Raw genomic sequence first — 72,089 nt, forward strand, 5'->3', positions numbered from 1 at the left:
ATACAGAAAAAAAATTTTATTAAATTAAAGAGATGCAGTTCTAAAGATTTCTTTTGAAAAATACATAGATATTACTTTTGTGGACAACTCTCCTCAAAATTGGAGAAGGCAATTGGCACCCCACCCCAGTACTCTTGCCTGTAAAAATCCCATGGATGAAGGAGCCTGGTGGGCTGCAGTCCATGGGGTCGCTAAGAGTCGGACACGACTGAGCGACTTCACTCTCACTTTTCACTTTCCTGCATTGGAGAAGGAAATGGCAACCCACTCCAGTGTTCTTGCCTGGAGAATCCCAGGGACGGGGGAGCCTCGTGGACTGATGTCTCTGGGGTCACACAGAGTTGGACCCGACTGAAGTGACTTAGCAGTAGCAGCAGCTCCTCAAAATAAGAAATAATTTTTATGGGAATATGCAATGCTCAATGGTGTGCAGTAAAATAAGAACATTCTTACATTGCTGGTGAAAGAATAATATGTATGGCTTTAAAACACTGCTATCGAGTTTTAAAAGGCCTAAGAACATTTGTACTTTTAATGTAATAATTCAACACCCAAGAATTTCTCTAAGAAAATTATAGAAGTAAAGAAATATATTAATTTCCATGTTGTTTATAGTAGCAAAAACATCTGATACGATCTAAGTAGTTAATCAAAAGGTAGTAGTTGTAATATATGGTATGATTATATCGGAATATTATGTGGCCATAAAAATCTATTAATAAATTTTTAACAACTGGGATGCTGATTATTGTCCACTTGGCTCCCTACTCTGCCAGATCCATTCTCTTCCATTTTGTTCCCTGATCTGTCTATGAGAGGTCAACTGTTAAAGACTGCATTACACAGTTAACTTAAGTTCCCACTGAGCTCCAGAAAAAACGTGTCTTTATTTTGCCCATTGAGCCCCATAACTTCCTTTATTGCAAGTGTCTGATGATCCAGCATCACCTGTTTTGTTTCTTAATTCTAGCCACACTTCTGTCTGGAGTTGCTTCATAAAAGTCTCTTCATTTAAACCTTCTTGCATGCATGCTAAGTTGCCTCATTCATGTCCCATTCTTTGTGACCCTATGGACTGTAAACCCTCCAGGCTCCACTGTTCATGGGATTCTCCAGGCAGGAATATTGGAGTGGTTGCCTTGTCCTCCTCCAGGGGATCTTCCTGACCCAGGGATTGAACCTGGGTCTCCTGTATTGCAGGCAGATTCTTTACTGACCGAACCATCTCCATATCCAGAGATGCACATGAATTTCTTTTGTCATAAAACTGCATAGTCTACATGGTCTAATGAGAAAACATAGAGAAAAACTTGTAATGAAACACATAAACATGAAGACTAATTGCTTTTGAGAAGTATCATTAAGATCCTTTTCCTTCCATTTTCTATTTTCTAAATAATTTACAGTAGAATTCCTAACAACTCTAAAAATTAGATAAATGTATTTGAAATATACCCCTTATTTTAAAATATAAATTAAGCTATTGTTTACAACTTTCAATTGATTTTCAATAGTTCAATATTTTTTTCACAGAAAATTTCCTAGACCTATTGTCTACATCAAAATAAATATCTGGCCAGAAATTTCTACAACTTTTCACTTTCAATTGAGGTCTTTTCTTGAAAGACCTAAAGAATATTTTATCCCTCCTTTTTTTGAGACAGGAATGTAAGTATATTGCCACTAAAGACATGTTCACATTTATTGGGCAAGCTTCCATCTACTCTTAGTTTTCCTTGTGTTGAGAGAGATCAACTAATATACTTTTGGCATTTTTGTACTTGTTAGTCACTTTCTTCTTTGGAAGATGGAGTGCTTTTTCTGCATGAAAACATAGAAAGAATAATAGACATGCTCCACCCTCCAGTTTTCTCTTGAAGCCAGCTTCACCCATAGACTATTAGTTTGCACTTTCATGCTAGAAGTCAGGTAGGAGCTGAGTCTGGGGAGTGTCATGAAAGAAGATCTTCCTCAGTCCATGCTTTCTGTAAACGAATGAAGTCCCCTAATTCTAGGATCTCCGTACCAGGCCCATTTGACTAATGGACCTAATGCCATAATCTGCATCTTTATCTCCAACAGTGATAAACGCGCTATTTCAGCTCACATATTTGTTTATTTCTCACATCATTTAGTGATCATGTATCCATGTCAATAGTATTCATGTCAATAGTAAAGAATATCATCCTCAAAAATTTCATCAGTGAAGTTGCAGTGATAAGTGCACATGTTTAACATTTACATAACAACACAGATGTTCTGTTTGGTTCAAGTTTTGCTCTATGTTGTCATAATTTTGGATACCAGGGCCTCATATCATTCTTAAACTGGCCGTGGTAATCTCTTGAGAATGCAGCAAGTCTAACAGCAAAGGAAGCAGAGTAGAGATCATTTGGGGAGCTGGTTCCTCCTACACATCAGGACTATGAAAGCAGTTGCTGAGCTATATATTGGTTTTCTCTTTTCTCTTATCCTTTTAGCCCTGGAGTTCCAAAAATGCTGGCAAAATAACTATTCAGGACCTAAATTATTCGCCTTAAAACTTATTTTTTTATATGACTCAGTAATGCTTCATTTAAGAGTTAGGCAATGAGGCTACCTTAATCTAACAGATATTTCTTCTAAATATCAAGATAGTAAATTAGATCACTATTGCCTTTTTAGTTTCCTGTATCTTAAACATTAGTCATTTAAATAATTTTGAAATCTTTTATTAGTAATTCTATTAATTCCACTTGAATAGATCTTCATTTAATGAGTCACTGTACACCCTTATTTTCTTCTAAATGAAATATTTTAATGCAATCTTTCTATGCAAATTTATACTTTGTTATTAATAATGCTATATTTTAAAGTTATATTCATTATGTGATCTATTAATAAAAATCTGATGAAAGTAGCCCATTAATTCATTTCCTTCAGACTTTATGAAAAATGTATTATGTAGACTATGTGGCAACAAGAGATTATTGATCATGTACTTCACACCACATGACAAAGTATGATCATTGTACTTGTGTGAGATCAATGAAAGATTGTTCATTAATCAAACAAAACTGTATTGAGTACTTAGCATGTATCAGATACTGTGCTAGTTAATGGGGATATACTGTCTCTGTCTTAATGGGCCTAAAAGGATAATGATACAAATGACAGACATTAATGGCATGACCACATCAATAATCATGAAAAACTATGAAAAATGCCAAACATAAAAATATAAATGACCAGAGTTGGCAGGGAAATGTAGGAAAACTTGTAGATAGTTTAAGGATCCCATTTTTGTTGTTCAGTCACTGAGTTGTGTCCAACTCTTTGAGGCCCCGTGGACTGCAGCACACCAGTCTTCCCTGTCCTTTACTATCTCCCAGAGTTTGCTCAAATTCATGTCCATTGATTCTGACTATCTCATCCCCTGTCACCCGCTTCTCCTTTTGCCTCTTTCCCAACATTAGGGTCTTTTCGATTAGTCAGCTCTTTGTATCAGTTGGCCAAAGTAATGGAGCTTCAGCTTCAGCATCAGTCCTTTCAATGAATATTCAGGGCTGATTTCCTTTAGGATTGACTGGTTTGATCTCCTTGCTGTCCAAGGGACTCTCAAGAGTCTTCTCCAACTCCAAAGTTCAAAAGAATCAATCCTTTGGCACTCAGCCTTCTTTATGGTCCAACTCTCATATCCATACATGACTATTGGAAAAATCATAGCTTTGACTATACAGACGTTTGCTAGCAAAATGATGTCTCTGCTTTTTAATATGCTGTCTAGGTTGGTCATAGCTTTTCTTCCAAGGAGCAAGCATTTTTTAATTTCATGGCTGCAGTCACCATCCACAGTGATTTTGGAGCCCAAGAAAAAAAAAATCTATCACTGTTTCCATTGTTTCCCCATCTATTTGCCATGAAGTGTGGGACTGTATGTCATGACGTTAGTTTTTTGAATGTTGAGGTTTGAGCCAACTCTCACTTTCCTCTTTCACGCTCACCAAGAGGCTTTTTAGTTCCTCTTCATTTTTTGCCATTAGAGTGGCATCATCTGCATACCTGAGGTTGTTAATATTTCCCTCAGCAACTTGATTCCAGCTTGAGCTTCATCCAGCCTGGCATTTCACATGATGTACTCTGCATAGTAGTTAAATAAACAGAGTGACAATATGCAGCTTTGTACTTTCACAGTTTTGAACTGGTCCATTGTTCCATGTCCAGTTCTAACTTTTTCTCCTTGACCTGCATGCAAGTTTCTCAGGAGACAGGTAAGGTGGTCTGGTATTCCTGTCTCTTGAAGAATTTTCCACAGTTTGTTGTGATGCACATAATGAAAGGCTTTAGTATAGTTAATGAAGCAGAAGTAAATGTTTTTCTGGAATTCCTTTGCTTTTCCTATGTCCAACAGATGTTGGCCATTTGATCCTGATTCCTCTGCCTTTTCTAAACCCAGCTTGTACATCTGGAAGTTCTCGGTTCAAATACTGCTGAACCCTAGCTTGAAGGATTTTGAACATAACCTTATTAGCATGAAAAATGAGTGCAATTATTTGGCAGTTTGAACATTCTTTTGGCATGGCCCTTCTTTGAGATTGGAGTGAAAACTGACATTTTCCTGTCCTGTGGCCTCTGCTGAGTTTTCCAAATGTGCTGATATATTGAGTGTAGCACTTTAACAGCATCATCTTTTAGGAGGAACATCATCCAGCTCAGCTGGATCCCATTGGCCTACAGTTAAACAAAATTTTCACCCTCTAAAATTTACCTCTTGTCTCTAAGTTGAATCATCACAGAAATTTGCAATATTTATAATCAATTTTTCCTTAAAATTCATCCAAAGACAATTATATGGAAAAACATTTTTTTCAAAGTTAAAGTGTTGTGATCCATATGTCAGAGCTCCTGACCTCAACATCTGACCCTTCCCAAACTCCAGTGGGAGTCTTAGGAAAGTAATTTTGCATCTGTGGACCCCAGTTGCTTGGCTTGCAAAATGAAGTTGTTTGCCAGGTCATCTCAAGGCCTACACCAGTCTACATAGTCTATGGTCTATAACTTAAGAGAAATAGTCTCCAGTCTCCATTACTAGAATAAGCTTGTCCCTATAGAGGTTACTTTTCATATAGAAGCCACAAGAATATTAAGTGAAAATACAGAACTGGATCCTTTTAGTCCTTCATTAAAATAATTCATAACTATGAGGAGCTACTATATGAGGTAAAAGGGACAATAACTTTCTGTTGTGGATATTGCATCTGATTTTTCTGGAAAATTGTTTTCCAAAGATGCATCTGTTCACCAGCAGCAGTTGGTGTGGGATAGACTAAGTAATGACTGGAAGCTAAATTAAATTGAATTATATATAAGTAGTAGCCAACCCAGAAGATACTCCTTTTCCCCCAGAATAATATAAGTCCACTTGCTATACACATATGTAGGAACACTTCATTTTCCCAAAACACAAAAAATATTGATAACTATCTGTTTGGCAATATCTTTATTTCCCACTAGACATAATACCTCCATCATTTACTTTTTGCTGCATTAACAATCAAATTTAGAGTATTAGAACAATAAATCTATTTCTTCTTTATGATTTTGTGATGGCAGCTTGGCCCACCTGGACTCTTCTGAGCTTGCCTATGCATAACTCTAGGCTGCTGTCTGGGTTTATATCTGCTCTGTTTCTTATTCTGGAACCAAAACCAGAACCAAGAAACAGTGACTACATGGGTCATGTATGTCAAATGTCAATAGTGCAACAGGAAACAGAAACTATGATCCTTAAGCCTCATATTGCACTGGTCAAAGCAATCACATGGGCAGGATCAAAATCAATGGAAGGGGGAGGTATAGGCTGCCGATGTGTTGGGGGAGGGGTCAGTGAATTACCAAACAGTAATAAATGCTACAACAGCTGCCCTACATTCACTGCAGAATGCAGTCAATGGCACATAGTAGACGTTTAGGTGTGGGGTTTTTTTTTTTTTTGAGGAATTCATAAAATTTGATAATATGTCATTCATCTTCCCCAAACAGTCCATGTTCTCTTGTTTATCTTTGCAATACAAATGTTCTTTTCCCTCTGTAGGATAATACTACCTTAATACTTTAATTTTCACCAATTCATGGGCCAGGAATGGTTCACCATCCTAGCCCTAGTTCTGAGTTCAGTGACTTTTACATAGTCAATTCTCAATAACCATTTTTAGATAAATGAAAAAATAAATTAATGAATCCGTAAGACAAATATCATATAGTTTGTTCTTTTGTTTGCTTGTTTCTGAAGTGCTTTTTGTTGTTTTTTTACAAACAATAAAGCTAAGGTTGATATCTAGTGCTGCTGCTGCTGCTAAGTTGCTTCAGTCGTGTCCGACTCTGTGCGACCCCATAGATGGCAGCCCATCAGGCTCCCCCGTCCCTGGGATTCTCCAGGCAAGAACACTGGAGTGAGTTGTCATTTCCTTCTCCAGTGCATGGAAGTGAAAAGTGAAAGTGAAGTCACTCAGTCGTGTCCGACTCCTCGCAACCCCATGGACTGCAGCCCACCAGGCTCCTCTGTGCATGGGATTTTCCAGGCAAGAGTACTGGGGTGGGGTGCCATTGCCTTCTCCAAAGGTTGATATCTAGTAACTGGTAAATCCTACAGTGCTCTAATATCTCTTTTCATATAAATTAAGAAACTAATTACACTCTTTTGTAAACACAATTAAATCTATGGTATGCTGGTTGGAAATAGTTTTGAAAGACAAATATACACTATTGAAATTATATTGGCACCGTGGAAATGTTCTAATAGACCAGTAAATTTCAATGCTCATGCTTTAAGTGTGATCATCATTGTCTTAAAAATTAATATTTACTATCTCCAAGATAGTATCTTATTTTGATGTATTAGCCATTATTTTATATTAAAAATATTTCCCATGTACTATTAGACCCAAGCCTCTGTTTGAAATACAAAGATACATAAGAAAGAGTTTCCTTTGTTCAGGATTTGCTTTCTGGTTGAGTAGATATGCTATGTTCCAAAATAGCTCCAGTAATATCTGTGAGCATCAAATGAATAAAACATAAACCTATAGAAATTCAGATAAAGGAGATAACTTCATATGAAAATGATGGAAAATCTCACGGAAGAGAAAGAATTTAATGGAAACTTAAAAAATGAGTAGGATTTTCATAACTGAATTAGAAAGGGAGAGTATTTCAGGGAGAATGTGTGTGTGTGTGCACTCAGTTATGTCTGACTCTTTGCTACTCCATGGACTGTAGCCTGCCAGGCTCCTCTGCCCATGGAATTTTCCAGGCAGGAATACTGGAGCAGGTTACCATTTCCTTCTCCAGGGGATCTTCCTTACCCAGGGTTCAAACTCACATCTCTTGCATCTCCTGCATTGGCAGTCGGATTCTTTACCACTGTGCCACCTGGGAGAAAGAATCCAATAAATTAGAAAGTAAAAAGTATCATCCAACTTTCTCATCCAATATCAAGAAAGTGGCACTAAAAACTATACATAGGAAAATAACTAGAGACAAGGCTGGGAAAATACAGAATAGATTGTGGATGAAGGCATAAAATGATGAACTAAGGAATGTCAATTTGATTTTGTAAGCATTGTAGAGTCACTGAATTTTTTCACTAGGGAATGTATCACAGAGAAATATATATTTAGGATTATTAATTTGGTGATATTATAAACAACCAATTTGAGGAGGAGTACCATAGAGGCAATTTAGAAGAATGTTTCCATTATCAAAGTATGAGGTAATTACATTTAAATGAAGGTAGATAGCTACAGTGTGAGAAAGGATTACATCGTGAGTACAGTCAGATGCCTTGGGACTAAAACAAAGAGCAGTAACTTGGCCATGGTTTCCTTCATGGTCCCAGAATTCAGATCAGAGACTGCTAGGGTCAGAGTACTGAAAGCACAACAAGTTGTGCTAAGGCTCAGAATCAAAAAAATAGAAACAAGGGCAAGGGTTAGTTACTCCAGAGATGGGCATGATTCCTAAAGTAGCAATGTATGCAAGAGACATAGCTCAGGGGCAGGGTATTAGCATCGTTAGCCAGAGTTCAAACTGAACAGGGCATCTAGATTTTGGATTTTATAAGAGAGAGGCCATACATTCATTTAAAACTAATTTTGGACAGAATTTATTAAGTGAATCAATTGAACTAATGTTGAGTATTCTGACTCAAATCTAAGAGAAATTTCTCTCACTGAGAACAATTCAAAATAATACTTGTCAAAGTAACTGAATGGTCCTGTTTGTTGTTGTCATTCAGTCCAGCCTGAACAAGAGCAGTTCATGTACCTGGACACAAGAACTAGAAGCAGAAGGGATGAGATGATGGTGATTCCCTTCAGGGAGGTGAAACTTACATGGTCCATGTTGAAACTTAATTCATGTATTTTCATCAAGTAAAGAATAACTTGCATGATTTTTACACCCAGTCATTTATTCTTCATCAAACAAAGGCATGTTCCATATTCTAAATTTTATTTGGGTTATGCAATTCTGAGTTTGTTCCTTCTAGTTTTTTCTGTAGTAAGATCTCTAACATAAAGGATTAAGGATGCTAATAAGTCTATATACACAGAGAAACAAAAAAGAATGCTAAGGTGGTACAGGAAAAAAAAGAGAGAGGAGAAGAAGGAGAGAGAGAGAGAGCCTTTGTGTCAGGTTAAACAGAAATCATTAATAAAGATATAATAGAAGCACATTTTGTGAATATAAAAATATATCTAAGATATAGTTTCTTCTCAAAAAGAAACTTAAAAAATATTTTCATTGTTTATGGATTAGTATATCACCATGTAAAATATTATCAAGCGGTGATTTTTTTAATCCATGAGCGTGTTCATTTGTTGTATGATTCATAACTCCAATATACAGAAGCCTGACTTCTATGTCACTAAGGGGAGATTTTAGATGCAACACTGTGCCTTTGTTCCTTGAAAACTGTCAGCAGATACTGAAGAAAATAATACATTCTCTACTTACCTCCAGGTACCAAGATACCAAAAACAAGATTTCTTTTTCTTTGTGAACTGAAATTTCAATGTGGGAAATGTAACAGCACAAGAGTTCAGTGCCAGGAGAATTCATTGATTACTAATGGATCAAAGAACTACCAACACACACACACACACACACACACACACACACACATTAACTATGGCTGCTGCTGCTGCTAAGTTGCTTCTGTCATGTCCAACTTTGCGCGGCCCCATAGATGGCAACCCACCAGGCTCCCCTGTCCCTGAGATTCTCCAGGCAAGAATACTGGAGTGGGTTGCCATTTCCTTCTCCAGTGCATGAAAGTGAAAAGTTAAAATGAAGTCGTACAGTCAGTAGGTTTCAAATATGTGGGCATCGATCATTTGTCTAATTCGATCACAAGCAGTACACTACCTTTCTAGTCATCATCAGCACATCTTTATCTCTTTCTGAACTGAAATTCTTACTTGCCTGACTATTCTTTACATCTACCCAATCTCTATTCTCCTTTTACTTGGAATCATCTCTATTGTTTGGAGTCTTTTGGTCAAGCTTCTTAATTTTATAAATTTTTTCCACTTTCACCGGTACTTTGGCTTTGCTTTTCCAAACACATCAGGTGTTGGTGTCAACAGTGGATGGAGATATGATGGATGTGTTGAGAGGGCCAGGTTGTATGTAAGGATGAAATTTAGAAAAGGTACTAATTTCAAGATTAAATTGTTGCTTTCTTTGCCTCTCCATCCAAGTGTCAAAACCCACAAGCTTCAGCATTATTGTTCAGTAAATAGGAGTTAACAGCAAAAACATACTGAGTATGAATTGATAAAGTAAAGGAAAAGAATCTGTCTTGTTGAAACTGTCATTTCCTAAAATAGTCACATGAGTCAGAATCTCCTGTAGAGTTTCTGGAAAATTCAGATTCCTCAGAATCCACTCCCACAGAGATCCTGATTAAATGAGTCTGGTGTAAAGGCCAGAAATAAAAACTTTCAACATGCTCTCCAGGTGATTCTAATGCATGGCCCTGCACTCATTATTCTAGGAATTAAAGAAACAAACACTTCTCTGTTCTAATCTAAGAGTAAGTGATAGCAGAATTGATGGTGATGTAGACACAAGGAAAGAAAGTCGAAGTAATCAGAAAGTTCATAGGACCTGAGAGGAAACACAAGGCCAATCTTACACTTGATTGTTTTAGGGGTTGATGCAAATTTAGTGAACATTTGAAAAAATATGATAGTCATGAAAATATTCAGGGGAATGTACAATGAAGAAAGAGGTAGATAAGAATGAAAATAAATAAAAGTAATGAGAGAGTCTTGGAGAAGACTGTCTCTTCCTTAAGACATTAGGATCTCAGATTTCCTAAAAAGTAAGAAAAGAAAATAGATTAAATAATGTGAGCTAAAACATTTCACATTCCTTTTAGGTTGCTGCTGTGTAACTAAAACACACTAGACCCCACTCATTCCCATTTTCATCCCACAACTGCCTACTTTTCCAGTTCTTTCACCTCGTTTACCATTTACTACTTTCCCATCTCTTTATTTTTTTAATATAAATTTATTTATTTTAATTGGAGGCTAATTACTTTACAGTATTGTATTGGTTTTGCCATACATCGACATGAATCCACCACGGGTATACACATGTTCCCTATCCTGAACCCCCCTCCCACCTCCCTCCCTATCCCATCCCTCTGGGTCATCCCAGTGCACCAGCCCCGAGCATCCTGTATCATGCATCGAACCTGGACTGGCGATTCATTTCATATATGATATTATACATGTTTCAATGCCATTCTCCCAAATCATCCCACCCTCACCCTCTCCCACAGAGTCCAAAATTCTGTTCTATATATCTGTGTCTCTTTTGCTGTCTCGTATACAGGGTTATCGTTACCATCTTTCTAAATTCCATATATATGCGTTACTATACTGTATTGGTGTTTTTCTTGCTGGCCTACTTCACTCTGTATAATAGGCTCCAGTTTCATCCACCTCATTAGAACTGATTCAAATGTATTCTTTTTAATGGCTGAGTAATACTCCATTGTGTATATGTACCACAGCTTTCTTATCCATTCATCTGCTGATGGACATCTAGGTTGCTTCCATGTCCTGCCTATTATAAACAGTGCTGCGATGAACATTGGGGTACATGCATCTCTTTCAATTCTGGTTTCCTTGATGTATATGCCCAGCAGTGGGATTGCTGGGTCATATGGCAGTTCTATTTTCAGTTTTTTAAGGAATCTCCACACTGTTCTCCATAGTGGCTGTACTAGTTTGCATTCCCACCAACAGTGTAAGAGGGTTCCCTTTTCTCCACACCCTCTCCAACATTTATTGCTTGTAGACTTTTGGATAGCAGCTATTCTGACTGGCGTGAAATGGTACCTCATAGTGGTTTTGATTTGCATTTCTCTGATAATGAGTGATGTTGAGCATCTTTTCATGTGTTTGTTAGCCATCTGTGTGTCTTCTTTGGATAAATGTCTGTTTAGGTCTTTGGCCCATTTTTCGATTGGGTCGTTTGTTTTTCTGGAGTTGAGCTGCAGGAGTTGCTTGTATATTTTTGAGATTAATTCTTTGTCAGTTGCTTCATTTGCTATTATTTTCTCCCATTCTGAAGGCTGTCTTTTCACCTTGCTTATAGTTTCCTTTGTTGTGCAGAAGCTTTTAATTTTAATTAGATACCATTTGTTTATTTTTGCTTTTATTTCCAATATTCTGGGAGGTGGGTCATAGAGGATCCTGCTGTGATTTATTTACCATCTCTTTAAAACTCAATTTTTAGCCCTTTTCTCCATGTCTGTAGGCCTCTACTAGCCTTACTGTTTTCCCTGAAGTTCCAGTTCTAGAGACCTTCATTTCACAAAGCCTACTGCCAATGCTTTTAAGCATGTTTCACTGTTGCTCATACCACTTGTTTTACTAAATCCCTAAGCTAAACTGACCCCAATCCTACTTCTGCTTCTACCACTGAACACCACTGAATAAAAGCCGAACAATGATACTGTTACAACATATGATCTTTTCTCTCAGCTGGATGTTTAACCCCACAGCAATCCTTTACATGTATTTTTAGAATTCTGCCTCTATTTCCTCACAGTAGCTATCCTAAATCTTTATTAGTTCATTTAAAGACCCTATTAATTTTCTCAACACAAAAAATAAAATCCATCACATAGGAACTACTTTACCTTCCCATCTTCCTGCACATAAATGCCTAAGACTGTACCACTAGTCAAATACCTAGATCTACATCCACGGCTGCCTTCACCTTTCCCAGAAAAATAAGTGCTTCTGTACAAAGCTAACAGATCTATCCCATCTGCTCCAAGACTGTCTCATTACTTTTATTTATTTTCATTTTTATCTACCTCTTTCTTCATTGTACATTCCCCTGAATATTTTCATGACTATCATATTTTTTCAAATGTTCACTAAATTTGCATCAACCCCTAAAACAATCTTATTTATTTGCTTATTTTTTGTTGGAAATTCAATGAATGGGGATTTAACTCTCTATTTTTTTATATCTTCCATTCATTCTTTAACTCCTAATATCCTTACTACTCCCATCTGCTCACTCAAGTTGATCTTGCTAAGGTCAACAATAACCTCCTCATTTACAAATCAGGGAACACTTCTCACAATCTAGCTCACTTAATTTTGAGGAATTGACATCATCTGCTCTTGATGTGCTCTCTTCCTGTAGGCTCTATGAAACCAGTCTCCCTGGCTTTCCTTTTATTTGTCTGCCTCTTTCATGCATTGTGGACATATGCTGTTTCCAGCACTTACCAACTATGCAACCTCTCTGATTCCAGTTCCCTCCTCACATATAAGGGAGGTGATAATTATATATATTTCATTAGGTGGTTGTGAGACTCAAGTGACAAAATATGTCATAAGTGCTTACCACACAATACCTGACAAACATTGAGGTGGTGCAGTAACTGGGAGACAGTGTGATATGGATCCATATGTTGTGTAGTTGCTGTATTATTATTATCACTATTACTATTATTATCTTAACTATTCCTTATCTCAAAATGTTTCCAAATGAATGCTTTTTTGTGTGTTTCTTAAAATATATCCCTGGCTCGTACCCCAAACCTAACAAAATGGACCCTTTGGAGTTTATCTCAGTAATATGTATTTTAAAGAGTCCCTTGGATAACTTTTTTGCTAATTAAAGTTGGAGATCCACTATCTCAGCCTCTTCTGTTGGACCTTGGAATCAGAAAGGCTTTGGATCAAGTTTAAGGATAAAGACAGCTTAGTTTTAGCTTTCTTGGCTTTAGCTTTCATAACTATAAATATAGCTTAGTAGCACTGACTACATGGGCTTGTTGAGAAGATAAAATTAGGTGGTATATATAAAGGGTCTAATATAATGTTCTTCATATAGGCCATTCAACAAATATTTATAATACATTTCATTTCCATTCTCAGTCAAAAGATGAAAAATAATATAAACGCAGTAGAGAGAGCAAGTTTTATCCCACCCTGTGTACTTTCCCTCCAAGATATATCTAAGTCTACAAGGTACAGCTTTAGTTGCCTTACTTGGTGAGAAGTGCAGTAAGGGTCACAGTAAAGTGGAAAGCAAGATACCAGGAAAAAAACTTTTAAGTATGCAGTAACTTAGAACCAATAGTCCAGGAAAAAATGGGATGAAGTTAGAGTGTCATGTATTGTGAACTAGACCATTTTGGCAGGTAGGTCTCATTTAACAATGAGTACTGTTCATATGATAAAAATGTCCAATGTGATTAGCACTATGCCTGCTAATGTGAGAAATTCAAAGGAAGTTCCAGATTTGACCTCTGCCCTGAAATGTTTAGTATCTAATGGGTTGAAAGACTAAAAAACACACAAAAAATTAAGATACAAATTTAAATTGTATTGTTCTATTGCATTAAAACATCATCAGTTCAGTTCAGATCAGTCGCTCAGTCGTGTCCGACTCTTTGTGACCCAATGAACCACAGCACGCCAGACCTCCCTGTCCATCACCAACTCCCGGAGTCCAACCAAACTCATGTCCATTGAGTCAGTGATGCCATTCAACCATCTCATCCTCTGTCATCCCCTTCTCCTCCTGCCTTCAATTTTTCCCAGCATCAGGGTCTTTTCAAATGAGTCAGCTCTTTGAAGCAGGTGGCCAAAGTATTGGAGTTTCAGCTTCAACATCAGTCCTTCCAATGAACACCCAGGACTGATCTCCTTTAGGATGGACTGGTTGGATCTCCTTACTGTCCAAGGGACTCTCAAAAGTCTTCTCCAACACCAGAGTTCAAAAGCATCAATTCTTCGGCACTCAGCTTTCTTTATAATCCAACTCTCACATCCATACATGACCACTGGAAAAACCATAGCCTTGACTACACAGACATTTGTTAGCAAAGTAATATATCTGCTTTTTATTTTATTTTTTTATTTATTTATTTATTTTTATTTTTAAACTTTACATAATTGTATTAGTTTTGCCAAATATCAAAATGAATCCGCCACAGGTATACATGTGTTCCCCATCCTGAACGCTCCTCCCTCCTCCCTCCCCATTCCATCCCTCTGGGTCGTCCCAGTGCACCAGCCCCAAGCATCCAGTATCGTGCATCGAACCTGGACTGGCAACTCATTTCATACATGATATTTTACATGTTTCAATGCCATTCTCCCAAATCTTCCCACCCTCTCCCTCTCTCACAGAGTCCATAAGACTGTTCTATACATCAGTGTCTCTTTTGCTGTCTCGTACACAAGGTTATTGTTACCATCTTTCTAAATTCCATACATATGCGTTAGTATACTGTATTGGTGTTTTTCTGCTTTTTAATATGCTGTATAGGTTGGTCATAACTTTTCTTCCAAGGAGTAAGCATCTTTTAATTTCATGGCTGTAGTCACCATCTGTAGTGATTTTGGAGCCCAGAAAAATAAAGTCAGCCACTGTTTCCACTGTTTCCCCATCTATTTGCCATGAAGTGATGGGACTGGATGCCATGATCTTAGTTTTCTGAATGGTGAGCTTTAAGCCAACTTTTTCACTCTCCCCTTTCAGTTTTATCAATAGGCCCTTTAGTTCTTCATTGCTTTCTGCCATAAGGGTGGTGTCATCTGCATATCTGAGGTTATTGATATTTCTCCCAGCAATCTTGATTCCAGCTTGTGCTTCATCCAGCCCAGCAATTCTCATGATGTACTCTGCATAGAAGTTAAATAAGCAGGGTGACAGTATACAGCCTTGATGTACTCCTTTCCCTATTTGGAACCAGTGTGTTGTTCCATGTCCAGTTCTAACTGTTGCTTCCTGACCTGCATACAGGTTTCTCAAGAGGAAGGTCAGGTGGTCTGGTATGCCCATCTCTTGAAGAATTTTCCAAAGTTTTTTGTGATCCACACAGTCATAGGCTTTGGCATAGTCAATAAAACAGAAGTAGATGTTTTTCTGAAACTCTCTTGCTTTTTCAATGATCCAGCGCATGTTGGCAACTTGATCTCTGGTTCCTCTGCCTTTTCTAAAACCAGCTTGAGCATCTGGAAGTTCACAGTTCATGTACTGCAGAAGCCTGGCTTGGAGAATTTTAATCATTGCTTTACTAGTGTGTGAGATGAGTGCAATTGTGCGGTAGTTTGAGCATTCTTTGGCATTGCCTTTCTTTGGGATTGGAATGAAAACTGACCTTTTCCAGTCCTGTGGCCACTGCTGAGTTTTCCAAATTTGCTGGCATATTGAGTGCAGCACTTTCACAGCATCATCTTTCAGGATTTGAAATAGCTCCACTGGAATTCCATCACCTCCACTAGCTTTGTTTGTAGTGATTCTTCCTAAGGCCCACTTGACTTCACATTCCAGGATGTTGGCTCTAGGTGAGTGATCACACCGTTGTGATTATCTGGGTCATGAGGATCTTTTTTGTACAGTTCTTCTGTGTATTCCTGCCACCTCTTCTTAATATCTTCTTCTTCTGTTAGGTGCATACCATTTCTGTCCTTTATTGAGGCCATCTTTGCATGAAATATTCCCTTGGTATCTCTAATTTTCTTGAAGAGATCTCTAGTCTTTCCCATTCTGTTGTTTTCCTCTATTTCTTTGCATTGATCATTGAGGAAGGCTTTCTTATCTCTCCTTGCTATTCTTTGAAACTCTGCATTCAAATGGGTATATCTTTCCCTTTCTTCTTTGCTTTTTACTTCCCTTCTTTTCACAGCTATTTGTAAGGCCTCCTCAGACAGCCATTTTGTCTTTTTGCATTTCTTTTCCATGGGGATGGTCTTGATCCCTGCCTCCTGTACAATGTCATGAACCTCCATCCATAGTTCATCAGGCACTCTATCAGATCTAGTCCCTTAAATCTATTTCTCACTTCCACTGTATAGTCATAAGGGATTTGATTTAGGTCATACCTGAATGGTCTAGTGGTTTTCTCCACTTTCTTCAATTTCAGTCTGAGTTTCATCAGCACTTACCAAGTGAAAAGTCATACTATTTAGACAGTGATTCAGTCACTTAAATTCACTTAAATATCCTGCAAACAAGTAGCCAAGAATGATATCTGCATAAATAATATAGGGGTAACCCTGGAAGGAGAATAATGAAATTTCAAAGGGTTAATTAATATGGAAACAGTCATTCTAAAGTTTCCATGTCAGAATTTCTATAGTGAATCTGTAGTTTAGAACTGAGATGGAACTTTAAATAAGGTTTGGGTCACAAAGAAGACAAAACTGCACTCAGGCAGAGAAAACATCAGTGGAAGGATGGGGTATGATTGAATATGGCTTGTCCATGGAATAATGAGAAGGACTATATGGCTTCAGTAACTACCTAAAATTACATAAGATAGAGAGGATGTGATTGTCATTGCACAGACTGAGAAGTTTCGTAAGCAATGCAGATTTGCTTCTATGGAAATAGGATAGTTCTTTTTTAAAAAAGACTCATAACAAAACAATGGATAATATTAGTCTGTTAGTCATATTCATGTATTCAACAACTAGCTACAGGCAGCTAACAAAGCAAATGCTAGGCACTGTAGGAAATAAAATTGAGTAAGATATAGTACACTGCTCTGAAGTCTATTTAAAAATTAGGACATAAAATCTTGACAAAAATCATTAGAATCACAGCAGAATATAAGTGCTACCAGACAGATACATGACAGTACTGTGAGAAGAAGTAGGTAGCTTATGAATTGTGGTAACATGATATTTGGATAGGACCTCAGAGGGTAGATATAGGTAAAGATAAGAAAGGATAAGAGATATAAGTATAGATAAGGAGTATCTTTGGGAGAAAACAGTATGACTAGAAGCAGTTTATTTCAACAACTGTCCCATGCCTACTGTGTGCCAGGTCCTGGATTGATGGGGCATAAACACTCATCACAGCCTCTGCCCTTAATTGCTTAACACAGGTGAGCAGAGCACTTGTTCTCAGGGACATTTGCAGAGTTGCATTCAGGCAGAGCATTTCTATATGAGAAAGAAATAGAATGAAGCTGGGAAGATAAATTGAACCAATATATTAATGAGAGCTTTAAATGCCAGGCTAATTTATATTCAATTCTACTGGGTATAGGTTCATTGAAATCTGTTGCCATAGTTCTTAGCAGGGGAGTGAAATTATGACAATTGTGTTTTAGGCAGTTTAAACTGGAAGAAATGTATAGAATGGACTTTAAGAAAGAGACTTGAAAACTAGGAGGTTATTGTTACACTAATAAAGAATAGGGTGACAATAGAGTCGGATAGCTGGTGACAGTAAAAGCTGACACATATCAAGAATATGTTAATGCTCTAGTCATTTGTTCAGGGTTTGAGTGAGTTACAGCATTTAGTCTTCACAATATCCCTATGTGATGGGTACTGTTATTATTCCCAAGTGACGGATGAGTAAACTGAGCACAAAGATGTTAAGGAGCATGCCCATGACCCACAACTAGCAAATGATGGGGCAAATCGAAGCACAGGCCATCTCTAGAAATTGTACTTTTTAACTGCTGGCTATAGAGTTGAAAAGAGAAATAAATTTTGAAGTTGCATGTCTGATTTTAAAAGTAGCTCAATTAACAAATACAAGGAGGTTTAAATACTTTTTTTCACTTAACTTTACCAGCTTAAAAAAAAGTTATATCATCCCTTTCCTAAATCAGACTCACTGAAAAGGTTAGTGGTTTTCAAATTCAATAATAGAATTTTAATAGCAGAATATATCTCAGAGAATACTTACTCCCACCTTACAACTTTATGGAAGAGGGAGCTGAGACCAAGATTAAGAGAACTGCCCAAAGGCAAAAAGCTAGCTAGGGATTGGACTCAGATTAAAATCCATACTTCCTGTTTTCTGGCCTACTGTAATATAGTAGTTTGATTTTATTATATGAAAAGGGACATAAGTCTTTATTAGGTTTTCCATAGCAAACATGAGAGATCATAATATTGAGTCATAGAGGGAGAACAGTTTTTACTTATAAATTCCAGAAATATATGTGATTGGTTGCATACCTACTAACTCAAAATCAAAACCGTAAGAATATTAACCACTTAGCCCATTTATCATTTTAGTAGTTTTAACAGATGAGTTTATCGGCAACAGTGGATTTTCAGGCAATGATGTTCAGCAGGTCGACTTCCATATTATACCAAATTCTTAGTAAAGAAGTAAATCAAACTCCTTGTGCTCCTTGTTACCTCATGATGATAAATAAGTAACAGGATATTTTTTATGGGGGTAGAGGTCACCAAAATGCACCCAAGTTTGAAATGCATCACTGTCTTGAGTGTACATCTTCCTAGGAGTACTTTGGCCTTTTGCTGGTCATATTACCAGGCTTTTCCCCACTTGCAGCAGTAGAGTCATCATTGATAGTAAAAGCATATCCAGATCAATTCACTCTCGTTTATTCCATGAATCATTGCCAGACTCAGAGATAAGAACAAAAGGAAGCACATCTTTTTCATGTCTTTTTCAATTGAATGGCACTCAATGAAATATCTTTATAACATTTACATAAGAGAATGTCTCACATTAATGTAGGACCAAAATACTTGGACAACTCCGTGGGTTCAAGGCTACTGGAAGGTGCCAAGAAGGCCACCATACAGAGAGGCCACATTGCGAGGCTCAAAGAGCAACGCTGCAGGTTTCTCTGTCAGGAACAAGACGAGTCCAAATTAACAACTGGGAATACGTTATCAGCTCTTTCCCCTTAAGTCTCCCCAGCTACAGATATAACATTAATAGTAATAATAATAATAAAAGGAGTTCAGAAGTAAGAATAAAATATAAAGCAGTGAGTTTGTAAAGAAAAGCTTGATTCGCTTCAAATTCATGGGATTATCAGTTGATTAAAGATGAATGCATTATTAACACAGAGTTCATGTCACTGGAGAGCATAAGAGAGAGATAAAAGAAACATGTTGAAGTGGGGTGGAGTGAAGAAAAAAGAGAGGAACGCCAATAAAAATATTTAAAGCAAAAGAAGAGGAGAAGAAAGAAAATGAAAGAAATTAAGCTGACAGGAAGGAACATATGAGATGCAGCTGTGATGCTCGTTTGCTTTTCTTTTAAAATGTAAATTACTTCTGATTTTGAAGTCAAGATCTAGCTATTTTCCTGTGGAAATATAGCCATATACACTTTAAATAATCTCTTTTACAAAGGAGAGAAAATTAGAAAAGATAATGTAGTTTTACTGTAAGGAATTAAAAAATAGTCCTAAAAACCTAAAGGCATTTCAGTGTAACTTGTCTGCAGCAGACAACAGCTTTGAAAACCTCCAAATTTCCTAGCCTGATGTAGGCACAAAGAGAGCCTGAGACTTGGTTGCCTGGCAACCGCGCTCATCACAGGCAGCTGGGGTAAAAGAACCGGCTGGTGCCAAATGGCCTTTCACCTGCTTCGTTAAAGCGAAATCTGTGAAAGACTTCCCTCGAAAGGCCCAAAGTTCCCCTTGAGAAACAGAGGCTTGAGAAACCTTTCTGTAGCTTCACTTTCTTTGCCAAATCACTTGAAGTGGGGTTTCTAATGCCTAAGTAATCAGGGGCGCTTTTTTCTCTCTTCCCCCTCCTCTGGGTGCCATTCTGGATAGAGCAGGCTGCAGCTTGGTATTCGGACTTTGTATGCAAGGGAAAGGAAATCACTTTTTTCTTTATTCCACCCCCACTTCGATGTAAAAACAGAATATTTTTATATTTATTCCTAAATTGTGTATAAACTTATTAGTCCTAGTTTTATCAGAAAGCAAATCTAATGAAAGAAAACGAGATGTTCATGAAATACAGTACAGTGTGTGTTCTCAATCCTGTCCAACTCTTTGCAGCCCTATGGACTAGAGCCCGCCAGGCTCCTCTGTCCTTAGGATTCTCCAGGCAAGAATACTGGAGTGGGTTACCATGTCCTCTTCCAGGGGATCTTCCTGACGCAGGGATTGAACTCACGTCGTGCACTGCAGGCAGATTTTCTACCGCTAAGCCGGGGAAGCTCTGTGTGTGTGTGTGTGTGTGTGTGTGTGTGTGTGTGTGTGTGTGTGTATACACACCTCCCCCATTCCACCTCCAGAGTTAAAGAGGAAATACATTTTTATTCTTAACGTGACCTCCCCAAGGCAGTCTTTTGTGATTGTCAGTAGCTATAGCATCATCCAGAAGACTTTGGTCAATGAAGGTGAAGAGGTGTCAAATAGCTAAAAAGAAGCAGGGAACAGCTTATAAGCACTCCTAATACTTCTCCCAGAGGTCAAATCAATTACTAAAGACTTGGGTCAAAGAACATAGAAGGAATGTAATTTTGCTTTAAGTTGAAAATATATCTGACCCCAAGTTTATGGCTTTCACCTTCTCAGGAATGGTTATAAGGATTTTCACTGACATTATTCATCTAACCTTATCTTAGAAGTAAAACTTCCCAGAAAATGTATTATGTGTCAAAATGTGATGTATTTGGTCAACCAGCTGTTCTTAAGTAATTAAATGTTTAAGCAGATTCTTTGCTTTTCAAGGACAGTTGAGTGTTTCTGTAATTATATATTATTAAACAGCTTTTTTTTTTAAAGTAGTCTTCATTTACAAAGTTAAAAATGGAAGATGGATTTTTTTCTTTAAAAAGCTGACAATATAATTCTTTAGGGTTAAAAGTGAGACCTTGAGGCCATAGGTTAGCACACAAGTCCTTGACCTTGTCTGTACATTAGAAGTACCTGGGCAACTTTATAAAATCACTGATTTACTACTAGAACCTCCCTTCTCCATCAGGGCTGTAATCTTGATTTCACATTTGAGTCAATTATGTATGAAACAGCATCAGTATGTCCCCATGAATTAACTTAACCTAGATTTTTTAAAGTTTTAGAACTGTCTTACTGTCTTATTTTCTGGGAGACTGACTTTAAAAGACTAGTTAAAATACTGTAGAAAAAATAAGGAGTGGTTTGTTTTTGGGTTTTTTTGGCTGGGCTTGGATCTTCATTGCTGCGTATGGGTTTTCTCTAGTTGCAGTGAGCAGGGGCTACTCTTTGTTGTGGTGCTCAGACTTCTCATTGCTGTGGCTTCTCTTGTGGCAGAGCACAGGCTCTAGGCATGTGGGCTTCAGTATTTGCAGCACTTAGACTCAGTAGTTGCAGCACCTGGGCCCTAGAGTGCTGGCTCAGTAGTTGTGGCACACTGGCTTAGCTGCTCCACAGCAAGTGGAATCTTCCTGGACCAGGGATCAAACAAGTGTCCCCTGCATTAGCAGGCTGATTCTTATCCACTGCACCACTAGACAAGTACAAGCATAGGATGAAGGCAATGGCACCCCACTCCAGTACTCTTGCCTGGAAAATCCCATGGACGGAGGAGCCTGGTAGGCTTCAGTCTATGGGGTCGCTAAGAGTCGGACACGACTGAGCGACTTCACTTCCACTTTTCACTTTCATGCATTGGAGAAGGAAATGGCAACCCACTCCAGTCTTCTTGCCTGGAGAATCCTAGGGACGGGGGAGCCTGGTAGGCTGCCGTCTATGGGGTCGCACAGAGTCAGACACGACTAAAGTGACTTAGCAGCATGCCTAATTGCTTTTCCCAATACCTGTGTCTCTCTAGTTACATGCTACTGTAGCCTTTCATTCTATTCTGTACCTTAATAATGTACTAAAAAAGCTGAAAAGGCAATTAATGTTCATAAAAATATTCTACATTTTGTGGATGTATAAGTAGTAAAGCAAATGGTAGTTCTTACTATTAGCATCCAGCCAGGTTTTGCTTTGGTCACAGAGGGCCATAACTGCTATACTGGCACTGTACAACTCCACGTTGTATGTGTGTGTGTGTGTGTGTGTGCATGCGTGTGTGTGTGTGTGTGTGTGTGTGTGTATATATATATATATATACACACACATAGAAAGAGAGGAATTTTTATATACACGTGTGTGTGTGTGTGTGTTAGCTGTTCAGTCATGTCCAACTCTTTGTGACCCCACGGATTCTAGCTCACCAGGCTCGTCCATCCATGGAATTCTCTAGGCAAGAATACTGGAGTGGTTTGCCATTCCCTTCTCCAGGGGATCTTCCCAACCCAGGGATCAAACTTGGATCTCCAGTATTGAAGGCAGATTCTTTACCATCTGAGCCACCAGTCAATCACAGGCTGAGCTATTTTTTCCAGAAGACCAATATATATTTTCTTAACATGTAGCATTATTTTCTGATAGGATTATTAGAGTGTTTGTAATGTGAATGGTGACTGCAGCCATGAAATTAAAAGACGCTTACTCCTTGGAAGGAAAGTTATGACCAACCCAGACAGCATATTCAAAAGCAGAGACATTACTTTGTCAACAAAGGTCCGTCTAGTCAAGGCTATGGTTTTTCCAGTGGTCATGTATGGATATGAGAGTTGGACTGTAAAGAAAGCTGAGTGCCAAAGAATTGATGCTTTTGAACTGTGGTGTTGGAGAAGACTCTTGAGAGTCCCTTGGACTGCAAGGAGATCCAACCAGTCCATTCTGAAGGAGATCAGCCCTGGGATTTCTTTGGAAGGAATGATGCTAAAGCTGAAACTCCAGTACTTTGGCCACCTAATGCAAAGAGTTGGCTCATTGGAAAAGACTGATGCTGGGAGGGATTGGGGGCAGGAGGAGAAGGGGACGACAGAGGATGAGATGGCTGGATGGCATCACTGACTCGATGGACGTGAGTCTGAGTGAACTCTGGGAGCTGGTGATGGGCAGGGAGGCCTGGCGTGCTGTAATTCATGGGGTTGCAAAGAATCGGACACGACTGAGCAACTGAACTGAACTGAACTGAATATTATACCATCCTATGAAAGAAATAAAAAGATCCATGTTGTTAATAATTCTCTACTTCTAATATTAATGATGAAAACAGTGATTCGTAGGTAAGATTTAGGATCCATCTTTTGTCATTTTCAGATCTTGTTTTATAAATTCTGTTCTCCACTAAAGGGAACCAGGAATCCTAGGAGAAATAGACAATACCATTACTAAGGCATGGAAAGTACAAGACAAGCTTGTTTTGATAAAAAGTACGGAGTAAAGAAAAAAGGGACATGTCAAACAAATACACAGTTCAGCTCAAAAAGACTCCCCCTGGCTAAATCTGGGACAATTTGACCACCAAAACAAATATTGGTAGTAATGGATTATAAGCTGGTGAGTGAAATAAGTTCAATTCAGTTCACTTAAGTTCAGTCATTCAGTTGTGTCTGACTCTTTGAGACTCCATGGACTGGAGCACTCCAGGCCTCCCTGTCCATTGTCAACTCCCAGAGTTTACTCAAACTCATGACCATTGAGTCGGTGATGCCATCCAACCATTTCATCCTCTGTCATTCCCTTCTCCTCCTGCCTTCAATCTTTCCAAACATCAGGATCTTTTCAAATAAGTTAGTTCTTTGCATCAGGTGGCCAAAGTATTGGAGTTTCAGCTCCAGCATCAGTCCTTCCAATGAATATTCAGGACTGATTTCCTTTAGGATGGACTGGTTGGATCTCCTTGCAGTCCAAGGGACTCTCAAGAGTCTTCTCCAACACCACAGTTCAAAAGCATCAATTCTTCAGTGCTCAACTTTCTTTATAGTCCAGCTCTCATATCCATGCATGACTACTGGAAAAACCATAGCTTTGACTAGATGAACCCTTTTTGTCTAAGTAATGCCTCTGCTTCTTAATATGCTGTCTAGGTTTGCCATAGCTTTTCTTCCAAGGAGCAAGCGTCTTTTAATTTCATGGCTGCAATCACCATCTGCAGCAATTTTGGAGCCCAAGAAAATAAAGTCTCTCACTGTTTCCACTGTTTCTTCATCTATTTGCCATGAAGTGATGGGACTGGTTGCCATGATCTTGGTTTTCTGAATGCTGAGTTTTAAGCCAACTTTTTCACTCCCCTCTTTCACTTTTATCAAGAGGCTTTTTAGTTCTTCACTTTCTGCCATAATGGTGGTATCATCAGCATATCTGAGGTTATTGATATTTCTCCTGGCAATCTTGATTCCAGCTTGTGGTTCACCCAGCCCAGCATTTCACATGATGTACTGTGCATATAAGTTAAATAAGAGGGTGACAATATACAGCCTTGATGTACTCCTTTCCCGATTTGAAACCAGTCTGTTGTTCCATGTCCAGTTCTAACTGTTGCTTCCTTACCTGCATACATATTTCTCAAGAGGCAGGTCAGGTGGTCTGGTATTCCCATCTCTTTCAGAATTTTCACAGTTTGTTGTGGTCCACACAGTCAAAGGCTTTGGCATAGTCAATAAAGCAGAAGTAGATGTTTTTCTGGAACTCTCTTGCTTTTTCGATGATCCATCAGATGTTGGCAGTTTGATCTCTGGTTCCTCTGTCTTTTCTAAATCCAGCTTGAACATCTGGAAGTTCACGGTTCACATACTGTTGAAGCCTTTTAGTGTCTTCTGTGGAGGTACAGGTCAGCAGTGGACTGCTGCTGGGGCACGGGCTCTGGGTGCAGCAGACTTAGGTATGGCATAAGCCTTCTTGGAGGAGGTTGCCATTGACCCCACCATAGAGCCATCAGAACCTACACAGGACTGGGAAACAGACTCTTGGTGGGCACAAACAGAAACTTGTGTGCACCAGGACCCAGGAGAAAGGAGGAGTGACCCCACAAGAGACTGATGCAGACTTGCCTATAAGTGTCCAAGAGTCTGTGGTAGAGGCATTAGTCGTTGGTGGCCTGCTGCAGGGCTAAGGACACTGAGTGTTGAGGTGCATGCATGGGGCCTTTTGAAGGAGGTCGGCATTATCTTCATTACCTCCACCATAGTTTGGCCCAGGTAAATAAAATGGAGGGAACACAGCCCCACCCATAAACAGAAAATTGGATTAAAGGTTTACTGAGCATGGCCCCTCCTATCAGAACAAGACCCAGTTTCCCACTCAGTCTGTCTCTCCCATCAGGAAGCTTTCATAAGCCTCTTATCCTTCTCCATCAGCAGGCAGACAGACTGAAGAGCACAATCACAGGAAACTAACCATTCTGATCAAATGGACCACAGCCTTGTCTAACTCAGTGAAACTATGAGCCATGCCATGTAGGGCCACCCAAGACAGATGGGTCATGGTGGAGAGTTCTTACAAAATGTGGTCCACTGGAGAAGGGAATGGAAAACCATTTCAGTATTCTTGCCTTGATAACCCTGTGGTGATTGAAACAAACATCTATAACTCCACACTGACATAAATAAATGAATAAATTAAAAATAAAATAAATGAAGGGGAACGGAAATGAACTTTTTATGGTAGAATGGAGATCAATAAATGAAGAAAGAATTATGGAGTTAGAAAACCATGAACAGACAGCAAATCCAGTGGATAAAATTTCATTAACAGGATATTTACTTAATCTCAAAGTACCTCTTTGCAATTACCTATTGATTGGGAAGGGAAAGTAGTGACTTTATCATGGAGAAACCTGGTTGACACCACTTTATCCAAGCAATCAAAACTAATATCACTAATATTAGTGCAGTCTGAATCATGTGCACCAATATGATTCACTAAGAATGGTAAAATATCATTTCAGCAGATTTCCAGACAAAAACGTATAACCTGAAACTCACAACAATGAATCATCAGATAAATTCAAATTGAGGGGTATTCTGCAAAAAAAAAAAAAAAACAAAACTGATCTATATCATTAAAAAATTTAAGGCAAAAACTACTATGTATGGCTGAGGATCTGTCCCAAATGGTGGCTCATATGATAAACAATCTGCCTGCAATGTAGGAGACCTGGGTTCAATCCCTGGGTCAGGAAGATCCCCTGGAGAAAAGAATGGCTATCCACTCCAGTATTCTTATTTGGAGAATTCCGTGGACAGAGGAGCCTGGCAGGCTACAGTCCATGTGGTCACAAAGTTTCGGACACAACTGAGCAAATAACACTTTCACTTTCAAAGAGACATAAAATATAAATATGATCCAAGTTCCTGGTGAACATCAAACAGTGAGAGACTATTTTTTTGGGGGGGGGAGCTCCAAAATCACTGCAGATGGACTGTAGCCATGAAATTAAAAGACGCTTGTTCCTTGGAAGAAAAGCTATGACCAACCTGGACAGCATATTAGAAAGCAGAGACATTACTTTGCCAAAAAAGGTCCATCTAGTCTATGGTTTTTCCAGTAGTCATGTATGAATGTGAGAGCTGGACTATAAAGAAAGCTGAACACTGAAGAATTGATTCTTTTGAACTGTCGTGTTGGAGAAGACTCCTGAGAGTCCCTTAGACTACAAGGAGCTCCAACCAGTCCATCCTAAAGGAAATCATTCCTAAACATTCATTGGAAGGACTGATGCTGCAGTTGAAACTTCAATACTTTGGCCACTTTATGTGAAGAACTGACTCATTTGAAAAGACCCTGATGCTGGGAAAGATTGAAGGCAGGAGAAGGGGACAACAGACGATGAGATGGTTGGATGGCATCACCAACTGGATGGACATGAGTTTGCGTAAGCTCCAGGAGTTGGTGATGGACAGGGAAGCCTGGCATGCTGCAGTCCATGGGGTCACAAAGAGTCAGACATGACTGAGGGACTAAACTGAACTGATGTTCCTGATTTGGATCTTGAAGAGAGAAAATATAAGAAAATATCTTCATTTTGCTAACTATGTTAACCATAGGTAAGAGAATAAACATGTTCTTAGGAAACAAACAGTGCATTATTTAGGGGTTAAAATTCATCTCTCTGGTTTACCTTCAAATGATTCACAATAATAATAATAATAATAATATGCAAGTATATAGAGAGAAACCAATGGGACAAAAAGTAAAGAATTGAATCCGGGTATAATATAGGTTATGTGAGTATTCCTAGTTCCTTGTACTATTCCTGAAAACTTTCTGTGAGTTTAAAAGCATAACAAAATAAAAAGTTACAAACAAATTTATAAATATATATCAGGCCCTCTTCCTACTCACCCTCCAAAAAAGTTGTCCCCTGGAGAGTATTGAGTCAAAAAAAATACTGCAAAATTCCGGTGTTTCTAGTTCCAGATCTTTGAAGTATAGCTCCAAAACGCAGGTTGGAGAAGAGCTCCAATCCCACTCTACTAGGGAAAGTTCCCAAAGGTAATACATGACTTCATCTCAAGTCTGGTTCTCTTGTTTGATTGTAAGAATAGGAGTAAGAAAGCAAGAATCACGCTGATTATTCTTTTACCTTAGGGGAAAAAAATCTTTTATTGTTGGTGAAAATTTTTTGATGCATATTTTATAAATTATAAAGAAAAAGTTTTCTAAAGTAGCTGGATATTTGTAAGCCTACAGCTATTCTGAAGACTCGAAACACACACAGCAGTTTGAGCACTTTCTATCACTACCTGTGTCAGGTTTTAACATTCTGTTTAATGAGATCAAGATTCTTTTTGCTTGAGAAGAAATTGGACTGAGTTTGCTAGGAGTGCAATCCCAGGACATTTGCATCCTTTTCCTTGCTAGAAAGTTTCTTCTGTTTATTTATATCTTGTGGTCTATAGCCTTTATCTGTTAAATTATAGCAAATTTTTCATTCACTAATTAGCTCTGATTAGAATTCAATCCTTAAAGGTAATATTTATGACAGCCACATTGAAGGATGTATATTTCAGATAAGCTCTCAGTAACTCATAGAAAAAAATCCAAAACAATAAATTATCCACTCTTTTCCAACTTTTCAATGTTTATTAGAAATGACATTTTCTGTCATTCATTAGATATAAATTGCCTGAGATATAAACTTATCATAAGAAAACATTCACATGCTCTTGACATTAGCTCAGGCTTGTCTAGTAGAATGAAACACACCCTCACTCATATGAGTCTATTTTCTTATAGTTAATTAAGCTTTTTTGAAGTTAAATACAATTTTCACTGAAATAAAATTTTTTACTGGACATCTTATTATTATACCATCCTTTATTATCTCTCTTATGGTCAGTTTCCTCATGTGTAAAGTGGAAATTATGAATGCTACATGAAATAAAGTGCTTAGTATAATGTCTGCTACCTAAGTACTCAATAAATTATGTCCATATATATATATATATACACACATATATATAGTTTATCCTATATAAGGCAGCTTCAAGTTGAAATTACCATACTGAACACATGTTTATCAGCTCCAAGATTAAAAAACAAGAGATCTCAGAAAAAATTGAGCAGATGCAGTAGCAAAATGACATTGGTAGTTAGAATCCCAGGCTCCTACCATGCAGTATGAGACGTTAATAAAAAGTGAGCTGGTCTCCACCACCACTCATTTCAGTATCCCAGCAGAGCACAAGATTTGGAAGGAATTGATAGAGGAGGATGGAAAATTATGGAGGAAAAAAAAAGTGTGTGGAGGAAGTGGGTGGAGAAGGGAGATGGAAGGTAGTTTGAAAGTCTATGTTCAGCGCCTTTACTTCTCCTCCTCCAACTCCCACACACTGAATACAAGTAATCTCTGAGGCCAGAAACTGAAAATTGAATCATTGATAATAGGTGAAGATAAAATCACTGGAACAAAAGGCACATAGTAGAGCAAGAAAGAGGCACATACTTGAAAGTAAGAGTAATTGTTGACCCACAGTATACATGACAGTGTGACTCTAAGACCTCTTCCCCACCATACACAGATTACTGACAGAATGTGGTCCACTGGGGAAGGGAATGGCAAATCACCTCAGTATGCTTGCCTTGAGAACCCCATGAACAGTATGAAAAGGCAAAATGATAGGATACTGAAAGAGGAACGCCCCAGGTTAGTAGGGGCCCAATATGCTACTGGAGATCAGTGGAGAAATAACTCCAGAAAGAATAAAGGGATGGAGCCAAAGCAAAAACAATACCCAGTTGTGGATGTGACTGGTGATAGAAGCAAGGTCCGATGCTGTAAAAAGCAATATTGCATAGGAACCTGGAATATCAGGTCCATGAATCAAGGTAAATTGGAAGTAGTCAAACAAGAGATGGCAAGAATGAACATTAACATTCTAGGAATCAGCAAACTAAAATGGACTGGAATGGGTGAATTTAACTCAGATGACCATTACGTCTACTACTGTGGGCAGGAACTAAAAAACCTCTTGATGAAAGTGAAAGTGGAGAGTGAAAAAGTTGGCTTAAAGCTCAACATTCAGAAAACAAAGATCATGGCATCTGGTCCCATCACTTTATAGGAAATAGATGGGGAAACAGTGGAAACAGTGTCAGACTTTATTTTGGAGGGCTCCAAAATCACTGCAGATGGTGATTGCAGCCAGGAAATTAAAAGACACTTACTCCTTGGAAGGAAAGTTGTGACCAACCTAGATAGCATATTGAAAAGCAGAGACATTACTTTGCCAACAAAGGTCCATCTAGTCAAGGCTATGGTTTTTCCAGTGGTCATGTATGGATGTGAGAGTTGGACTGTGAAGAAAGCTGAGCGCTGAAGAATTGATGCTTTTGAACTGTGGTGTTAGAGAAGACTCTTGAGAGTCCCTTGGACTGCAAGGAGATCCAACCAGTCCATTCTGAAGGAGATCAGCCCTGGGATTTCTTTGGAAGGAATGATGCTAAAGCTGAAACTCCAGGTCTTTGGCCACCTCATGTGAAGAGTTGACTCATTGGAAAAGACTCTGGTTCTGGGAGGGATTGGGGGCAGGAGGAAAAGGGGACGACAGAAGATGAGATGGCTGGATGGCATCACTGACTTGATGGAGGTGAGTCTGAGTGAACTCTGGGAATTGGTGATGGACAGGGAGGCCTGGTGTGCTGCAATTCATGGGGTCGCAGAGTCAGACACGACTGAGCGACTGGACTGAACTGAACTGATACATGACAGTGTGACTCTAAGACCTCTTCCCCACCCTACACAGATTACTAGAACCCAATGGTCAGGCTCCAGGTAGAATAGCAGAGAATTTTTTCTGTAGAAAAGGATTACCAAGATAGACTTTCCTGCATTGAAATTTGGGGTCTGACTGGCCATCATTCAGGCCCATTCCACAAGAGTGAGGAGTGCTTTACAAGCACAGATATTATAGAGCTTTCATTCAAAATTTGAAAGCCTTGTTGCTAATTAAGAATGGTTACCACCCAATCGAAAAATGGGCTAAAGAACTAAACAGACATTTCTCCAAAGAAGACATACAGATGGCTAACAAACACATGAAAAGATGTTCAACATCACTCATTATCAGATAAATGCAAATCAAAACCACAATGAGATATCATCTCATGCCGGTCAGAATGGCTGCTATCAAAAAGTCTACAAACAATAAATGCTGAAGAGGATGTGGAGAAAAGGGAACCTTCTTACACTGTTGGTAGGAATGCAAACTAGTACAGCCACTATGGAGAACAGTGTGGAGATTTCTTAAAAAACTGGAAGTGGAACTGCCATATGACCCAGCAATCCCACTGCTGGCCATACACACTGAGGAAAGCAGAATTGAAAGAGACACATGTACCCCAATGTTCATCGCAGCACTGTTTATAATAGCCAGGACATGGAAGCAACCTAGATGTCCATTGGCAGAAGAATGGATGAGAAAGCTGTGGTACACATACACAATGGAGTATTACTCAGCCATTAAAAAGAATGCATTTGAATCAGTTCTAATGAGGTGGATGAAACTGGAGCCTATTATACAGAGTGAAGTAAGCCAGAAAGAGAAACACCAATACAGTATAGTAAGGCATATATATGGAATTTAGAAAGATGGTAACGATAATCCTGTTTGCGAGACAGCAAGAGACACAGATGTAAAGAACAGACTTTCGGACTCTATGAGAGAAGGTGAGGGTGGGATGACTTGAGAGAATAGCATTGAAATATGTATATTATCATATGTGAAATAGATCTCCAGTCCAGGTTGGATGCATAAGACAGGGTGCTCAGGGCTGGTGCACTGGGATGACCCTGAGGGATGGGATGGGGAGGGAGGAGGTAGGGAGGGTCAGGGTGGGGAACACATGTACACCCATGGCTGATTCATGTGAATGTATGGCAAAAACCACCACAATAGTGTAAGGTAGTTAGCCTCCAATTAAAAAAAAAAAAGAATGGTCACCAAGAATTGTGAAAATATGCAGAAAGCCTCAAGAGGGAAGCTAAGTAAGCAAACCCAAAAAAGAAATTCAGAGGAAAGATAATGCAGGAAATGCAAGAATTTCTCAAAACTAAACAAAAATGCAAATTAATACATCAGGTAGATAGAAGGTTTTGCGTCAATAAAAAAGGGTGATATTTAGAAGGAAGAACTCTTAGTTAAGATAAGATTGTTGAAACAAAATTTCTACAGAAACTTAGAAGTAAACAAAAATGTCAAGAAGATGGAAAATGTGAGAGAAAAGCTTAGAACTAACAGCATCAAACCAAGATCTCAAATAACCAATTAATATGTTTCATAAGAGAATAGGAGGGAAGTCCGGAGAAGACAATGGCACCCCACTCCAGTACTCTTGCCTGGAGAATCCCATGGATGGAGGAGCCTGGTAGGCTGCAGTCCATGGGGTCGCAAAGAGTCGGACATGACTGCGTGACTTCACTTCACTTCATGAACATAAAAAATATTTTTTTACTAAGAAAGTTTTTCAAAACTAAAGATTGTACTTTTCCAAATTGAAAAAATTACCAATACACTTAATTTCTTTAAACATCCAAAACGAAGTATATTGTGCCATGACATTTAGAATACTATGTTAAAGAGGCGATCTTAAACAATTAATAATAGAGATCATGTTCAAAGATAGAGAATCAGAAACACTTCAAGAAATTCAAAACCAACACCCGATGATTCAGAGAGGAAATGATTTTCAACCTAGATTTTTTTTTTCATTTAAGTATAAAAGTGAAATACAGATATTTGCAGTCATGCAAATATTTACAAGATTTCCCTTCATTTCTTAGTCAGCTGTTGGAAAGGACTACATAATGAAAAAGAAAATTATATACAAGTATTCATGCCAGATTTTGACAAATAAACTGTTTCCTTGTAATTTAAGTAATAGATCATCTGTATAGAAAGGGGAAAGGGAGGCAGTCTATAAATGATAAATCAACATATTTTAAGTATTATTATTTAAAATTATAAGGCAATCAATAAGCAAAATAAAAAAGGATAAAATTATATTTAAAGCAGGAAAAGAGAAGGAGGTTGGTATAAGTGAAATGAAATTTTATCACTGAGAAAGGTCATAGATCATATTTGAAATCAATACTCAAAAACAGTTTTATAAACATATCTTCTTATGCTTACAACTGAAATTTGGATCTATAATGATGTACTCGAAGAAACTTCTCATTTCCCATTTTCTCATGCAAGCAAAGTTCTAAGAGATGAGTAGATTAAGAGAGATGTTTCAAGTTACACTGCCTTGTCAGAGGGTGTCCATTAAGCGTCACATCTTAAATAGTAGGAGCAAGGCTCCAGGGGTAATGGAAGCCTGCACTTGATATAGACCACTCTTAAATCTCTGGCTGCCAACACTGGTAGCATCTTGGGCAGGATATGGAAGAGAATACAGTACACCCATTGACTCTAGAGTATTGTGAGCAAAGCAGAACTAGAGTAAATAACGAGAAAATGCTAACACTTATGATACTAAGTATGATTCAGCTCTACCCCATGGGTAGCCCAGTGGAGCATCCACAGGGATAGAGCAGCCATGTCTTTCTCTTCCAGAGGCAAGAATCACTGGCTGGGTCAAAGGAGAGCTGATCGTGATTATAGGTATCATGTCCAGCATTTCGCAGTCAAATCTCTTTTGGAAAATCTGAGATATATAGGAAATGGGGTGTGCTGAGAGCTTGCCAGTCAGTTAGATGAAGATATTTGCTCTGTAGGCCTAGGCACAAGCTGCTAAAGCAAGTCTTCCTGATAAAGAGGGATGGTATGGGGAGGGAGGTGGGATTGGGGTTCAGGATGGGGAACACGTGTACAATCATGGAGGATTCATGTTGATATATGGCAAAACCAATACAATATTGTAAAGTAATTAGCTTCCAATTAAAATAAATAAATTTAAATTAAAAAAAAAAAAGACGGAATGGTAGGTAATTTCAAAGAGGGCTGATGGGCCCAAATCCAGTTGCTCTTAAGGCTATGACCAAATAGTGAGTTCACCATTGGATGTAATAGTCACTTGATAGTGCTATGTATTCCTGATGGAGATTTGCAGTATGAAAAGGCAAAAAGATGGAGATACAAGCCACTCATATCCCTGATTGGTGATATGGGAAAGTAAAAATAAATGTAAATGTCTTCCAAGTTAAAAAAAAGAAAAAGAAAAAAAGACCCAAGGGAACATTTTTTTTTTATCTAAGATTATCACATACCATATTCCTGAAACAGTTCTCTCAACAGTCCCTAATGGAACTGTGAGAATTCTCTGGATCCCACGTTGAATGACAATTGCAGAAAGCTCTTTGCTGTTATCAGCCAAGCTACAGATAACTGCAGAAGCGTGCCTTTTTTGTAAGTGACATACCCTGCAAACTCCAGGCTTTGTGAGTGAGAAGCATCTCAGTGGGGTCGGCTGCAGTCAGTGGTTTCAGATAGCACACGAGAGTGCACTTTCCTCGGATGACATTACACACACATCCCACCCACACCGTCCTGTAACATCTATATGAATCAGAGAAAGAAGAAAAATGCTATAATCAAATGTGAAATATGAGGTATATAGTTTGTGATTCATAAATCTGAGTTCTATTTGTTGTGTAACAGTAAAAAAATTTTAAATATAGGATATTGTGGCAAGATCTATCATGAACATAGTGAATTTTACTTCCCTAATTGTGATTCCTCAAATCTGTGGTAACCTGTGAGGAAGAGGAGATCTTGTGACAGGCTCCACTCTGAGAGACAAGGTTTTTCCTGGTTTCAGTTGGTGTTCATGTAGTCCTTGTTTCCAGTTTAAACACTGACCCCTGAGTGAGATTATGCTTGATATTTCTCTCTTTATTTATCTCACCCTCTTTCCCTTTGTCTCTTCCTGATCGTGTCCCCAGAGGTTGACCTACCTGCATGGCAAGGGGATCCTTCCCCTCCATATTCCAATCCTTTCCAGCTTGCCCTCCACATGGCTGGATTGTATAGCTGTTTCAGAGTCTGGCTGTAATATTTATCTTTTGCTGTGTAACAAATAATCTATAATTTGGTGGCTTAAAATAACAATAGCAATTAACTCACAATTTCTATGGATCACGAGTGCAGGTATGGCTTACTTTCAGGCTCAGCTGGAAGGATTATTTTTAAAGCTCACTCCTTGTATTGTTGAAATGATTCAGATCTTCTTAGAGGATGGACTCAGGTCTTTCTTCCTACTGAGCTGTTGGCTGAAAGGCCTCCCTTGATTCTCACTATGTGGACCTCTCCATAGAGGATCTCACAGCACAACACTGCAGCTCATCATAACAGTTCAGTTCAGTCCAGTCACTCAGTCACGTCCAACTCTGTGGGACACCATGGACTGCAGCATGCCAGGCTTCACTGTCCATCACCAACTCCCAGAGCTTGCTCAAACTCAAGTCCATCAAGTCGGTGATGCCATCCACCCATCTCATCCTCTGTTGTCCCATTCTCCTCCTGCCTTCAATCTTTCCCAGCATCAGGATCTTTTCAAATGAGTCAGCCCTTCACATCAGGTGGTTAAAGTTTTGGAGCTTCAGTTTCAGCATCAGTCCTCCAATGAATATTCAGGAATTATTTCCTTTAGGATGGACTGGTTGGATCTCCTTGCAGTCCAAGGGACTTTCAAGAGTCTTCTTCAGCAAGTCAGTTCAATAGCACCAATTCTTCAGTGTTCAGCTTTCTTTACAGACCAATTCTCACATCCTACATAGACTGCTGGAAAAACCATAGCTTTGAAGAGTGGACCTTTGTCAACAAGGTAATGTCTCTGCTTTTAATATGCTGTCTAGGTTGGTCTAACCTTTTCTTCCAAAGAGCAAGCTTCTTTTAATTTCATGGCTGCCGTCAACAATTGGAGTGATTTTGGAGTCCAAGAAAATAAAGTCTCTCACTGTTTCCATTGTTTCCCCATCTATTTGTCATGAAGTGGTAGGAGTAGATGCCATGATCTTCATGTTTTGAATGTTGAGTTTTCAGTTCAGTTCAGTTCAGTCACTCAGTCATGTCTGACTCTTTGCGACCCCATGAATCGCAGCATGCCAGTCCTCCCTGTCCATCACCAACTCCCGGAGTTCACTCAGACTCATGTCCATCAAGTCAGTGATGCCATCCAGCCATCTCATCCTCTGTCATCTCCTTCTCCTCCTGCCCCCAATCCCTCCCAGAATCCGAGTCTTTTCCAATGAGTCAACTCTTCTCATGAGGTAGCCAAAGTACTAGAGTTTCAGCTTTAGCATAATTCCTTCCAAAGAAATCCCAGGGCTGATCTCCTTCAGAATGGACTGGTTAGATCTCCTTGCATCCAAGGCACTCTCAAGAGTCTTCTCCAACACCACAGTTCAAAAGCATCAATTCTTCGGCACTCAGCCTTCTTCACAGTCCAACTCTCACATCCATACATGACCGCTGGAAAAACCATAGCCTGGTTGAGTTTTAAGACAGCTTTTTCACTCTCCTTTCACTTTCATCAAGAAGCTCTTTAGTTCCTCTTCACTTTCTGCCATGGGGATGGTGTCATCTGAATATCTAAGGTTATTGATATTTGTCCTGACAATTTTGATTTCAGCTTGTGTTCATCCAGCCCAGCATTTCACATAATGTACTATGCATATAAGTTAAATAAGCAGGGTGACAATATATAGCCTCAACATATTCCTTTCCCAATTTGGAACAAGTCTGTTGTTCCATGTCCAGTTTTAACTGTTGCTTATTTACATGCAAACGGATTTCTTAGGAGGCAGTAAGGTGGTCTGGTATTCCCATTTCTTTAAGAATTTTCCACAGTTTGTTGTTATCCACACAGCCTAGGCTTTGGTATAGTCAATAAAGCAGATATTTTTCTGGAACTCTCTTGCTTTTTCTGTGATCCAGTGGATGTTGGCAATTTAATCTCTGTTTCCTCTGCCTTTTCTAAAACCAGCTTGAACATCAGGAAGTTCTCAGTTCACCAATTGTCCAAGCCTTATTGGAAAATTTTGAGGATTATTTTGCTAGTGTGTGAGATGAGTGTAATTGTTCAGTAGTTTGAACTTCTTTGGTATTGGAATGAAAACTGAACTTTTCCAGTCCTATGGCCACTACTGAGTTTTCCAAATTTGCTGGCATATTGAGTGCAGCACTTTCACAGCATCATCTTTCAGGATTTGAAATAGCTCAACTGGAATTCCATCACCTCCACTAGCTTTGTTCACAGTGATGCTTCCTAAGGCCCACTTGACTTCACATTCCAGGATGTCTGGCTCTAGGTGAGTGATCACACCATCATGATTATCTGGGTCATGAAGATCTTTTTTCTATAGTCCTTCTGTGTATTCTTGCCACCTCTTCTTAATATCTTGTTCTTCTCTTAGGTCCATACCACTTCTGTCCTTTATTGTGCCCATCTTTGCATGAAATGTTCCCTTGGTATCTCTAGTTTTCTTGAAGAGATCTCTAGTCTTTCCCATTCTATTGTTTTCCTCTATTTCTTTGCACTGATCACTGAGGAAGGCTTTCTTATCTCTTCTTGCTATTCTTTGGAACTCAGCATTCAGATGGGCATATCTTTCCTCTTCTTCTTTGTCTTTAGCTTCTCTTCTTTTCTCAGCTATTTTTAAGGCCTCCTCAGACAACCATTTTGCTTTTTTGCATTTCTTTTTCTTGGGGATAGTCTTGATCACTGCCTCCTGTATAATGTCATGAACCTCCTTCCAAAGTTCTTCAGGCACTCTGTCTATCAGATATAATCCCTTGAATCTATTTGTCAGTTCACTGTATAATCATAAGGGATTTGGTTTAGGTCATACCTGAATGGTCTAGTGGTTTTCTCTACTTCAAGTCTGAATTTTTCAATAAGGAGTTCATGATCTGAGCCAGAGTCAGCTCCCCATCTTGTTTTTGCTGACTGGATAGAGCTTCTCCATCTTTGGCTGCAAAGAATATAATCAATCTGATTTCAGTATTGACCATCTGATGATGTCCATGTGTAGAGTTGTCTCTTGGACAACTGTTGCTGGAAGTGGGTGTTTTCTATGACCAGTTTGTTCTCTTGGCAAAACTCTAGTAGCTTTTGCCCTGCTTCATTTTGTACTCCAAGGCCAAACTTGCCCATTACTCAAGATATCTCTTGACTCAAGATCTCATTATTCAAGTTGTGCATTCCAGTCCCTGTGATGAAAAGGACATCTTTTTTGGTGTTAGTTCTAGAAGGTCTTCTAGGTCTTCATAGAACGGTTCAACTTCAGCTTCTTCAGCATTACTGGTTGGGGCATAGACTTGGATTACTGTGATATTGAATGGTTTGCTTTGGAAGCAAACCAAGATCATTCCTGTGTTTTTGAGATTGCACCCAAGTACTGCATTTTGGACTCTTTTGTTGACTGTCAGATCTACTCCATTTCTTCTAAGGGATTCTTGCCTATAGTAGTAAATGTAATGGTCATCTGAATTAAATTCACCCATTCCAGTCCATTTTAGTTCACTGGTTCCTAAAATTTCAGTGTTCACTTTTGCCATCTCCTGTTTGACCACTTCCAATTTTCCTTGACTCATGGACCTAACATTCCAGGTTCCTATGCAATGTTGTTCTTTACAGCATCAGACTTTACTTCCATCACCAGTCACATCCACAACTGGGTGTTGTTTTTGCTTTGGCTCCATCTCTTCATTCTTTCTGGAGTTACTTCTCCACTCTTCTCCAGTAACATATTGGGCACCTACAGACCTAGGGAGTTTTTCTTTCAGTGCCATACCTTTTTGCCTTTTCATTCTGTTCATGGGGTTCTCAACACAAGAATACTGAAGTGGTTTGCCATTCCCTTCTCCAGTGGACCACGTTTTATCAGAACTCTCCACCATGACCCATCCATCTTGGGTGGCCCTACATGGCATGGCTCATAGTTTCATTGAGTGTCATTCACAGGGCTGTGGTCCATGTAATCAGCTTGGCTAGTTTTCTGTGATTGTGGCTCTCAAGTCTGATGGATAAGGGTAAGAGGCCTATGGAAGCTTCCTGGTGGGAGAGACTGACTGTGAGGGAAACTGGATCTTGTTCTGATGAACAAGGCCATGCTCAGTAAATCTATAATCCAATTTTATGTTGATGGGTGGGGCTGTGTTCCCTCCCTGTTGTTTGACCTGAGACCAAACTATGCTAGAAGTAATTAAGATAATGGCTACCTCCTTCAAAAGGACTTGAAGTATTCAGTGCCCCTAAACCTGCAGCAGGCCACTGTTGACCCACACCACCACTGGAGACTCCTGAACACTCACAGGCAAGTCTGGGTCATTCTCTTCTGGGGTCACTGCTCCTTTCTCCTGGGTCCTGGTGCACACAAGATTTTTTTTGTGCCCTCCTAGAGTCTGTTGCTCCATTCCTGCATCAGTTCTGTAATCAAATCCCACTGGCCTCCAAATCAAATTCCCTGAGGGTTTTAGTCACTTTGGCAGATCCCCAGGTTGGGAAATCTGTTGTAGATCCTAGAATTTTCATAACAGTGAGCAAGCTAAAAAGTGAGAGAGTGTTGACAAGATGGATGTCACTGTCTTTTAGAATCAAATCACAGAAGTCATAACCAACTAATTTTGCTGTATTCATCAGTTGCAAGTCACTAAATCCATTAGAGGAGAAGGAAGTGCATACCAAGAGGTGGGGATCATCATCGGTGGGGGTCATTACAGAGACTGCCTATCACTCATGCTTATGGTGAGAGGACGGGAAGTGTTTTCAGAGGTTGGAGGAAAGAACCAAAGACTGGAATATATGTCAGAGCTGCCTGACTCTATGGCTCACCCACTATAAATCCATATCTGTTCTTTTCTGTCTCTTTTTATCCAATATTCTAGATTCTCACTTTGTCCTGAGAAGGACAAAGTATAGGTTCTATACTCATTGAACTCTTGGGCTTTAACCACTGGCCTCACTGTCTAATTTTCTGTCCAGACAAATAGCAGAAACTAACATTTATATCTTGTATGTGTACAGATTACAAAGCATTTCCCTGTAAGGAACTGGGTTTCAGGACGAAACATAACCAAAAGGCAGAAAAGTGGTGTCAGAGAAGTAGGAGCTTCCAGGTAGTGTATGATAACAGCAATGAATAGTTTCGAGCATTTAATGGTCAGCCTTGTGCTTCCCTCTTAAAATTAGAGTCACCAAATCACCACTGAAGATCCAGGCTGTTATTTGCAAAGTTTATCATTTGGTTCTTTTACTAAATACAATAAATTTGATATAGTTGATTACTATAATAAACAGAGAGTTGTGAAAATTGTAAATTTTAAATAGGAAAATACCACATTTGCTTTTAATATAACCATAGAAACTGAATTAATATCAGGCTTCTTTGCTTATTAAGGTCAGGTTCTGACAGTGGTTGCTATGGTTGTGTTTGATGGTTTTCATTGACTGCATAACAATTAGAAACATTGTTTTCTCAAAACTGATTTTTCTAGTAACAGGGAACTGAAGTGAATTCAGGGTCCAGCCACATTTTGTGCTTTGATTCATCACTTCTTTCACAGTCATAGTCAGAGCAACACATAAAATCAATCAGCATAAAATGCTTATTTATGTCACATATGGATTTTCTAACAAATAGCTTATGAAAACACCTTTCATGTGGATAATAACTAAGAATAAAAGTGGACTGTCTGATTCCCAGGAATTACAGCCTGATGTTGCTTTAATCGTGAATAAGTAGTCTATCTTTAAGAAACTAACAAGTGCAAAGCAAGTCAGGACACCAGTTGTGGCTCACATGACAAGATAAATAGGAAAAAAGAAGACAGAGTCATTTAATTCTGTTTTGTGTATTTCCCCCTCCACCACACCATACTGTATTGATCTGGATGTCTTTTCATTTCGATAAAGGTATTTAAGTGACAGCTGATGAACAGTGTTTGTATTCCATGAGCAGTCTCTCACAGATTTGGATTACATGCAGATGAAAAATAGCCCATATGGCTTTTGAATAAAATGAATGGCTGCAAGCCCTGAAAAAATCCAGTGGAAAGGTTAGCATGCTAAAAGGTTAATTAAAATTTGACTCTGCAGGGTGGATACTTTTATTTATAGAACCTTCAGCTAATTTTCAGCAGCCATGTTTTCTTCTAATTAAAATAATATGAACAGCTAATAGCAATCAGCTTTAAAGAACTGAATATTTCAGAGAAAGGGATGATTAATATGCTTTTCAATAACCATTTTACAGTAGGTGTCTCCACTAAAGAGCACATAAAACATTTGTATTCAGCCATTGTCTGGTTCAAATGTCAGGAAATATTAAGTTGGAAAAGATGAGAAGCAAATTATTTAAAGCTGTCTAAAATAAGTCATTGATATTACCATGTAAATTTGGTATTTCCCTAAAGGTTTTGGAATCATTCTCTGACATGACATAACTCATAAACTCTGAGAAAGTGGGACATTAGAAGCATTATTTTTTAATGAGAATTTCTTTATATATTCACATACATAAACACATGCCAGGAAAGCAGCAACAGTTTGTCATGGAAACATTATGAACACATTCAGATAGATATAGAGATAAGTAGATAAACAACAAGAATCATTTCATCATTATAACTTCTATAGGATTAAGCAATATTTTCCTCAAGCCATTGAGAATGACTCAAGAACTAGATAAAAATATGAAGTGGAAAAATGTAAAACATCTTTTAAAACTATATGCAAGGGAAGTAAAGATTTGAAAGGAAAGAAAAAGAACATATCAGAAATGTTTCCCCGATAAGTGTCTACTCCCACTGTGGCAGAAGAAACAAATCCATCCCCAACTTCTCACCCAATTTCTCTTTTCCTCTTCTTCCTCAATGATAAAACCCTTGAGTTTGAGTCAGGTATATTGCCTTTTTCAATTAAAACCACATATTGCCACCTTCTAGGGAGCTAACAACTACCAATAGCTTGGTCCTGGCCAATGGCGTGCAAGTGGCCACAGGGTCTGTGTCTCCTGTACCCAGTCCATTCTCTCCTTTCTGCTGACTGGCATGCAGAGAGGTACATGCTCTGGCTGCAGCAAACCTCGGAGGTAATGAGTGAATCTGGGGATGCATGCTTATTAGACTGAGCAGTAAAATAAAAGGAGCCCTGGGCTCTAACATCATGGAAGGTCAATTTAGGCCTGAATTGTTCTAACTTGTAGTTTAAGAGAGAAAGCAGTTTCTCCCTTTTAAATTCACTGTTGTTTTTGTTGTTGTCTCTTTAGGGTGAACCAAATCCTAATTAAATCATTCTAAAATGTGAATGTATTCTAGAGAAACAAGTCCAGCAACATTTCCACAGTGTAAGATATACTATCAAACTTAAAAAAAAAAAAAAAAAAAAAAAAACTCAAACATATAGTCTCCATGGAGAGACAGAAGTGCACTAAACCAATTATTCTCACTTTTCATGTACATCAGAATCTCCTGGAGGGCTTGTTAAAGTACTGAGTTCTGGACCCCCCACTCCTAAAGATCTGATTCAGTAGGTCAGGGCGGGGCTAAGAATTTACACTCCTAACCATGTCCCAAGCGATGCTGATGCTGCCAAACTAAAGGACACATCCTGGGTCTCACTGCCCCAGAATACACCTCCACTTCTAATATATGCAAGAGACAACTGTGCCTTACCCTATCAGGCTATTCTAATTTCTAAATGTCATGCAAGGCCACTTCCAACCTCCTGGAATACCTTATCATTCACCTAACAAGCTCCACATCTTCATTATTTTAAATTGATACAGCTTATAAAAATAGTGAAATGAATATAATGCAAAATCATGTCTTTATTCCTTATTTACTTTAATAGATTTCAGTTCCACTTCAGAAATCAGGTAAAATATAAACAAATTATAGAAAGGGGGGAGGGGTTGGAGGGAGGTAGTATAATTACCAGACCATTTGTTTCTGAATCACCTAGAGCATTTATTAAAAATGGAGGTTCTGAGTCCCATCTTGCAACGACTGAGACAGAGTACCTGCCGGTAGGATATAGGAATCTTTTCTTTAACAAGCTCCCCAGGGGATTCTTATGAACCCAAATGCTTTCCAATTGTTGATCTTGTTGAAAGGTCACCAGAGACACTAACTCAGACTCTTGGAGGAAATTTTTTAGCCTGACTGAGCATGAAACCACAGCCAGAATGACCTCCATAATGCTGCAGGCAAAAAGCTTGAAACCCACTTGTAACCAGAGGGTAGTTGGCATGAGATTGCAAGCAATCACCAAAAGAAAATCATCAAAATAATGGAATCCTTCTATTGAATGCTTGTTTGAAAAATATTCTTCCTACTCAAATTTATGCAAATAATATGAAATCCACCCATCTTGTCACAAAAGGTATTCTCCTATAGAACTTTTGCAGAAGCCACTAGCAGAGATGCTCATATTAAGAAGAAAGCAGAGAAACTCTCATTCACATTTTTTCAACATTCAGCTCAGTTCAGTCGCTCAGTCATGTCCAACTCTTTTCGACCTCACAGACTGCAGCACGCCAGACTTCCCTGTCCATCACCAACTCCCAGAGCTTGCTCAAACTTACGTCCATCAAGTTGGCAATGCCATCCAACCATCTCATCCTCTGTTATCCCCTTCTCCTCCTACCTTCAATCTTTCCCAGCATCAGGGTCTTTTCCAATGTGTCAGTTCTTCACATGAGGTGGCCAAAGTATTGGAGTTTCAGCATCAGTCCTTCCAATGAATATTCAGGTGCAGAGACCTAAATAGATAAGAAACAACACATATAAATGGCTAACAGGCAGGAATCTGATCATGATTTCCACCATTTAAAATCTTTTGGGGCTCCCCATGCTCATGAGGGGGAAGTTCAAGTTCCCTGGTAGAGCCAGAAAGGACTCTTTATGACCCTTCCCTTTATCATGCTTCCAACTTCATTTCTCACTGTCCTCCTTCTCTCACTAGCGCCATATCAAACTACTTGCAGTTTCCCCTAATGTGCCCTATTCTCTCATCTCCAGGCTTTCTCCTCTGCTTGGGAAGTCCTCTCTGCAAATCTTTACCCTCCCACAGCTTTTGTCTCTGAATGACTCCCATTCAGCTGTCAGGACTCATGTCAGTACACCGTTTTGTGGAAATCTCATCTAAAACCTCCACGCTCCTTCTCTCATTCTTTTTTTTTTTTTAATTGTAGCATGATTAAAATATTGTGTTAGTTTTTGCTGTACAACAAAATGAATTAGCTATGTGTACACATATATCCCTCTCTCTTAACCTCCACTGCCACCAACCCCATCCCACCGCTCTATGTCACCACAGAGCACTGAGCTGAGCTCCCTGTACTATATAGCAGCTTCCCACTAGATATCTATTTTACACACGGTAGTGTATTTATATCAAACCTAATCTCCCAATTCATCTCCCCTCCCCTTCCTCCCCTGTGTCTACATGTCCATTCTCTATGTCTGGTCTCTATTCCTGCTCTGAAACTAGGTTCATTTATACCCATTTTTCTAGATTCTACATACATACATTAATATAGGATATTTGTTTTTCTCTTTGTTAATGAGTAAAACTACTATTTCCTAGCTCAAAATTATAAACTGTAACTCCTAGCAATGAGAAACATTTCTAAACAATAATTCATCTTTGATATACTTTTCTACCCTATCATGTGATCAGATCAGATCAGATCAGATCAGTCACTCAGTCGTGTCCGACTCTCTGCGACCCCATGAATCGCAGCACGCCATGCCTCCCTGTCCATCACCAACTCCCGGAGTTCACTGAGACTCACATCCATGGAGTCAGTGATGGCGGCCAGCCATCTTATCCTCTGTCGTCCCCTTCTCCTCTTGCCCCTAATCCCTCCCAGCATCAGAGTCTTTTCCAATGAGTCAACTCTTCGCATGAGGTGGCCAAAGTACTGGAGTTTCAGCTTTAGCATCATTCCTTCCAAAGAAATCCCAGGGCTGATCTCCTTCAGAATGGACTGGTTGGATCTCCTTGCAGTCCAAGGGACTCTCAAGAGTCTTCTCCAACACCACAGTTCAAAAGCATCAATTCTTCGGTGCTCAGCCTTCTTCACAGTCCAACTCTCACATCCATACATGACCACAGGAAAAACCACAGCCTTGACTAGACGAACCTTTGTTGGCAAAGTACTGTCTCTGCTTTTGAATGTGCTCTCTAGGTTGGTCATAACTTTCCTTCCAAGGAGTAAGCGTCTTTTAATTTCATGGCTACAGTCACCACCTGTAGTGATTTTGGAGCCCAGAAAAATAAAGTCTGACACTGTTTCTACTGTTTCCCCATCTATTTCCCAAGAAGTGATGGGACCAGATGCCATGATCTTCGTTTTCTGAATGTTGAGCTTTAAGCCAACTTTTTCAGTCTCCACTTTCACTTTCATCAAGAGGCTTTTTAGTTCCTCTTCACTTTCTGCCATAAGGGTGGTATCATCTGCATATCTGAGGTTATTGATATTTCTCCCGGCAATCTTGATTCCAGCTGGTGTTTCTTCCAGTCCAGCGTTTCTCATGATGTACTCTGCATAGAAGTTAAATAAACAGGGTGACAATATACAGCCTTGACGAACTCCTTTTCCTATTTGGAAACAGTCTGTTGTTCCATGTCCAGTTCTAACTGTTGCTTCCTGACCTGCATATAGGTTTCTCAAGAGGCAGGTCAGGTGGTCTGGTATTCCCATCTCTTTCAGAATTTTCCACAGTTTATTGTGATCTACACAGTCAAAGGCTTTGGCATAGTCAATAAAGCAGAAATACATGCTTTTCTGGAACTCTCTTGCTTTTTCCATGATCCAGCAGATGTTGGCAATTTGATCTCTGGTTCCTCTGCCTTTTCTAAAACAGCTTGAACATCAGGAAGTTCACGGTTCACATATTGCTGAAGCCTGGCTTGGAGAATTTTGAGCATTACTTTACTAGCATGTGAGATGAGTGCAATTGTGTGGTAGTTTGAGCATTCTTTGGCATTGCCTTTCTTTGGGACTGGAATGAAAACTGACCTTTTCCAGTCCTGTGGCCACTGCTGACTTTTCCAAATTTGCTGGCATATTGAGTGCAGCACTTTCACAGCATCATCTTTCAGGATTTGGAATAGCTCAACTGGAATTCCATCACCTCCACTAGCTTTGTTCCTAGTGATGCTTTCTAAGGCCCACTTGACTTCACATTCCAGGATGTCTGGCTCTAGGTCAGTGATCACACCATCGTTATTATCTGGGTCATGAAGATCTTTTTGTACAGTTCTTCTGTGTATTCTTGCCATCTCTTCTTAATATCTTCTGCTTCTGTTAGGTCCGTACCATTTCTGTCCTTTATCGAGCCCATCTTTGCATGAAATGTTCCTTTGGTATCTCTGATTTTCTTGAAGAGATCTCTAGTCTTTCCCATTCTGTTTTCCTCTTTCTTTGCATTGATCACTGAGGAAGGCTTTCTTATTTCTCCTTGCTATTCTTTGGAACTCTGCATTCAGATGTTTATATCTTTCCTTTTCTCCTTTGCTTTAGACTTCTCTTCTTTTCACAGCTATTTGTAAGGCCTCCTCAGACAGCCATTTTGCTTTTTGCATTTCTTTTCCATGGGGATGGTCTTGATCCCTGTCTCCTGTACAATGTCACGAACCTCATTCCATAGTTCATCAGGCATGCTATCTATCAGATCTAGGCCCTTAAATCTATTTCTCACTTCCACTGTATAATCATAAGGGATTTGATTTAGGTCATACCTGAATGGTCTAGTGGTTTTCCCTACTTTCTTCAATTTAAGTCTGAATTTGGCAATATTCATGGTCAAAAGTTCATGGTCTGAGCCACAGTCAGCTCCTGGTCTTGTTTTTGCTGACTGTATAGAGCTTCTCCATCTTTGGCTGTAAAGAATATAATCAATCTGATTTTGGTGTTGACCATCTTGTGATGTCCATGTATAGAGTCTTCTCTTGTGTTGTTGGAAGAGGGTGTTTGTTATAACCAGTGCATTTTCTTGGCAAAACTCTATTAGTCTTTGCCCTGCTTCATTCCAAGGCCAAATTTGCAGCAAGAAGTATTAAACAGTGAGTGATATCCTGAGGAAAACTTTAAGGAACAAGGACTTTTCATTGCTGCTCACTCCATCCAGCTTTCAGGAGTGGGAGAAAGTCATTCTTGGAGACTTTGTCACAGACATTTTGGATCTACCCTATCAATCTTTTTATGGCTCTACTAAGGGTCCAGAAGAAGCTGGCTTAGGGAATTTTTGTGGGTAGTGGGCCAGAGTGTATAATCAAGTTGGTATGGATTGAGAAGGTATTTGCTGCCTGGAGCCTCAAAAAGTGGGAGGGAAAAAAAAAAAAAAAAGACTTTACTCAATCATAATGCTGTTATTGCCACGAGACCCTAACTGGACTTCATAGTCTAGGTGTTTCCTCTTGAGCTCTGAAGTGAAGAGAAGTGAAGTCGCTCAGTCATGTCCGACTCTTTGCAACCCCATGGACTGTAGCCTACAAGGCTCCTCTGTCCATGGAGTTTTCCAGGCAAAAGTACTGGAGTAGGTTGCCATTTCTCTTGAGCTCTACTTAATTTCAACTCCCTTTAAAACTTGCCTATTCTAAAGCCAATCTCAAATTCCCTACTGTAAAAAATAGTTCAAGCAGATATCAGGAAGCAGCCAGATGAACGTGGCATATGGACCTCAGAAGCAAAGGCACCAGCAGAGAACAGCTTAAACCAGAGGATTCAGGCAGAAAGAACTGTCCCAGAGATGTTACTGGACCCAGCTCTATTTATGGGCTCAGCAGTATTCTTGTGTTCAAGTACTAGTCGGCACCTTCCTGTGCCAGGCATCCAGCCAGCCTATTATAAACAGCTTCAGGCCAGGGAGAGATGCACTTTACCTAATTAACTTAGATGACCTAGCCCCTCTACCTCCTCTAGCTCACCTGCTTTCCAGGGTTGTTTTGACAAAGATGCTGCTCTGGCTCAGCTCTCCATTAACATTCAATCCTGGTATGCAGTCTTGGCTTCTTTCTGTGCATAAATACCCTAGGTCTCAAATTTGCTACCTGGCTTCCATGACTTCAGAACTTTTATGTCTCCTGTCACGCCATGATGAGGGTACCCCAGTAGAAGGGTTCTTTTCTTCTACGACCCTTCTCAGTAGAAGGGTGTTTTCTTCTACAACCATGCCATATTTTTGTTTTGGGTCACCTCTATACATTTCATGCCATTTTGTGGACTCTGTGCCTCTCTAAATGTTGAAAAAATAACTTCAGGTGCTGAGGAGTAGCAATACCAGAACTGACCAGATGAAACCATCAGATGGAGGAACCCCATAATGTGGGGACGTGGGTAAGGTTTTTCCTGGGATATTATCTCATAAATACCTCATGAATTTCTTGGTCCTCCTGTCATCTGCCCCACTAGGGCCTCTTATATTGTTCTGGCAGTATTCATATGATGATATGGATATTACTTATGGTTTTACATTTCTTTAAGCATTCGATCAATTTGATTTTGGGCTGCTTTTTATTATTATCTGTATTCATTAATTTGGAATTATAAAATTCAGCTTTGCATTTATTACTGAGATTTACTTCACTTATCCTTATGCAGAAAGAGTGCTTTTCTCTTTCCTAATCCCACTAGGTAAAATATAAACCTACATGATGATTGGAAATATTTCTCTCAGCATACTGGTCACTCTCTTAGAAACTTTCATCTCTTTATAGTCTATACTTTGAAAAATCTCTTTGTTTTACAGTTCAAAGTAAATTCATCATAGAGGATGCCAGCTTAGAGCAAAGGGCAATAAATGCTTCTTTAGCCAAAGACCAGGAAAAGCATTAATTATAACAGAATGGTGCAAACCTCCCTACTCTGTTTCAGAAATATCTCTCAGTTCTTTTCCACTGGGATACAATCTAATGTTATGCATTCATATTTTGGCCCCACTGTTGAAAAGAAGATGGTAATAGCCAGTGATATTCCTCAGGCTAAATCTGTCAAAAGTTTATGCTAGCAGACTTGACTTGTGATAGATTTAACTAGCAATACACCCACCTTTCTTTCCGTCTCTCTCTGTTTCTTCCCACCCTCCACCCTACCTCCACCCGTCTCCTCTCTCTCTCTCACAAACACACACACACACACACATACACACAAAGTAAGTATCCAGATCCAAAAGAATATTAAATAATATTAAAATAGACATTTAGATGACCTGTATATGCTTGCATGCTAAGTTGCTTCAGTCATGTCCGACTCACTGTGACCCCATGGACTGCAGCCTGCCAGGCTCCTCTGTCCATGGAATTCTCTAGGCAAGAATACTGGAGTGGGTTGCCATGCCCTCTTTCAGGGGATCTTCCCAACCCAGGGATTGAACCCATGCCTCTCATTTCTCCTGCGTTGGCAGGTGGATTCTTTACCACTGGGCCACCTAGGAAGCTCCAGAGTCAAATATCAAGGAAACTCCACTTTTTTCTTAGAAACTAAAAATTTTAAACTTAGAAAATTTAACTTGCTAAAACAATCTAAGTTTCCTGATGGTATTTTTCCATTTTCATCTTATTTTTGACACTCAAAATTCCAAGGTAAAAGAAATAAGGCAAAATTCCTAATGGCACCTTTCTGATGTTTGAGGAAGTAGTTTTTAAATGCCAGTTGTCATCCAGCAGTGCAGTGTTCCAAGGCTGTCTATCAGACCAGTTTGACTGTTACTAGTAAAAACTGTTCCTCTTTTTTTTTTTTTTTAGTCCTTCTTGTGTTTGGAATTATATTGAGAGTCTTGTCGATTGATAAAGTAAATATTTTTGGCTATATTTTCACTAGGAAAAACATAAGCTTATATTGAATTATTGAATCAAAATATGAAATTAATTATTATTTTGCTTAATTTCTCTTCACCTTTGTGATTAGAACTACTATCCCATATGTTTCCCAATCCCACAAATACTCTTGTTAATATTTCTTTTTTTCTGCATTTTTGTTAGATTTGCACAGGTTATTTTCAAATTTCAAAACAAATATATGCCTATAAATTCTATGAAAATGAAGAAAAGTTTTCAATAATGCCCCTGCTCTGAATATGCTAGTTTAAAAATGTCAAGTCATTTAATCCAAGTCCAAGGAGAAATTTTCTGTTCCCATTTTTAAGTCTTAATAGTGAATCCAAGTTTGTGTGAGTTAATTGATTTGGGCTGGTAAAGAATCCGCCTGCAATGCAGGAGACCCTGGTTCTTTTTCTGGGTCAGGAAGTTGCCCTGAAGAAAGGATAGGCTACCCACTCCAGTATTCTTGGGCTTCCCTGGTGGCTCAGATGGTAAAGAATCCGCCTGCAATGCAGGAGACCTGGGTTTGATCCCTGGGTTGGGAAGATCCCCTTGAGGAGGGCATGGCAACCCACTTCAGTATTCTTGGCTGGAGAATCCCCATGGATAGAGGAGTCTGGCAGGCTACAGTCCATGGGGTCTCAAAGAGTCGGACACAACTGAGCAACTAAGCACAGCACAAAACTTCACAGTTATCAGGGATCATTTGACTAGCATAGAAAGAAAAATCAATCCAGAATAATTGATCAGTGACAATTTTCTAACCAAGGATGACAGGTTATATTTATGTTAAAACTTTTAGGAAATCTCTTTGCTGTTTTATAATGTTGGGATAAGATTGTAAACCTATCTTTTCCTTCCGCCTCATATCTTCTCATTTCCAAGATCAGTTGGTAAATGAGTTCCCATCCTTTGTGTCTGAGGTTACATCTTTGAGTCCTGTATGACAGAATCAGAAAACTTGTGCAAAACAATTACACTCAAAGAGCACTGTCATGATCAATAAATAGACACAGCAAAATTAATCAGTCACACTTACCATGACAGCAAATTCACCTTAGTTATTTGACTAAGTCAGAATTATTTATTTAACAAATGTTTGTAGAAGCCCTATTTCATGCCAAGCTATTTGCTAACTCCTGGAGCTACAAAATCTGATAAGTTTCTTGCCACCATTGAATTTTCCATATATTGGGAGACACAAATCACTTGTCTGACCATCAGGGTCACCCTGTTATCCCTATTGAGTGGTGGGAAAGATGACACCTCTGAAGTCAGATGGAATTAGGTTCAAACTTCCTCTGCCACTCACTGACTGTGTTACTTTCAGAAAGTCACATAGCCATTTTGAGCTTTACCTTTTAACAACAGTAAGATAGGAGTAATAAAACCCTTTAGGAGTCTACTTAGGCAATAAATGTTTCTTGACATGACTATATGCTAGGCACTTTTCTAGGTTCTTGGACTATGTTATAAACACAGCAGGGAGTTCCCAGGTGGCTCAGTGGTAAAGAATTTGCTGCCAATGCAGGGGATGCAGGAAACGTGGGTTTGATCACTGGCCAGAGAAGAGCCCCTGGAAGAGGAAATGGCATCCCCCTCCAGTATTCTTGCTGGGATAATCCCGTGGACAGAGAAGCCTGGCAAGCTATAGTCCCTGGGGTGGCAAAGAGTCAGACTGAGCACAAGCATATAGACACAGCAAAAAATCCCAGATTTTGTGAAACATATTTCAAGAATATTGCCAGCCACTGTTCAATAATAATAGCTATTGCCTTCACTGTTATATTTAATAAATGTAATTCAAAGAGAATTACCAAGAAAAAAAATTTGCTCTCTCAGATTTTACAATGAACAATGCATGAGACAGCACAGACTGAAGAAAGGGCACCTAAAAATGCAAAACAGAGCAAGCAATATATCCAAAGTTGAAATGTATCCATTTCAAATAAATGCTAGGGGTATGAATTTGAGTGGAATGCTAGGATTAATATTCAATTACGAGAGAATAGCCAGAATAATTCACTCTGAGCTTTTCACTCTGCTGTGAAAAGAAAGTTCCTGCTGCACTAATCAGCCTGGAAAAGTCAATCAGACCATGGTCCAGTCTGTACCAGAGCCTGCATGTGGGTCTCAAAGTGCAGGCTCCCTCTCACCTTGCTGATTTAGCAACTGCCACAGCTGAAAGTCTATCTGGTCCACCATGGAGACTAAGTCCTCAAAGTGATAGCACCCCTCTGGGAGACGAAACCAGCCACTTTGATAGAAAATTGGTTATTTCAGATCTTTTCAATTCCAGAAGGAAAGCAATTCATTCTTTAATAGAATTGATACCTATTCTGGGAATAGATTTGTCCTTGTGTGCAGGTCCTTCACTAGCACCACTGTGGAAGAACTTACAGAGTATCTGATTTATTATCACGGGATCCATCATAACATCACCACAGGCTAAGGGACCCACAGGAAGAATGGTGCAATGAAGAGCACACTCACAGACTCCCCTGGCCCTACCAAGACCTCTTCACTCAAAAGTGGGCTTCCTGATTTCATGTTGTAATGGCCCCTTAATAGTACAACTGAGATCCTAGCTTACATGTGCAGTGCTGTCCTTCAAAGTACAGTATATACATTAAACCAGTGGCTATTTTATAGTGTTATATCTCTGATCGCAGGAGCTGGGAACCAAAGGATAGAAACAGGAGTGGTTTATCTAAATGCCACTCTTAATAACCCACTTGGAAAACTTATGCTTCCTCTTCTCATGACTTTTGGCTTTGCTGATCTAGAGTTTCTGGTTCCTGCCATTGGAACACAGTGGAAGATCCATTAACTCTATGTTTTACATCTGGCAGTTTTTAAGTTCCTCATATCAGAAGAATAAAAGTAAAAAAAAAAAAATTGCTGCATGTATACATACTATACCTGGAGTAATTGAGTTTCATTACCTTAAGGAGATGCAGCAGCTATTACCTAATAGGCAGAATGTCTGGGTCTCAACAAATTCATTGGCTTATCTCTGAGTATTTCCACATTTGTGACTACTTTTAAGGGACAATTGTAGTAACCACTGCCTAACAAGTGTACCTAAACCAGGGTCTCATCCCTCAGGGGTAGAGCTCTGGAAAAGTAAAGCAGATCAACAGAAATGTTGGCTGAGAGTGAGGAGTATGTAGAAATGGATGATGAATGTATAAGTTGTGATATCAGCATCAGCAGCATCATAGAGTGTACCTTGTCCTACAAACCTTTCCACTGTAAATCATTTCTAATAGAAATTTTGAGTGTCAATGCCATTCTGAAGAAGCTCTGTCAAGACAAAGCAAAACTTAATAGGAGCAAGAGTGGATCTAAAATGATGAAGGATATTGAATGTAGAATATGTGTTGTTAAATATATCTCCTAGCCCAGTTCCCAACATATAAATACTAATCAATTAATGTTTCTCAAATACTAATCTACTTTCTACAGGCAGAATTGTGTAAAGGATTGTTTCAAGAGGCAACTATTGTAAGCTCCTGGGGGTCCAAGGCAGCCATGTCTACTTCATAGTCTCTAGAGCCTGTATGTTCCATAGTCATCGTCCAAGATACCCCGAGGTAAATTGTTAGTGCCATCACAGAAATTAAATCCCCTTTCCCAGATTTCCATGGAATAAGCCAGAGTGTATAAAGTTGGGAGAAATTCTGTGGGATGCTCTCCATTTATCAATATTTATTGGAATTTCTGATGAAGAATGACCTAGAAAGGTGAGTGTACATAGGAATTAAATGAAATAGACCCTAGAAACCACCAATAACAACCCCTGACTTTTAGGACTGAGAACACACATTGGAGCAGATAGACCCAGCTGACAGGGAGCTGATGTGATAAGGATTCTGCTGGTGTTGCACTCACTAGGAATCTGAAATAACCTAAATCAAAACAGCAGGAATTCCTCCCAGAACCAGTAGCCAAAATAAACAGAGACTCAGCATGTCTGAGTTTTCCTTCCAGTTTGACAAAGCCGAAGCCACCTGACCTGTTAATACCACACGCTGCATGGCTCCTTTTCATTTGGCTAGCATTAATTTTACTATCTCATATATTCCTTGTATCTCCCCTATGAGAGAAATATTATTATAGTTACATCTCATTATAGAATGAGATGAGGAATTCAGGTACTTCAACCAAGAGACCCACTTGGCCTTGGGCCACTCAAATAGTAAGTCGTGGGCCCAACTTCTAGTCACAGAAGTTTCTAAAGCTTATTCTCTGAAGCCCCTTGTTATGCTGCTCATAGGAGACTGGCTGAACGAATAGAAGCAGTAGCCTCCTAAGTTGTGGGGCTGCCCATATTCCCCTACAGACACAGGCACCCCTTCCCCCAGCTGCTGAGAATGTTGGCTGCTGCTAACTCACAGCTGAGTCCTGCCTCCAAAATTCTCCTCCAATGAAGAGAGCTATGTAGCCCAATATCACGCTACCTTCTCAGAGTCTGCCACCCTTCCCCAACTCTCCACCCCAGATGCCAGCATCTGAAATAAAGCAAACTTTCCTTTCCACCAACCTGCCTGTGTACTGGCTTTTGAGCAGCAAGCAGCCAGAACCCCGCCACACACGTTCTTTCAGTAACAGATTTTTGGCGCCCAACGTGGGGTTGGCTACCGCTGGCTCCTGTGCTTTCATGGCACCTGGCTCTCCTGGGTTTTCCAGGGGAGAACTATGGCCATGACAGTGCATAAGCCTGCTGCTAGCCCTGAGCAGGGGGTCTGGGGGACGTTCCTAGCAGCTGCCAAAACCACGTGTTTTGAGGATCCTCCCTGTTTCTCCCCTGCTCAGCACTGGCTGCCAACTTACGCTTTTCTTTGGTGGAATGGAATCCTTTATTTGGGACAAGCTGACAAGCTCCCGTATTCTTGCCTGGAGAATCCCATGGACCAAGGAGCCTGCTGGGCTACAATACATGGCTTAGCAAAGAGTCGGACAGGACTGAAGCAACTTAGCACAACAAGCTTCAAGACCAGGTAAGTCCACCGGAGCGCACCCTTTACCACTTGTAAGTGCTAGTGCTATTTGGGCCTTCTTGCCAGTTGGTCCTGATGCCTGTGTTGTTGAGAACCGTTTTTGAGCACTAGTGCTATTTGGGCATTCTTGGCAGTGGTTCCAATGTGTGTCTGATGTTGAGAATTTGGGGGGACATGAGGTGCTATTTGAGCATTTTTGCCAATTGGTTCTGAGGTCTGTCTGCCACTGAGAACTGTGAGCATGAAATGCTATTTGGGAATTCTTGACAATTGGTTCTAATATCTGTCTACTGTTGAGGACCATTTGTGAGCACTGAGTGTCATTTGGGCATTTTGCCAACTGGTTCTGATGTCTGACTACCATTGAAGTTCATTTGTTTTGGGAAGGTGTTTGTCTGGGACTTCATACCAATCACCCTCAGAGAGGGTTTATGACAGATCTATCATTTGGTGTGTGAGCATGTATTCCATTTATATGGCTGGTACTCTTGTTGCCTTACATAAAATGGGAAATTCGGGTTCCATTCTTTAAGAAAAATTTTATCTGTGAAACTATGACTAAGAAAAAGAAAGATTTTTTTTTTCAGACAATTTATGGCAACAGTATTGTTTAGTTAGTTAAGATGAAACTTGAAATTTTAAAAAAAAAGTTCTTTTTGCTCATGCAGTTAGGGAAAGCTAGCTTGATAAAACACTTTCTTCGAATCCTGAGGAAATAAAAATATGCCTAGGAGAAAACTTAACGTTAACTCTTATCAGGCCCTTGAAATACAAATACAGCCCACTTTGTCTGGGCCATCACCCTTTGGTTGATTAGTAAAAGTTCAAGTCAAAGGAAAAAAAAAAGAGGGAAGCCTTTTAAGATTGAGTATGTAATTTTGGCTATTCTGACTGTTATTCATGAACTGGTAAGTTTAGTTTCAATGCCTAATTCATGAAATGTAAAAAGATGAAACAATGAGATCTCTGTTTGTCTGGATGTTTGTATGTCTCAATATGTGTTTTTGTCTTTGGATAATATTGCTGAGGTTAATATGTAAAGAAGCCCTACTTAATTGGTCTTAAAAAATATACAGCACTTACAAATCACACAAATGTAAATTTACCTACTTTTGTCTTCTTGTAAGACCAAGAGGGAAACTAAAGATGTTTTGGTTTATTAAAGATGCATGTTGTACCACTGAAGAAAAATTATACTATGAAAAAAATGTATAGTTTTAGAGGTTATGGAATATATGCTTAAGTTTACCAATCAGAAACTGCTGGTGTAACATTTCATTTAGTTTTGTTAAAGTTTTAAGGGTTAAAAATTGTGATATGTAAAAATGATAACAGAAACATTTCCATGTATAAAATAAGAAGGATATGTGCTGTTGGTGAAGAAAAAGAATAAAAACAGAGATATTTTTGTTCAAGAAAAAATGATGATAACTGTCCTACAGTTATATGTTTCTGGATAGGGAAATACAGGAAATTTTGTTTGGATCCATAAAATGATAAAAGGTTTATGAAAAAGGAACTTTGAAAAAAGAATTTTCTATATTGCCAGGATTAAGATTTAACTAAATTAATTTAGGTATATGAATGCTTTTATTACTGATTCTAAGATTGAATTTTTTTTTTCCTCTGTTAAGAAAGCAAAGTTCTTCTGGAATATTGATCTGATTTTAGTAACGGAGACTTCTAATGGAAAGTAATTGTTTGTTTCTAATCATATTTTCGACTCTAACAAGACGGAAAATTGTCCAGTAAAGTTGTCACAGAGTCTAACTACTCCTGGTGTGTAGCGCTGCTGGCTTCAAGTTAACCGCTTAAAGCACATGTACAATGGTTGTATGGCAATCAGCTTGTTTAGTCGCACAGTTGTGTCCAGCTCTTTGCTGAACTCTTTGCTGGCTCTTTGCTATGATGGACTACATCACACCAGGGTTTCCTGTTCTTCACTATCTCCTGGAGTTTGCTCAAACTCATGTCCATTGAGTCAATGATACCATCCAACCATCTCATCCTCCATTGCATCTTTCTCCACCTGCCCTAAATGAGTGGGCTCTTCACATTAAGCAGCCAAAGGATTGGAGCTTCAGCTTCAGCATCAGTTCTTCCAATAAATATTCAGGGTTGATTTCCTTTAGGATTGACTGGTTTGATCTCCTTGCTCTCCAAGGGACTTCAAGAGTCTTTTTCAATATCACAGTTCAAAAGCATCAATTCTTTGGCACTCAGTCTTCTTTATGGTCCAACCCTCACATCCATTCTGGAGAAGGAAATGGCAACCCACTCCAGTACTCTTGCCTGGAAAACCCCATGGATGGAGGAGCATGATAGGCTACAGTCCATGGGGTCACAAAGAGTCGGACACGACTGAGCGACGTCACTCACTCCTCACATCCATACATGACTACTGGAAAACCATAGCTTTGACTAGATGGACTTTGTTGGCAAAGTGATGGCTCTGTTTTTTAATACTCTGTCTAGGTTTTACATAACTCTTCTTCCAAGGAGCAAGTGTCTTTTAATTTCATGGCTGCAGTCACTGTCCACAGTTATTTTGAAGCCCAAGATAATACTCTATCACTGTTTCTATTTTTTCCCATCTATTTGCCATAAAGTGATGGAACCGATTGACATGATCTTAGTTTTCTGAATGTTGAGTTTAAGCCAGATTTTTCACTCCTCTTTCACCTTCATCATGAGGCTCTTTAGTTCCTCTATACTTTCTGCCATAAGGGTGGTATCATCTGCATATCTGAGGTTATTGATATTTCTCCCAGAAATCTTGATTCCAGTTTGAACTTCATCCAGCCTGGCATTTTGCATGATGTACTCTGTACAGAAGTTAAATAAGCAGGGTGACAATATACAGCCTTGACATACTCCTTTCCTGATTTGGAACCAGTCTCTTGTTCCATGTCCAGTTCTAACTGTTGCTTCTTGACCTGCATACAGGTTTCTCAGGAGACAGGTAAGGTGGTCTGGTACTTCCATCTCTTGAAGAATTTTCCACAGTTTACTGTGATCTACACAGTCAAAGGCTTTAGCTTAATCAATAAAGCAGAAGTAGATGTTGTGTTGGAGCATGCTTGCTTTTTTGATGATCCAGTGGATGTTGACAATTTGATCTCTGGTTCCTCTGCCTTTTCTAAATCCAGCTTGAACATCTGGAAGTTCTTGGTTCACATACTGTTGAAGCCTCACTTGAAGGATTTTGAGCATTACTTTGCTAGCATGTGAAAGAGTGCAATTGTGTGGTAGTTTGAACATTCCTTGGCATTGCCTTTTTTGGGGATTGGAATGAAAACTGAACTTTTCCAGTCCTATGGCCACTGCTGAGTTTTCCCAAATTGTTGGCATATTGAGTGCCACACTTTAACAGCATCATCTTTTAAGATTTGAAATAGCTCAACTGGAATTCCATCACCTCCACTAGCTTTGTTCGTAGTGATGCTTCCTAAGTCCCACTTGACGTCACAGTCCAGGATGCCTGGCTCTAGGTGAGTGATCACACCATCGTGGTTATCCAGGTCATAACAACCTTTTGTATACAGTTCTTCTGTGTATTCTTGCCACCTCTTCTTAATCTCTTCTGCTTCTGTTAGGTCTGTACCATTTCTGCCCTTTATTGTGCCCATCTTTGCATGAAATGTTCCCTTGGTATCTCTAATTTGACAATTAGGTATAAATGATAAAATGTATGGCTTATAAAGCATTTCCCTATTAACATAGGGAGCTCTGTTATCCCCAGAGCCTGTTCATGATATCTGATTAGTTTTCCCCCAACATGGACAACTAGGCACATATATAAAAAAGAAGCCTAGCACTGAGAGACATGGATGAATCCAGAGCAGGCAAGTGAACCACTCTGGAGACATTGGAAAAATATATTGATTATCAATGCTTTCTGTGAAAGGAATTACAATTAAAAGAGGAAAATGATGGAAGAAATTTTCACATATTGAGGTATGAGAAAGTCATTCTTGCCTATACATGATTTAATTTGAACTTCAGGCTAACCAAAACAGCCTGTTTGTGGCTTAATACATACATTGCACTTTGCTTTAATCATTAAAACAGAATAATACAAAATGCATTTTTATTCTTATCCTCATTATAATGTGTCTAGTAAATTTCAAATGCTGTCCAGGTATGATGAAAGTTTATTGCTTCTCTTATTCTGTACCTGTCCCTCCTCAAGGTTGAGGAGTATCATAGAAAAGCAGGGACTGAAATGGAGTAGGGCCCTATGGCCTTGCTCCCCACCACATCCTCTGCCTACCTTTTTCTGTGGAAAACTTTAGTCAAAGAATAAGTTTAATCAGAGACGTGAGAAATGGGGAAAAAAAAACAAAAACACTCAAAGAAGACCAAATAATAGTAAAAATGTAGTCATTAAGCATAGTCAAGGACCTTTAGTTCTTTTTTCAAGGGCTGTAGATAATATTCTGAGCCATATCCTGTGAGCTGTCTTATAGATACTAAAGCACTAGGTGGAGAAGTTAACTACATGATGACCACACTTTACCCAGGACATGAGCTGTCACAATTCTGACAGTTGGCTGCAAAGAAATGGGAATAAATGGACCCTGGAAATAAAGATTAACTGTACCTAAAACAACCAAGATTATGCTGGTCAGAACAGCAATGACCAATGTGAAGATGACTCAGAGAGATGACTGTGCTCGTTCTGCATGTAGCCCATCTCCCCACACTCTATCTGTGAGAGTTCTCACCCTCTGCTTGTGGGGGGGCAAGAGTCAGCTTTTGGACAAATGTTTGCCACCCTCCCCCACCCCTGGTTGCCAGCATCTGAAATAAAGCAAACTTGCCTTTCCACCAACCTGGCCTGTTTATTGGCTTTTAAGCAGGAAGCAGCCAGACCCCACACACACACTAGGTAACAGATGTTGTCATGGAGAAGAATTGGGCCCTTTCTGATACTTATCCTTTCTGATTACTTCATCCCTCTTTACTTCCATTCTGTCTATCATCATTTTCCTTTAGCCTGATAATCTCCCTTTGGAATTTCCTGTACTGTAGGTTTATTGCTGATTAATTTTCAGTTTTTGTTTCTATTAAAACGCCTTTATCTTCCCTTCTGCAGAATATTTCCATTGACTATAGTATTCTATGTTGGTAATTATTTTTTGGCAGCACTTTGAAGATATTATTCCCTTGTATTCTGCAAAGTCAGCTGTTGTTTCATTGATGCTCTTTGAAGTGATACAACTTTTTTTCTGGTTTCTCCTAAGATTTTATCTTTGTCTTGTTTTCAAGTGTTTTATTGTGTGGAATTCTCTTTGTACTTATCCTGTTGGTTGGTTATATACATTTACATCTGTGGTTTAATATCGTCTATTAATTTTGGAAAAGTTTTAGCCATATCTCTTCCAAGATTTCTTCTGTACCAACCACTGTTCTCTCCTTCAACGATTCCAGATGCAGACATTTTTAACTGCAAGCCATGTTCATCATATTCTCTTCCATCCTTTTGTCTCAGTTACTTCAGTCTGGATATTTTTTCAGACCTATCTTCCAGTTCACTATTTTTTTCACAACTGCATCCAATCTCTTGTTAAAGTCAGATATTAAGTACTTAATTTTATTAATTTTGTTTATTATTTTAAAAATATTTATTTTAGCTTTTAGTTTTAATTTAAATGGAAATTTAAATTCTTCTTATAATCTCTACTTCTCTAGGTAAAAATGTCAACTTGCAATTGAATGTCTTACATATATTACCACAGTAATTTTAAAGATTGTATCTGCTATCTTTAATACCTATATCTCTTTTAAATATGTTAAGTTTTTTATGTTTTTTAATCAATTAGTGTAACTTTTTGCTTTGTTATTTTTCACTGAATCTTGAATATTACATGCAGAAATATCTAGGGATCATTTGAAGATATAATTTATTTCATCATCCAAATATATTTGCTCTGCTTCTGCCAAGAATAAGTCTAAAATCTATTTTCTTAATCCAACAATGAATAAGTGAATAGTGAATTTGAAGCTAGGTAGTTAGAAAAGAAAAAAGGAGTCCAAAATGGTGGTAGCTAAAAGACAAAGAAGGGAAAAGCCTGCAAAAATATAATGAAGGAAGGTGTGAGGACTGGAGTGAGAACCTCAGGTGAAATAAACAGTCCTCCTGGCTAGCCCAATTTCCATAGGGTAGGCTCAGAGGGAGGAGAAAAAACATATAAAAAGAGGAGACAAAATTGAGCCAGGGGCTTCTCTTTGCGTCTTTTGGATAGGCCCACCCTCATGCCTCAAGGATGTTATTTTCCTTTACATTCTAAATAAAACTGAGCTGTAACATGGAGCTGTAACACTGGTCCGTCTGAGGATATTACACAGGGCTGTAACACTGCTCTGCCCTCACTTCAAATTTTTGTTGCAACAAGACAGAACCAAGTAAATTACAAACTCCCCCGACATATATGGTGCCATTTCTCAGATTTAACCTGGCTGAAGCAACCTCAGCTCGGCCCCTTCAAGGCAGAGGCCAAACACAGCAGAAGCCCAACTCAGCAAAAGCTCCTGTGGTGTAAGCTGAACACAAAGAAAACCCCATGCAGTGGAAGTGACAAGAAGACCAGCATGCTGAAAACTGGGACAGTGAAAAACAAACTCAACAGAAAGCTCATGCAGCTCAGTCTCAGAATACCTCTGGTTAAGGTAGGAGGTCCTCGCTCCTATGGCTGGAAGGACATATGCCTAACAAAATCTTAATTCCTTTGCAATCTCTTGTTTCTTGTTTCCTTGAACCCTTCCCCCTGCTCCCCCCCACCTCCATGAACAGGTGAGAAGCAGTGGGTGCAACTGAGGGACTCTGGAAAGGCTACTCTCCAGTGTGTCCTGATGACTCCACTATCCTCTGCACTCTAGTAGCTGTTGCCCAAGTGGATGGGGATTCTTCGGTCCTTAATCTTCTATGCCAAGGATCAGGCCAATGAAAACTGTGAGCACAGTCAGGTATTTAGCAGATTTTATGGCATATTATGAAGGGGATTTCTTTGTATGTTTTCCCAATTGCTTTTTCCTCCCATCCTTCAGCTCCTCTCTGCATTTCTGCCACTGATTACAAACTATTGGGCAGATCATCATCTTTCCATTTCTGAAAGTTGTGTGTGAAACCATTTACCTAAGATTGGGACTCAAAGCCATGTGGCAGGGACTCTGTGCTATGCTTAGTCACTTAGACATATCCAACTGAGACTTGAGCCTGGCCAAAACCCACGGTGCCTGGCTTCAGGACCTAATGAAGCTCAGGCTCTGATGTCTCATTGCAAAGAATTCAGTGAGAGACACAGTGATAGGTAAGAAGTGGATTTGTTCAGATTCAGAGAGAAGCACACTCCACAGGATGTGGAGCCATCACAGAGGGCTCCAGCATCAACCATGGAATGTGGTAGGTTAGTTTTTGCCAGCTGGGTGATTTCATATGCTAATGAGTGGGAGGATAATCCCAACAATTAAGGAACCCCCACTCCTTGGTCTTTTGATAGTGCCTTGGAACTATCATGGCACCTCTGGTGTGTCATTTAACTTGCAGATTGACGATCAAGGTTTAGTTGAATTTGACTTGTCATCTTGGACCCATTTGACTTTAATCAGTTTATGTTATTCCCTTGGGCTATGTCATTCTTTCAAAAAGTGTGCCCTGTCCCCTTCCCGCCTATGTCATGTTCTTTTCCTGAGCCCCATCTGGGCCCACAATGTTGCCTCTATAATCTTCTGGAGGGACAACCAGAAAATAGCTGGCCCTTGGGCGAGAAATACTGTAAAATATCCAATCCCTCTAGATATTCAGGCCTTCATCTTCTGTGTTTCCTACAACATGTGCAACAACAGCATCTCTCAGTGAACCTGCTAGCGCGGGTAACAGGCACACAACATCTGCTAGAAGTCCATCTGCTGGTGGCAGCCCTTCAAGGGCAACTGGTCTTCCAGGGACAATGTTTGCCACTTTGGGAATTAGCCCTGCTGGCCATTCGGGCCCAAAACCTTACCACCCTTCTCCTAAAGTTACAATCATACCCCTAGATCAAATCTCCACTCCACTTTTATGGAACATCTTATTGATTTGTTCCTAAGTCACTTACTAACTCCTACAACCAGGACCCTGCCCCCTTGTCAGAGAAGGCGATGGCACCCCACTCCAGTACTCTTGCCTGGAAAGTCCCATGGATGGAGGAGCCTGGTAGGCTGCAGTCCATGGGGTCTCTAAGAGTTGGACACGACTGAGTGACTTCACTTTCACTTTTCACTTTCATGCATTGGAGAAAGAAATGGCAACCCACTCCAGTGTTCTTGCCTGGAGAATCCCAGGGACGGAGGAGCCTGATGGCCTGCCATCTATGGGGTCGCACAGAGTCAGACACGACTGAAGCGACTTAGCAGTAGCAGCAGCCCCCTTGTAAGCAACACTGCTCCACCCAGCCTATTAATAAAATACTCTTAATGCCCCTAACAGGACCCGCTCCTTAGTCATTACATCTCCTATTACCTAAAGTGGGTCTATGACAATGAAATGTTTACCATTGGAGACACCCTAACCTGCTCTTATGGAGGACTAGGGGAGAAAATCAATGACTTACATTCCCTCAGAGTAGTAAGAGGATAAGGCTTATGGCTGCTTCACCAGGTTCCCAGTCTTACGGCACAGGCTTGGATTGCTTACACCATGGTATCTATTCCCATCCACAGTGGACAAACAAACCAGCAATGAGTTAAGATTACACCCCTTAATCCTATTCAGTACTGGTCCTTGGGGACACCCAACTCCAGTCCTGGGGTCCCAAGAAGTCAACCTGCCTTGACCTGCATAGGTATCTGGTCCCTGGGAGGTTCCCATGCCTCAACCTGCTCAGAGATCCACCAGCCCCGGGTCCCAGGAGGTCTACCTGCCTCGACATGCCTGGAGATTCTATCTCCAGGAGGTTGTCATGCCTTAGCGTGCCTGGGGATCTGCACCCCGACCCAGGGACACCTGGCTCTCAGGTTGCAACAGTACTGGGTAGGATAAGCTTCAGAAAGACTCACTCCTAAGGAAGTCTACCTATGGAAACAGAAGGAAGCCTATTAGTTGTGGGACTGTGCCCAGTCTCAGCAGAACCCCATTGCCTTTCTGAAAGGTCTAAAAGAGGCCCTCCAAAAGTTTACCAATCTGGATTTAGACTCTTATGAGGGACAGGTGATTTTAAAGGACAAATTCCTGTCCCAGTGTGCATCAGACATCAGGATAAATTGACAACAGCTACAGTAGCAGGACCCTGTTTTCTCTTTAGATGAGATGGTCCAGACAGCCACCAATACCTTTTATAACAGAACAGGGGAGGGAGGCAAAGGCCCAGGAAAGGGAGAAAAGGAAAGAGATAAGACATGCCCAGATGCTGGCTGCCCTCCAAGGAAGCCCTTGGCAAACCCTGAGTGTTAAAGAACAAAGCACCAGGCAAATGCCTAATCTGTAAACAGGCAGGACATTGGGCCAAAGAATGTCTAAACCATGACAAGTCTCCTAAAACAGCTTACTACAAATGCCATCAACTGGGACATTAGGCGGCACTCTGCCCTAGCAACCCAAAAGCCTCAAGGTCAAGCGCCAAGCCTTCCCTCACGATGGTTCAACAGGACTGAAGCGGCCCGCTCCAGCCAGCCTGCCTGTTACAGACAACCATCACGGTGCTGGAGCCAAGGGTACACATGGATGTGGCTGGTAGGTCCGAGAATTTCTAAGGGGGCTACCTACTCTGTCCTGACCTCCTGCTCCAGAGTTTTCTTCCCTCAAAACTGTACCATTTTGGCTGCTACAGGAAAAACAATTAACAAAAAGATTCACCTGAGCACTTCTCTGTTGCTGGGATGGACAAATATTTTCCCATGAGTTTCCAGTGGTCCCTGAGTATCCAACTCCCTTATTGGGAAGAGATCTTTTCCTGCCTTTGAAATCTTGCAGCTATTGCAGATTTGATGGAAGATGCTTTAAAACACTCTCTTGGAGGCAAACTAACTATTTTTACCAGCCACCAAGTGGAACAACTCCTAAATGGGAGAGGTCATTTATGGATGTCTGATCAAAGCATCCTCAGATATCAAGTAGTGCTGATGGGAAATTGAGGCATAACTACATCCCCTTGTGAGGTTCTTAACCCAGCTACCCGCCTGCCTTCCCTTGAGGGCTCTCTTCCCTTTCAATCTTGCCTAAAAACCTTGGACCACTGAACAAAACTCCGAGGATTGTCAGAAGATCTTCTGACCAATCCTGAGAAAATCTGGTACACTAATGGAAGCAGCTTTGTCTTGGATGGAAAGAGAAGAGCCGGATATGCAATAGTCTGTAATTTTGAGACCATAAAGACTAAACCTTTGCCACCATGTACTTCAGCTCAATTAGCTGAGCTCATAGCCCTGATTCAAGCTTTAAGGCTGGGAAAAGGAAAAAAGAGTAGCCATTTATACTGACTCCAAGTGTGCCTTTCTGGTGCTACATGCACATGCTGCTATTTGGAAAGAAAGAGGCCACTTGACCACCTGAGGGTCCCCAATCAAATAAGGTGATCAAATCCTTAGGCTCATGGAAGCAATCCATCTGCCCGCTGAGGTTTCAGTCTCCCACCTTAAAGGACACCAAAAAGGGAGCACAGAAGTGGCACGAGGGAACCAAGCAGATTATCAAGTAGCTAAGAGAGCAGCATTACAGAACAATGACCTAATAGGGGTTGCCACCTTAGTTCCACACACTAATTTGCTAGAAATTCTTCATATACTGAGGGTGAGACTCTTAAATCTAAGAGTGAGGGCTTTCAAGATCATATGGGGTAGTTCCAAAAGGAGGGACTCATTTTTATGCCTGGGAATCTCCAATGCAAGTTAATTAACTCCTTACATGCCATCACTCATTTGGGGCGAAGACCCTCCAAAGATTACTAGAAAGGTCCTTCAGAGGAACAGGCTTCCAAACGACTATAAGGCAAGTGTTCTCCTCTTGTCCCAGTTGTCAATTAAACAGCCCCCAAGGAGCTCAAAGACCCCAGCTGGCCCAGCCTGTCCAACGATGTTGGACCTACCCAGGAGAGGACTGGAAGATGGACTTCACACAGATGCCAGTTTCTCAAGGGCATAAATACCTATTAGTCATGATAGATACATTCACAAGATGGATTGAAGGCCTTCCCACCAGACTGAGAAGGCTGAGAAGGTGGTAAAAAAAAAAAAAAAAAAACTTCTCGATGAAATCGTTCTGAGATTAGGTCTGCCCAGGTCATTGCAAAATGACAATGGGGCATCATTTACTTCTAAGGTCCAACCAAGGGGTCTCCAAAGTATTCAGTTCAGTTCAGTTGCTCAGTCGTGTCCGACTCTTTGCGACCCCATGAATCACAGCACACCAGGCCTCCCTGTCCATCACCAACTCCCGGAGTTCACTCAGACTCACATCCATCAAGTCAGTGATGCCATCCAGCCATCTCATCCTCTGTCATCCCCTTCTCCTCCTGCCCCCAATCCCTCCCAGCATCAGAGTCTTTTCCTATGAGTCAACTCTTCGCATTAGGTAGCAGGAGTTTCAGCCTTAGGATCATTTCTTCCAAAGAACACCCAGGGCTGATCTTCAGAATGGACTGGTTGGATCTCCTTGCAGCTCAAGGGACTCTCAAGAGTCTTCTCCAACACCATAGTTCAAAAGCATCAATTCTTCAGCGCTCAGCCTTCTTCACACTCCAACTCTCACATCCGTACATGACCACTGGAAAAACCATAGCCTTGACTAGACGGATCTTTGTTGGCAAAGTAATGTCTCTGCTTTTCAATATGCTATCTAGGTTGGTCATAACTTTTCTTCCAAGGAGTAAGTGTCTGTTAATTTCATGGCTGCAGTCGCTATCTGCAGTGATTTTGGAGCCCCAAAAAATAAAGTCTGACACTGTTTCCACTGTTTCCCCATCTATTTGCCATGAAGTGATGGGACCAGATGCCATGATCTTCATTTTCTGAATGTTGAGCTTTAAGCCAACCTTTTCACTCTCCACTTTCACTTTCATCAAGAGGCTTTTTAGTTCCTCTTCACTTTGAAGTATTGGGCATTACTTATTATCTCCATTGTGCCTGGAGGCCTCAGTCTTCAGGAAAAGTAGAAACAGCCAACCAATTCTTAAAATCAGTGATAAAAAGATAAGCCAGGAGACCTCCCTGGAATGGAAGGAGGCTTTACCAATAGCTCTCCTCCGCACCCATATTGCCCCTAAGGAACAGGTTGGTCTTAGTCCTTATGAGATGTTATATGGGAGACCTTTTGTTTATGTCAATGACCTCTTCCTAGATCCAGAGGCTCAGACCCTCCAGTTTTATACCATGGCCATTGGGCAATTCCAACAGGATATATGTTTGTGGGGTGTCAACCAGGATCCAAAATATTCTAAAGAGTAACCACTGCTCCAGGGACTCAAGTCCTAATTAAAGTCTGGAAATATGGGTCCCCAAAGGCTCAACTCCAGCCCACATAGAAGGGTCCCTACCCTGTAATACTTTCTACCCCCACAGGAGTCAAGGTACCAGGATTCACTACTCACAAGTCAAGTCATGGAAGAAAAGAGAAAAAAAAACACTCAATACACTTGAGAACCCCTGGGAGATCTCAGATACCTATTCAGAACTATAAATGAGTGCCATTCTTATGACCATCCCAAAAATTAAGTTTCTGTATATAAGGTTTCTCAGGATATCGCTAAAGAGCCAACACAGCTTGGCAGGGGTTGTACTCCAAAATAGACAGGAGATAGATCTCCTGATCCCTGAGCAAGGAAGGACTTGAGCCATCTTGAATGAGACGTGTTGTTTCTGGGTGAATACCTCCGACTAAGTTTAAAAAAGTCTCATAGTCCTCAAGAAAAACATTCTAGATTCTACAGGACCTCAAAAAATGAGCTGGAGAGTTCTTGGGGTGGCTACAGTCTCTCAGGGGATCCTTCTGGCAATGGGGAATTTGGAGTTGGCTAATACCCCTACTAATTCCTATTATCACCATATTGATGCTGCTTGTGATTGCTCCATGTATTATCAATTGTCTAACCTATTTTGTCTCTGCCCATGTCAACAAGCTACAACATGCAATGCCAGTTAAATAAGGATATATAAAACTACAGCCAACCATGGAAAATATCACTCAGATTTTTCCAACCACGGAAAATATCACTCAGACAGACAAAGCTATAAGGACTCTGAGGCTTTAGACTAGCAAGAGGGGAAGGCCCAATGCCCCTCGTCATCCCAGTTCAGCAGGAAGTAGCCAGAGATACCTCAATGCCCCTATTCCCAAAGAATTGGGCCTCCTATCTCTTGAGGGGGGAATGTTAGGTGGTTAGAATAGGAAACAGGAGTCCAAAATGGCAGTGGCTAACAGACAAAGAAGGGAAAAGCCCACAAAAATAGAACAAAGGAAGGTCTGATGACCTAAGTGAGGACCTCAGGTAAAACAAACAGCCCTCCTGGCTAGCCCAATTTCCATAGGGTAGGCTCAGAGGGAGGAGAAAAAAACATAAAAAGAGGAGCCAAAATTGAGCCAAGGGCTTCTCTTCTCTTCACATCTTTTGGGTCAGCTCGCCCTTGTCCCTTGAGGCTGGATTTTCCTTTACTTTCTAAATAAAACTGAGCTGTAACACTGGTGTCCAAGGAAATTACACAGGGCTGTAACACTGGCCCACCCATTGCTTCAAATTTTTGTTGTGATGAGACAGAACTGAGGAAACTACAAGCTCCCCGAGTAAGCTAAGGGCTGGCCTTGCAAGAGGGAGTTTATGTTTCTTTTACTCTTGCTTCTAAGGGTAAAACTTCCAACTGAAAGCTTAGTGTACTGGTTTACTAGTACTTCCTGTTGCCCCAGTTCCAGTGTTTGTCCTGCCGCTGCCATGAGGCTGCTAGAAACCCTGCATAGCCTCCCAGCCTCAGTCACTGCTTTCAAATCAGTGAATGCATTGAGGGGGAAAGACAAGAACAAATGTCTGACACATAACCTCCCTGGTCTTCCCTGCTCTTCATGTCTCAGTCTTACTGAGTGTTATTTACCTGGGAATCCTGCAGTTCCCTCAACGAGTCTTTTTTGGTTCATATTTTTCCAACTCTTGTGTTTGTTTTACAATGGTTTAGTAATTTTTCAATTGTTCAAAGAAGCTATACCCACCATTTCTGGAAGCAGAACACATCAAATAGCATATTGCTAAAACATAAAGAAAAAAATTGTTTTAGGGCCCCAAAAAAGCGGAAAGTGTTGTTTAAAGAGACGTGAATATCTTAAGTAGAAGACAAAGTTAGGAAAATCACCTAAAGAAGAAGAAAAGTTTAAGAGATGCAAATGACAATCCTAAAAGACAAATATGCAGAGTACATCATGTGAAATGCCAGGCTGGATGAAGCACAAGCTAGAATCAAGATTGCTGGGAGAAATATCAATAACCTCAGATATGCAGATGACACCACCCTTATGCAGAAGGGTTATCTTTTTATCACTGATTTTAAGAATTGGTTGGCTGTTTCTACTTTTCCTGAAGACTGAGGCCTCCAGGCACAATGGAGATAATAAGTAATGCCCAATACTTCAAAGTGAAGAGGAACTAAAAAGCCTCTTGACAAAAGTGAGAGTGGAGAGTGAAAAAGTTAGCTTAAAACTCAACATTCAGAAAACTAAGATAATGGCATCCGGTCCCATCACTTCATGGGAAATAGATGGGGAAACAATGGAAACAGTGAGAGACTTTATTTCCTTGGGCTCCAAAATCACTGCAGATGGTGACTGCAGTTATGAAATTAAACAACTCTTGCTCCTTAGAAGAAAAGCTATGACCAACCTAGACAGCGTATTAGAAAGCAGAGACATTACTTTGCCAACACAGGTCTATCTATCAAAGTTATGGTTTTTCCAGTGGTCATGTATGGATGTAAGAGTTGGACTATAAAGAAAGCTGAGCACTGAAGGATTGATTCTTTTGAACTGTGGTGTTGGAGAAGGCTGTTGAGAGTCCCTTGAACTGCAAGGAGATCCAACAAGTCCATCCTAAAGGAAATCAGTCCTGAATATTCATTAGAAGAACTGATGCTGAAGCTGAAGCTCCAATCCTCTGGCCACCTGATGCAAAGAACTGACTTACTGGAAAAGACACTGATGCTAGGAAAGATTGAAGATGGGAGGAAAGGAAGACAACAGAGGATGAGATGGTTGGATGGCATCACCGACTCAATGGACATGAGTTTGAGTAAGCTCCAGGAGTTGCTGATGGACAGGGAAGCCTGGTGTTCTTCAGTCCATGGGGTCGCAATGAGTCAGACACTATTGAGTGACTAAACTGAACTGAAAAGACAAATATAAATATTCAACCTATATATGACAGGAATTCCAATATAAGATGAATGGAAGAAAAGAAACAGTTAAAAAGTTAAAAGCTAATCAAGAAAACTCTTATTCAGTGAAAACAACAACAACAACAACAACACGGAGTCTGCAAATCAAAAATTTTAAAGTTCAAAGTTCTGGGAATAATTAATGAGAAAATGTATATTTAAATGTATTCTGATGAAATTCTGAACTTGAAGTTTGGGGAAAACAGAGAAATCTTACATGCATGAAAATAAAAAATGCAGCTTTTGTGACTGGCATGGAAAGAATTGTTATTTTGTCAAGTTATTACTCATTGTTTTCTTACATAAAAGGCTCCAAAATCTAGGTTCATTTGCATTTCTGCAATAACAAAAGCTTATACTTTTAAATTGGCTTCAAAGTACATCGAAAGCTTCTTCCGATAACTCTGCTTGGTGTCAATTTAGTGGCTGTAGTTGGGAGAGCTTTCAACTTCTTTGTTGTCAAGTTCATTGTGGGAAGTTTAGAAATAATGCCTTCATTACCATAATCTATGATGATTTCGTATTGTTCTCAATTTCCTTATCACACTTTGTACTTTCTGTTCATGACCAGGCATCACAGATCCAGGTTCCAAACAAAGATATATACTTAAGATAAATGAGCACATTTGAATATGATATAGGACAAGCAAAATAATAAAGGTAATAACTGAGGCTATTTGTGAAAAGGGACTTCACTTTGGTTGGAAATGGAAGGAAGCAAATTTATATATTTTTTAATGAAAACTGAATAAAGCACAATTTCAGCACGTATTTGAATTAATTTGACTGATGGAGCTGAGTTTTACTTGACTGATAATTAAATTTGGAAAAGAAGCAATGTTCTATAAAGTGGTGAGTTTTATTTTTTTATAAAACAGCTGTATGAACCTCTATTGACTGAGTTAACTATCACACATCCCTGCTCCTCTGTCTGACAGATTTGCAAAAGCCATGGGAGTGAATGACACAAGCATACATTTTCAACACCATGGCAGACCCCACCTTGATTCATCCACATAGCAACCTAATACCACTTGTGTCTTGGAGTACAAAAAATACAAAATTTTCTGTATGCAGTGCATTTTTTTTTTCTAGGTAATTTCTCTCACACATACACTCCACACAGAAGATACACAAAGGACTGGAATTCTGATTCCCTTGTAAATATATATGACACCAAATTTTCAACAATACTTCCCCAAGTCTTCAGATAATCAGCATTCCAGTAAAATAAGCCAGCCTTTACTGGCTAAGATAAATGTAGCAAGGAATATACCAGGAATGTATAATCCAACTTTAAGAACTCTTGCTCTAAATGAACAAAGTGAAAGTCGCTTAGTCGTGTCTGACTCTTTGCAACCACATGAACTATACAGTCCATGGAATTCTCCAGGCCAGAATACTGGAGTGGGTAGCTTTTCCCTTCTCCAGGGGATCTTCCCAACCCAGGGATCGAACCCATCTCCTGCGTTGCAGGCAGATTCTTTATCAGCTGAGTCACAAGGGAAGCCAAATAATTTTTGTTTAAATGGCTAGGAAATAATGCTAAAAATAAAGGCTAAAAAAGAGAAGAGGATTGAAACATGACTGTGTAGGTTTACGAGCTTAATGGACTTCCCTGGTGGCTCAGATGGTAAAGCATCTGCCTACAGTGTGGGACACCCAGGTTCGATCCCTGGGTGGGGAAGATCTGGAAAAGGAAATGGCAACCCACTCCAGTACAATAATCAAGAACAACAATGTTGGAATGAAACTGCTTAGGTTTGCATTTCAGCTGTACAATGAACATTTTCTCATTTTTGTCATTGATCAATAGAGTGAAAGACCTTCCGATATGGTATAAAACATCAAAAATAACCATTAGTACAATAAAAATAGAATGTAGACTTTCCAACTCACCAGAGGCGAAAACAAGCCAACACACTGAGTCCAAATGGGAATTCAGGAAAGAAAAAAAGAGAAACTGGCAAGTCTAAAGAACACAAAAGCATGTCACATGTAAAGCAGAAAGAAGTCTTTTCCTCATTCTCCTCCCACTCCCCCCACCTTCCATTCCTGATTCCTAGAAAATGCCGGTTCCCTTCCTGCTTCTTATCACATATCGCAGCAGAAGAAAAGTCGACATTTGGTATTGCATCTAAAACTAGAGATAGAAACCACGGTGCTCTTAGCACAATAGTGCACAGGACATATGCATTGGAATATGTCTGAGTAATAAGTCTTATTGCTTTTTGGCTTCCCTTCCTACAGAATCCAAAATACAACCACCCCCACACAATCCCAACTCTATCTAAAGTAGAAACAGATGGGACTAAAGAATAATTCCCCTG

This window comes from Bubalus bubalis, chromosome 10 (genome assembly GCF_019923935.1).
Source record: "Bubalus bubalis isolate 160015118507 breed Murrah chromosome 10, NDDB_SH_1, whole genome shotgun sequence".
Lineage (NCBI taxonomy): Eukaryota > Metazoa > Chordata > Mammalia > Artiodactyla > Bovidae > Bubalus > Bubalus bubalis.